Consider the following 65,594-nt stretch of genomic DNA (forward strand, 5'->3'; position numbering starts at 1 on the left):
GTTTCACAATGTTACTTGTGAAAACGACACCTTCCTCATTTTAACGGAAGTCTGGGTCAGCCAGAAACCTTCAGCCTGCTGCACCGACGCTGGAAACCTCTAGCGCCCCTAACCCTGTCCTCCCGGACCTTCCCCGCAGGGTTGCAGCTCAGCTGCCCCGGCCCAACCTCGTGCTGCTGAAGCACCTGGTCTCGGTGCTCTACCTGATCAGCAAGAGCTGCGAGGTCAACAAGATGGACGCCAGCAACCTGGCCATCTGCGTCGGGCCCAACATGCTGACCCAGGAGAGCGCCCAGGGCCTGTCGCTGGAGGCCCAGAAGGACTTGAACAATAAGGTTTGTTCCAGGCTGTTTCTGAGAAGCTCTCCTTGTAGGACCTCACCATCCGCCTGCAAGTCAAAGCGATGAATGCCCCTGAATTTCTCGGCCTGACTGGAGGGCACAGGGGGAGCTTGGGCTGCAGAAAGTTGTTGTCGTAGTTCCGCTCTCAGACACGTGCCTCTAATGAAACACAGGCCATGTCCTTTGTCGTCCTGGAAGACAGCACCGTGCTCCTGATGTTCCCACCGCTGCGGGGGGGGGGGGGGGGCAGCCCTTCCATTGTCCTTCCTGCTTCGCGCTGTCGGTCTGGCTGCCCATCTGAGAACCTCCTTAAGTGAAAATTTAGTTACTTTAAACTAAAAGTTTTGGAATTCTCAACTAAAAGGATACATGTCTCAAGGATAACTTCTAATAGAGATGATTGCTTCCAAATGTGTGTGCTCTTTCCAGACGCACAAAACCAGGGTGCCCCTGTTGGGGCCTCCCTAATAGCTGACCCCACAAGGTGCCCCCCCCCCTTAAAATAAATAAATTAAGACGTTTGTAAGATGACAGTCTACTGGTTTGTCTTCCCAGGTTAAGACTTTGGTGGAGTTCCTCATTGAAAACTGCATTGAAATATTTGGGGAGAACATCCCGGCGCCTCCCAGCGCAGCGTCCGAGGACTCGCTGGAGCACACGGACAGCTCAGGTACGGGCCTGCGGTCGGCGCTCCGGGTCGCGGGCGAGCCCGCTGCGCTGCCAGGCAGAGCAGCTCTGGGGTCTGAGGCAGGAGGTCCTCTCGCAGATCCCCAAGGAGAATAGACTCCCCTGTCTGCAGGGAAGTTGTCAGACGGGAACACTGTGCCCATGCGTCTCCGGCTGCGGGCTCCGTTCAGGCTGAGCCTGGTACCTCGCCTTCCTTTTCTTAAATACGGAGACCTGCCCGTTTTACTGAGACACCTTTAGCCAGAGCGCCCGAGCAGTCAACTTCTGTTTCCGCTAATGGAATCTGGGTCCATTAAAATGCAAACAGACCCTGACCAGGCGGTGGCGTAGTGGATAAAGCATCGGACTGGGATACAGAGGACCCAGGTTCGAGACCCCGCGGCCGCCAGCTTGAGCGCAGGCTCATCTGGTTTGAGCAAAGCTCACCAGCTTGGATCCAAGGTTGCTGGCTTGAGCAAGGGGGTTACTCCATCTGCTGTAGCCCCACAGGCCAGCGGTTCTCAACCTTTGGGTCGTGACCCCGGCGGGGGTCGAACGACCAAAACACAGGGGTCGCCTAAAGCAATGAGAATACATAATGCATATCAGGTATTTACATTCCGAATCATAGAAGTAGCCACCAAAATTATTTTTTGGTTTGGGGTCACCGCAACATGAGGAACTGTATTGCGGGGTCACGGCACTAGGAAGGTTGAGAACCACTGGTCAAGGCACATATGAGAAAGCAATCAGTGAACTACTAAGGTGTGGCAACAAAAAACTGATGATTGATGCTTCTCATCTCTCTCCGTTCCTGTCTGTCCCTATCTGTCCCTTTCTCTGACTCTCTCTCTGTCCCTGTAAAAAATGCAAACGGAGCCGGTGGAAGAACCATCCACAGGCTCAGTTTTTAAACCTAAGATCAGTAAATTTTCCGTGAAATGCTCTTTCCTCTTTTTTATCCTTTCTCTCTTTCTACCGCAATATAGTAGATTCTGAAAGAAACAAAAATTGAATGTGGCAAATATCTTTCATTGCAAACCTCAAAGTATCATACTTTTCACTCCAGAAGACACACCTGATCATAAGACACACCTAGGGTTTTAAGGAGGAAAATAAGAAATATTCTGAACCAAATGGTGTGTTAAAAATTTTAATAAAATACCATATTTTTCGCTCCATAAGATGCACGGGCATTTTTCCCTCCACTTTTGGGGGGGGAAAAGTGCGTCTTATGGAGCGAAAAATACAGTAGCTTCACCAAACAGCCAGCGTGATCCTTGATGTAAGTGGGGCAGACGGTGCTCACGGTCATTTCTAACTGAATCTGAACGCAAAACTGAACTGCCCTTGAATTCCTGCAGACACGTCGACGTTGCAGAACGACTCGGCCTATGACAGCACTGACCCCGACGCTGAGGGCTCCCCCAGCGGGCCGACCCAGGAGCCCGCTGAGCCCCACGGCTGCCCCCAGGAGCCCAGCCGGGAGCCCATCGCCAGCACCGTTGCCAGGCTGAAATGCTCCCTCGCCGAACCGGACCGGAGGTTCTCGGAACCCAACCTGTCGTCTTCCCGGGAGTGTCTCGGGGGCCAGAGCGCCAGCCAGAAGCTGACCCGGAGTGAGGACGACGTCACCGGGGCCCGGCCAGCCTCCCGCTCTCCCGGCGAGGAAGCCGAGGACCCGTTTCCCGAGGAGGTGTTCCCCGCGGCGGAAGGCGCGCACCAGGGGCTGGGGGACCTGGCAGTGGAGAACTTGGCTCAGGGCGAGGTGTCCCCAGGGGCCGTGGCGTCCCCAGGGGGCCCGGCGCCCAAAGCCGCCTCCAGCAGCTCCCTGGACGCGTCCCCCGACAGCTCGCCCATGGCCTCTCCGTCCAGCCCCCGGAGAAACTTCTTCGCCAGACATCAGTCTTTCACAAGGACGGATAAAAGCAAGCCCAGCAGAGAGATCAAGAAGCACTCCGTGTCCTTCTCCTTTGCCTCCCACAGGAAAGTGCTGACCAAGACCCCCAGCTCGGCGTCCTTGAAGTCCAAGGGCCTCGCCAGGGACCTAGTACGGAAAGACTGTAAAAAAGAAAGCCAGCTTGCTGGGCGAATTGTCCAGGAAAACTTGTCTGAAGTCCGCAGTCAGACGGGCCTGGACGTGAGCCCAGGCTCGCACGCCCCATCCGTGGAGGACGTGTTCCATCTGGTGGACCGCAGGAGCCCCGGGAGCCCGCCTTCCTACCAGGAGGCCGTTCAGTGCCAGGCCCCGCACCTCGCTGCCTGCGGGAGCCAGACAGTTGGCAGCATGCGGGCCAGGATGCTCAGCCTGGACGCCCGGCTGCCACCACCCCATCTGCCTTGTCACCGTGGAGGGGACTCAAGGAGTATGTGCGGTCAAGAGCCACGGGACGGGCACAGGCTCTGCCCCAGGACTGAGAGCTGGGAACAAACGCTAGGACAAGTGACTGTCATTGGGCGACCCGAGTGGCACGGGCTCAGAACTGTGTCCGAGTCCCATCAGAAGAGCAAGTGGGACTGCCTGGTGCGGCGGTGTGGTCAGCTGGTCTTTGAGGCCGACCAGCTCCAATATGCCAAGGAATCCTACATTTAGGACGGCCGCCCAATGCCAGGCGCGCCCGCGTCCAGAACTGCTTTCAGACTCTGTTCAAACAGTCGAGAATAAGCTCCTTCAGGAAGTTGTCCAGAGCCCTCCTCTGAGGGGACAGCGGCTCAGCGGCGCTTGGGTGGTGTCCGCGCAGACCCTGGACTTGTGCGGCACAGAGCAGATGCGTGAAGCGTGTCCTAGACACGGTGGCTACGTGAATGCGTGTACATATTTGTCTGTGAACTTGGCGTGAGCTGCATTGCATGTCTCTGCCTCCTGGGGCACTCGTCTACCCGTTAGTGTTTAAAAATAATGTTTTCTTTTTTATACGTTGCCTCAAATGTCATGCCAATTTTCGTATTTTCCACAAGCTCCATTTAGGGGAAAATGCTTTAGTCTCTCGTGACAAGTGCCCTAAGCAGCCGCGTGGTAACTAATCACCACAGTAAGAAGAGAGAAGGCGACTGCAAGCATCGGAGTCCAGTGTGGGGAGTCGTCACGGGCATCGCGAACGCCAGTAAAAGGCTGTCACGAAAATGTATGAAGTTTTTAATTGGGATAGATTAGTGAAAATGCATTACATCCATATTAACTGACTTACAGCACTTTGAGTTTCTTTCTAGTTCAGGGATGTCTTCGCCAGCAGTGTGGAGGAAATTACTTTATATGCATTGGAGGTCATATATAAAACTTCAGTATAATCTCACTACAATAAATCGCCTGCCTTTTTCAAAGTAAAATGTTTGTTCTTTCCTGACACATTGCTTCCTAAAATCCTTCACACATTGCTTCATTCAACAAGCATTTATCGAATATATATATTTATTATTTTAGACTAACAGACAAAGCTAGAGGTCTTGTGTTTAGGGAGAGACAAGCCTTGTTCTTCAGATGTTTGCAGCACCATAGAAATGTACCCACTTTAAGCCATCTTTTCAACAAATGGTCACTCGGAGGCTGGAAAATTTAGTATGCAAAACAGGAATACAGCAAATATAATATTTCCTGGATTTTTTCAGTGACTTAAAATTTTTTGGTACTTTAACAAATCCTTATTTTTATAATGTTCCATTTGTTTGATTATTAGCAAACAGTGGTAAAATGTGCAAACTTTAATGCTCAGCGGTTAAGATAACTTGGAGATACTTGGAGGTTTTTCTTATTTTATTCACTTCTCTCATAAAACACTGAGTCTTTTCATTTGTTCAAGAAATATTTCTGTGTTGGTTAGCTACCAGATGGTGAAGACCTATTTTTTCCAGAGGAAACTTATCAATAATGTAACACAAAGTTAAAAACTCAGATCACTCAAGGCAGCATGTTCAGACCGAATGACATCATTTAAAAATATTGACTGAGCACCACTGATAGTATATAAATTTCAAGGGCAGACACTCCCCCTTCAGCTGCCAACTTAAGGAAAGCAATCTGTCCCAGGGTTGGAGGTAGTGGCCAGCGCTGTGGCCGGCCGTGCTAAACATTCCAGGCCTGGAAACAATGTTTCCGTCACGTCTTTAGCAACTTCCTATTGAGAATCAGCGACTTCTCATCAGCGGCCCAGTAAGACTGTAAGCTAGGAAGCCTCCAGTCCATTCTGCTTCACCAACGGACCCGACCGCCACGTGACCCAGCTCAGGCCACCGAAACCTGCCCCTTATTTATTCTTAAAATAAGAATTCCTATGTTAAAAAAGCAGGAGCAGACTGGAAGCCTCCCGCCTATTCCGTGTGAGGAGCACAGTTTGCTGACAAACGTTCACGAGTTTCTTGCAGTCAGACAAACGTCACTATGGTGGCCGTCTTTGAACACTGGAGAAAAAGGTCTGGGGATTGTTTCAAATCCTGCCGTGTGCTATTTCCAGTTCTCTCCGCAGAGTCCACTGGCCTTCCAGAGCAAGACTGCCCAGCTGGTCGCCAGGCATCGAGTCTGCGACGGCTGCTGCCAGCAAGCCTCTTAACGGAAGGGACTGTCCATAGCGTTCCACTCTGTGTCGGCAGGCGTGGTTCCTTCTGAGGCCGCGGGGGAAGGGCTTGTCCCAGGCCTTTCTCCTGGGCGTGTCGGTGGTGGTCCCACTGTCTTCTGAGTGTATCTGTCCCCAAATGTCTCTTTCTAACAGGCACCAGTCAGACTGGGGCCTGCTCTGATGGCCTCCTTTGTCTCTTTAAAGAGACATTCTGAGATACCAGTTAGGACTTCAACAGATAAACCTGTGGGGTGGGGACAGCACAGTTCAACCCAGGGGGCCCGTTTCACAGAACAGTACCCAGTACCTAGATCAGACTAATATTTTTTTTAGATTTTATTCATTTTTATTAGAGAGAGAGAGAGGAAAGAGATAGAACAGAGGGAGGAGCAGGAAGCATCAACTCCCATATGTGCCTTGACCAGGCAAGCCCAGGGTTTTGAACCAGCGACCTCAGCATCCCAGGTCGACACTTTATCCACTGCGCCACCACAGGTCAGGCTAGACCATAATTTCTAATACTTCACCATAAACAGAGGGCCCAAGATTACAGTGAGATTTGGATGATATTAGAATGTCACTTCAGCCCAGGGACCCAGGAACACCAGAGTTCTGTCCTGCATGGACCTCCTCAGGGCCATACAGTCACCAATGGGACCAACACAAAGGACCTGACGCCCAATGCCAGTTGTGTGGCAAAACCAGGTTGGAAGTCAAGGCCTAAGTAGGGGCTTCAAGCTAAATCCAGGTCTGACCCCAGCCTCTGAGCCACAGGCCCCCGCAGCATGCCTGTACTGCTGCCTGGGCTCCCGAGCTCAGGGGGACCCTGACCCTCATGCCAGTGGAGACAGGGAGCATGTTCAGTCAGCATTCGATGTCCTGGAATCGGACAGAAGAGACCGGAACTTATTCCTCTTCCGGAAGGTAGGACATTTTCTGTTCTCCTATAAAGAGGGGGGAAGGGGGGTGCCCGATGCCATTGCCAACGTCCCACATAACATACTATGACATACTGTGACCTCCGGCAGTGACACACTGTGCCCACCCGGGACTTGATCCAGAAATGTTGGTTCATAGTTGTAACCAAGGTGGGGAGTTTGTGCCCCAGCTGAACAAACCCATAGACCCCTCAGAGCCCCAGCTCAGCAAGTACAACACAGGTGCGACCCTGGGCTCCCCGGGCCGCCGGAGTGGCAGCCACGGCTTACAGTGCAAATGAAATAAATGACAGTTACTGGCTGCAGTGCTCCATGGCCATAGATGAGACCGTCCAAGGGGAGATAAGCACTGTTTGTCCTAACACACTTATTTAAAAAATGAATTCCGGCTGAATTTTCCAGATTGTGATCTCACTGGAAGGACCGCCAGTACCCGCCTTCCTCCTAACGGGTCAAGTAGACAAACCCATGGCAGATGGGATCTCACATATTTTGAGTTCTTTAATTGAATTATGTTAAGATCTTAACTGTCTGCAGAGGGTGACTTGCCGAGGAATGAGGGTACACGCATTTTGCTTGAGATACAAACACATCACTTTCTGGCACTAACTGTGGGCCAAGCCCCTGCATTGCGTCCACTCCTGGGGACGCTACGTGGGAAAGAGGCAGGGCGCTGGCATGGCGGGCTCCCCCTTCCTCTCATAGGCTACAAAGGGGGGCCCTCGGGAGACACACCAACCGCAGAATGCGAAAGGGAAACAAGGATACCATCTCTAGGAAAAGGAGGTTCGTGTGCGGGCACGGGAGGGAGTATGAAACCCGAATCACAGGACCTGAGTCCATACCCGACATGTGCCGCCACGGGCCAGGCACCAAACTGTCTGAGCCTCGGAGCCTCCGTCCATGAAGCGGGAAACATCACAGCATTGCATCGGTTGTGGAGTAACCGTAACGGGCCAGGCACCAAACTGTCCGAGCCTCGGAGCCTCCGTCCATGAAGCGGGAAACATCACAGCATTGCATCGGTTGTGGAGTAACCGCCACGGGCCAGGCACCAAACTGTCCGAGCCTCGGAGCCTCCGTCCATGAAGCGGGGAAACATCACGACATTGCATCGGTTGTGGAGTAACCGCCACGGGCCAGGCACCAAACTGTCCGAGCCTCGGAGCCTCCGTCCATGAAGCGGGAAACATCACAACATTGCATCGGTTGTGGAGTAACCGTAACAGAAAACCCAGACGACAGAAGTATTTCAGTTACTCATAGGCACGCTGTGAGAACTTTGTAATTGTAAAAGAGTAGTTTTCAATAAACTAATTAACAAAGGACTTGACCTCTACAATGTAAGATACTGTGCTTGTATAAGGAACTTATAACTTCGCAAATAAGACACCTTCAAGGCAAAGGTAAGTTCCAAATGCGTGATGATAACAGAAAGAAAACAGTAGAAATGATTGCTAATTAAATTTAGGAAACATTTCAAATTTAAAGGAGCTTCTTTGTGAGTGAAATTCCTGATTCTGTAGGCCAATAATATGGCAGGCTTTCCATTGGAGTGTTAGACACACACACACACACACACACACACACACACACACACACACTTCACAACAGTGGCCTGTCCTCTGGCCAGAGCTGAATACCAGGAAATGCACGCCCTCCTCCAAGATTCAGCTCCCTTCTGCCTGCTCTAGTTCACGCTCCCCATCCCTCGGGCAGCTGTTTATTCGTAGTTTGTCTAGTGTCCAGTTGCAATTTGTGGGAGGGTTGGTTTGGTGGGAGCCCATTCCATTGGCCCACTGGATATGCGTCTTCCTCAAAACTGTTTATCAAATAGGCAGGCAAGAGCTCTCGACCACAGCCCTGGTCCCCAGCAGGCTTATAAAAGATCAAATGGAATGACATCTTGGAAAATCCTCTTGGCACGTTAAGTGTATAGGGGGCAGTTAGACATGGGTAGGAAGTGACTAGTTTCCAAAGATGCAAATATGGCAAATGTTTTCAAACAAATGTTTTGAAAAAATATTAAAGTCTTAAGGAAACGGAAACATGTCAAGTAGGGGAATCTTACTATAGAATGACATAGTCATTCTGGTCATTTCATTCATGACCCTGATTATTTTTATCTGTGAATCTGTAGGAAAAAAAAAGTGATGAGGTTTTCTTTTTTATTATTATTTATTGATTTGAGAGAAAGGGAGAGAGAGAGAGAAACATTGATTTGTTGTTCCACTTATTTATGCATTCAGTGGTTGATTCTTCTCTGTGCCCTGACCGGGGATCGAACTGCAATCTCTAACCAACTGAGCTACCTGGCTAGGGCACATGATGTTTTCATTGTGATTGAAAATCAGAAAAAGTGTAACTTGCTTTCTGGAAAATTTGTAGATGGTATATTTGAACTGTGTGTACTTAATTTCTAAGAAAAATTTTACATATATGAGGCTTAGATGTCTAAATCTAAAGCTTTAAGGAAGAGCAAACTCCCACAGGCCTCAGGGCACGCTGAGATCTTCATACAATCTAAATTCATTCCTTTCCGAATTTTTTTTTTTTTTTTTTTTTTTTTACAGAGACAGAGAGAGAGTCAGAGAGAGGGATAGACAAGGATAGAGAGACAGGAACAGACAGACAGGAACAGAGAGATGAGAAGCATCAATCGTTAGTTTTTCGTTGCGCGTTGCGACACCTTAGTTGTTCATTGATTGCTTTCTCATATGTGCCTTGACCGTGGGCCTTCAGCAGACCGAGTAACCCCTGCTGGAGCCAGCGACCTTGGGTCCAAGCTGGTGAGCTTTTGCTCAAACCAGATGAGCCCACGCTCAAGCTGGCAACCTCGGGCCTCAGGGTCTCGAACCTGGGTCCTCGGCATCCCAGTCCGACGCTCTAGCCACTGCGCCACTGCCTGGTCAGGCCCTCTCCGAAATTTTAACTACAAAGAAAGCTCAGTAACTCCTTAAAGAGAGGGGTTGTTCGTGTATTCAGTGAACATTACAGCAGATCCAAGCAGCAAAACAATTCGTAAAGTTAAGTATTTAGCCCCAGAAGAGATCCCCTCTCAAATTACTAAACCGGTATCCTTATCGTTTAACTCTAGCAGTTCTTGCCCAAGAATTCTTCATGGGTGTTCATTCGCATGTGTAAAATTCCTCTTGTTATATCCGTTTTAGCCAAGTTGTTTGAGTCAGGGTGCAAGTCTAATTTGTGAACATTGGTGTCTGACTATCCATCCCCATAACAGAGATGGTAACTTTTCAAAACATTCTGGCCATTCCTAGAGACTAAAGAATTAGAAAGCAGAAAGGCAGAATTTAAACTACAATCTACTGGCCCAAGCTCATCTATCAAAGCTGTGCCTTTAGAAATGCTCTATTTATCATATTCTTGCCTCAGCTGTCTTGCCCGTGCAACTGATCCAGCCTCGTGGTTCAAACCCCACTTGATCATGTTCACCAAACCCTCCCAAACCCACCCTCTTGCCTGGCCCACAGAGGCTATCAGCCCGTGGAGCCCCTCCAGAGTCACTGTCATCATTCCCAGGTGTGGCCCCTCAGAGACATGCCACGGGAGCAGGCAGCCAGGGGCTCGGCCATCGGACCCTGCCTACTTCTCCAGCCCACGGCTCCGGGTGTCCCCCTGCCTGCAGCGCCCACACGCATGTGCGCAAAGCTGACCCCACCTGTGCCTTTGTTCATGCCATTTCCTCTACCTGGACTGTCACCCGTAGACTCTACGGGTCCACACTGGTCACCTCCGCTGCCGAGCGGACGCCTGGCCTCGTCCAGAACCACACACTGCGCCCACCTCCTCTCTGGACCCTATGCTGCTTTGTCCTGATTCTTTGCACGCCCCCCACCCACCCAGCAGACCACAACTTCTTTGAGGACAAAAGCGAGTCTCATTTCCATTCGTAATCCTTAGTCCTAAAAAGACTTCTGACCTACATTAAATGTTCCTTCCGTGTTTATTGAGGTAATGAAGGAACAATAAAAATAGACAAACATGTAGTCTTTCATTCAACCAGAAAAACAGGACAGTGGTTCCCTCTACGTAATTCATCCGCTCGGCCTCATACAGAACTTTCTCTGAACTAGAATTTCTCCAAGCTGCTATCCCTGACCTTTCTACCTTGTCCGTCAGTGGCCCTCAACTTCAAAGGCCCCTGGCCTCACCCTTTCCTTTCATCCTTCTTTTCAGCAATATTCTAGATTCCAGACTCGTTGGGAGAAGATTTAAGGCATTATTTTGTTTCTTTAAGCATTTAGGGAGCTCCGTCTTGGTACCAGGTATGGTGGGGATGTTCTTTTCTACTTTAAAATTCATCCCTATCTCATTTAATTCTCACAACCTCATGAGGGGAACATTAACATCCATGTTTCTATAGATGAGAAGATTATGTAACTTGTCCGTGGTCACATGCGAATGAGAGATGAGACGAGCATTTGATGGGCCACGCACTGAAGACGGGTTCTTTCCCTCCCTCCCAGCGTGCGGGATGGGGGGCACATAATCGCGGTTGGTTTTATGTTCTTTCTGTAATAAATCAGTTCTATTCCACAGACCTGAAGTAGTTTTAAAACCACAGGGTCATTCCATCAAAATGGGTGAAGTTTATCTTTGATCAGAGATAAAGGCAAAGAAACTCCTGGCTTTAAAGTAAAACCACATAGGCCCTGGCCAGTTAGCTCAACAGTAGAGTGCCGTGCCAGTGTGTGGAAGTCCCGGGTTCGATTCCCGGCCAATGCACACAAGAGAAGTGCCCATCTGCTTCTCCACCCTTCCCCTTCTCCTTTCTCTCTATCTCTCTCTTCCCCTCCCGCAGCCAAGGCTCCATTGGAGCAAAGTTGACCGAGGTGCTGAGGATGGCTCCATGGCCTCTGCCTTAGGTGCTAGAATGGCTCCAGTTGTAATGGAGCAACAGCCCAGATGGGCAGAACATCGCCTCCTGGTGGGCATGCTGGGTGGATCCCAGTCAGACACATGTGGGAATCTCTCTGTCTCCCCGCTTCTAACTTTGGAAAAATACAAATAAAAAAAAATAAAACCACATAGATGTAAAAGTAATTTTATTACCCGAGTCTGTTTTTCCTGTGTTTTGAAACTGTCAGACACCTGAGCACAGTGAGTGCAGAGAGGGAGGGAGGGCTGCCCCCAAGAAAGAAACCACAGACTCCTGAGTGTGATGTCACCTGCCGACCCACCTCAGAGAAATCTGTTCAAGGCTTAGATCCTTTGACAAAAACAACTCTTATTTTTAAAAATAGGAAGTCAGGGTTTTTCTTCTCTCTCCTGACAAGAAATTTCCATCCACTGGCTTGACATTTTACCTTTCGTTCAAAAGCTCAGAATGTTTATGTATTGAAAACTTCCCAGGAAGTCGAGCGCCCTCTGCTCGCACTGAGTCACGGTTTTACTCTGACTAGGTAAGCAGCATCCTCAGACTCCGACCAGAAGGAGCCACTCAGACTTCTGAGTTCGGAAGGAAGTGTGGTTAGTCAACACCTTGATTCGGAGTTCTTCTCTAGGAAATGGAAAAACAAAGCTACAATCCGAAAGATTAGCCTCCAATTCAAGTGACAACTTTGCAGCAAAAGAGCAAGGACTGATCTGGAACTGGGCTCCTTCGTGTCCGAGGGGCCGGGTCTTAATAAAATTGCAGAGGGCTCCTGTAGAAAAGGAATGCAAAATCACCAATACATCTTTAAGAGCAAACACGGATATTTATATGTTGCAGAAGAAGAAACAAAATCACACATTATAAATCTAATGAAGCTGACATTAAATAAATTTAATGAAGCTATAGTTTTATTTGATAACAAACAAATCCTCAAAGTTGCATAATATTTTTATTAACAGCCTCCTGAGACAACTCAATAATGCTCCTTTTTCTACAGTTTTTGGCTACATACCCAATGTAGTTGCTTCTTCGTATAAAGATTTTGTAATTTTTTTTTTGTAGAGAGAATGAAAGTTCATTTGTTATGGGTTTTTTTGGCTTACCTGATTAAAATTCAGGCTTCTCTTCAACATTAATAGTTTTATTTAAGCTTCTAAACTCATTATTGTAATGTCATATAAATTTTTAAGATTGTTGTCAAGTTTGTAGAAATTGCTATCAAGTCTCTTTCCTATAAGAACTGTAATATCTAGAAAAAGACTTCCTTAGGCTACTTTCTGGCTTCATACAGTTCAAATCTGGGCTCTCCTCCGCTACCCACATGCTTTCAGTGTAAAAAGCGTTCTCAGATGTGTTCTTGTACCGGCGGAAAACTGGGTAGGCATAATAGCCAGGGGAAATATCTCTGGAAGCCCCTCCTACCCAGGACGGCTATTAATAGCCTATTCAAAGAATAGCTTATTCGAAGAAGTGACTGCAAATCACACAAATAAATCTTCAACTTTCCCTTAGCCTAGTCCCAAAATCCCCAGGGCCACTCCAAAGGGGTTGGGAGGGGCAGGGGACAGAACGGAGAGAGACAGCCGGCATAACTGATTATAGTTAGAATATCTTTTGCAGATTGAGCAAGGCCGCGTGGCCATGTGAATCCGTTTGGACTGTGACCCTTCCCAAAGCCTTAGGAGGGACCTGGGGAAAAGGCCCTCCGTCCAGGCTGCCTTTGCTTCACTGTAAAAGCTACCTTTGGGCTCCCTAGCATTTTAGGCTTTTAGTCTCCCATTAACAATAAGTGGAAAAAAAATGCATGAGTTTTTAAAGTACTTCCATCTCCACAAACCCTCCTCCTATCATCACAGTCGCAAGGTTGTCAAATAATTTGTGCAGGGTAGGAACAGAGTCTGTGCTGAATACAGACATCGGGCCACTGGTTGGGCGGGCAGTTTTGCCTATATTTTCGCACTCAGGTTGGTAAATGGGCTCAGCGTTGCTATATAGCAGAGCAGCACCCAGAGCAAGCTCCCTGGAGCTCTTACTCTTTCTACTTTCCATGACTGCTTCCAACAGTCTCTTTCTTCCCCCTAATGTAACATGTACTCATTGGAGAAAACATTTTAAGTATAGAGAAGTAGAAGAATTTTTTTTAAGTTACCAATGGTTGCATTACCTAGACACAACCATAGTAAGATTGTAGTGTATTTCCATGTTTTATGGAACATAGAAATTGAAATTATTACATTAAATAAACCTATTTTTCCTTATTTTTAAGGAAACATGTTGCTTGTCAAAAATATTTAAAAAACGTTGGAAAGTATGAAGAAACTGAAACCCACCTGTATTAGTTTCCCAGGGCTGCTGTAACCAAACACCACAAAACGGGCAGCTGGAACCATAGAAGTTCATTGTCTCGTAGCTGTGAAGTCCAGAAGTCCAAGATCAAGGTGGGAGCCAGGTCGGTTCTTTCTGAGGGCTGGGCAGGAGAATCTGTTTCAATCTGGAAGCCTCTCTCCCAGCTCTGGGGGTTCACTGGCCACCTCTGGTGTCCCTTGGCTTAGAGAAATATCACCACGAACTATCTTCACAGGGCGTTCTCCTGGTGTGAGTATCTGTGTCCAATTTTACCTCCTTAAAATGACACCGGTCCTGTTGGATCAGGGGTTGACTCCAGTCCGGTGTGACCTCATTCTAATTTAACTAATTACACCTTACATTTCCAAGAAAGGTCACATTCTGAGGTACCAAGGAGTAGGTCTTCATTATCTGAATTTGGGGGGAATACAATTCAACCCATAATACAATTCCTCGTCCTCCCCAAGCCTCATGGAGCAAAGACAAACCATCCTCACTGCTTCCTGCTCCAAAATTCCTGGTCCACAGGACCTGGGAGCGTAAGACAATTGTTATTGTTTACACCACTCATTTCTGGAGGAACTAGTTACACAGAAGTAGTAACTAGAAATGTATGATTCTTAGTCTTTTCTGTTCTTTGTACCTTTAAGTATATATTTCTTACTGAAGTGAGTCACCAACTTCTTAGATCAAGAGGAAATGATAAATTGTTCATCTGAGATTTGGAGATTTTTCTTTAAGGAACAGAAAAACAGATCAACTACATTTCTAAACATCAGCGCCGTATGTACATAAGGAGATACTGCTTCCCCCCGTAGGAAACACGGGGACACCCACGAGTCCTGGTAGAAGAAAGATAAAGTGACTCTTAAGGACTGGTGCACAGTTTACTGGTCTTGCCCAGCTAGAAGTACCACAGATCAGGTGAACATCAGAGTTTTAAAGATGCAGAAGACATGTGGCAGTGATCAGTACAGTGCGCACTCAGATCTCACTTGGAGAAATGTGGACTGTCAGTTCTTCTGGACGGCGTGTCTCCCCCAGGCAAACAGTAGGCCAATATTAACAGATACTGGAACCAAATCAGTTTTACATGGTCATCAAACATGACATTTCTTCTGGAACATGTGGTGCAAAAAAAACCCAAAAAACATTTTTTGCAAAATAGCAGCAGCCTCAGGAGGGACAGACAGCTCAGGGAAGTTCTCCAGCCCAGTTGAAGACTGGTCCAAAATGAACAGGTTGGTCTTAGAAACCCTTAGGGCTCATAAACTCCTCATTTTGAGTTTTTCACTTTGACAGCTGAGGCACATACACGATAAAGCACAGCTCTGCCGATGTTACAGTGTTTGTGGACCCCAAGTAGGCTGCGGGAGCAGAAGGAGCCACCAGCCTTCCAGGAGAGGGAATCATCTCTGCTTTCCAGATGTTTCCCTGTGGGCAGGCCAGGACTAACAGCAGATGTCTCCATCTCCCGGGTTTCAATATAATCTCGGGGCTGGGAATAGATTCCGTTCATTCATTACAAGACAGTTTACTTAAAAAAAAAAAAAAAAGCTTCTGCTTCCTGCTAAGGAAATTCAGGTCGGGAGAATTTACACTGCTCACAAAAATGAGGGGCTATCTCAAGAATGAATGTGAAGCGGTCAACATATCCCCTAATTTTTGTGAGCAGTATATTTTCAGATAAAAATCTCACAGATAACTTAAGTAACCTGATTGATTAATGCAAATGCAGGAAAATAAACATTCAGTAATGGTGTAAGGTCGGTGGATTATGGGGGATGGTCACGCGGGGAACCCAGACCCGCAAACTTTGGCTAGGACCGCCCACAACCAAGCGCGCCAAAAGAGGCTTCACAGGAACCCTTTGGGAAAAAGTGACCGTCTGCCAGCCAGTGAGATTTCACCACGTCATATTAGCTTGACTTCCCTAGAGGGACCCCTTTAAATATCTCCCACGGGGTTTAATACTTGCGACTTCCCTGGCCTCCATCTTTCCTCGGGGCCAGGGAACCTCGCCTGGCGGGATGCCTGGCGGGATGCGTGCTCTTTCCTCAATAAAACCTTTTGTTATTCCACACTTCATGGCTCCGGCCCCTTCCTTTCTTCTCGGAGGGGGAAAAATACCTTACATTTTGGTGCCAAAACCCAGGAGGAGTTAGAAGTCCACAAGGACTGCTCCTCTCCCCACCCCTCTGAGAAAGAACCAGGATCTCCAACCTTCCACCCACTTTGGCTCACGGTGCAGTAAGTCCCCTGCCTCCAACCTCCCCTCAGTTCTTTCCACAGAGACTCCCTGTCCAAAACCATAGCTACATCAGGGAAGTCTTTTTCATCTGAGTGCATGTGCTTGCAAGACGTCCCAAGCATATCCACTTTACCTTTTCCGTCTGTGACCAGACCGTGAGTTTTTAGGATGCTAATACTCAAATCTGACCACTCCAAGGACTGAGGGCAGCTGTGGGGGCACAGGAATCTCCCTCCTTAAAGAAGAAACTGTTCTTCTTCTCAGCTGTGGCCAGGCCACAGAACCCACTGAATTAGCCTCCTGAAGGGACTTTCGGTTTTATCACCCTCACCAATTTAACTATCGCCAAAAAAGCTGGGAACTGATTGGCGATCCTTACATACACAGCTCCTAATTATTCGCGCACCCATCCTTAATCTCTGTGCCGCCTGTTCCACTGCGCAGGCCTTTCCTGGCCAGAGAAACCTCACCTAAAACCTCTACTCCTGATCTTTCCTTCTCCAAGGACTCCCAATTCTCTCTCCCTCCTGTCTGACCCCCGGGGGCGCCCCTCTCTCGGGACTTTTCTCTGGTCCCTCTGCGAACCTCTTTTGTGCCCGGGTCTCTTCCCTCTGAGAGCCCCTTCCCCTTCCTTCGCAAAAAAAAACCTGTTTCTTATTCACCGCTGCCTTTTCTCTTTCTCCTCCCCTGCTGGCCAGGGGCCCTTCCCTTCTCCACTGTGTCCTTAATTCTCTCCTCCGTCAGGCCATTCTCAGCCTGACATTGGCTCTTACACCGGTTTTCAGGATGCCCAACCCCAATTTTCTTGCAGGAAGTTCCTGCCCTGTCCTGCCTTTGGCTCCAGCGTTTCCTGTACAATCTGGGTGCCAGGCTCCGCACGAGCCCCCCTCCTCTTATTTTCAACCCCCCAAACCCCTACCCGGGACCTGTGAATATGGCATTTAAAGTTTTTAACGGTCCCAACTAGTAGAAACAGGCCAAGGCTGTTTGCCAGGCCCGCATGCAGCAAAAGGTAACGCTCTAAACCCCGACTATTGTGGCAACCCTGAGACCAGCAGAGCCACCAGCAGCTTGCTTTAAGTGTGGCAAGCAGGACCACTGGTCCCGGCAAGGCCCCTGCTGGTGGCTGCCCACTGAGCCCTGCCGTGACTGCAAGCAGCCCAGTCACTGGCGGAGTGATTGCCCCTTTGAGCAACAGGCTCTTCCTCAGCACCTCTACGTGGAGGACAAGCCGCCCGAATGGGAGGCCAATCCAGCCAGGTGGGTGCATCGCTCAAACTCCTAGGACACGGCCTGGACTCGGAGAACCCAGGGTATGCTGCAACAAGTGGGTAAGTCCATCTCATTTCTTGTGGACATGGGGGCTACCTTCTAGAGATCCAGAGTGTGTTTTGCCATCACACTCTGGATCTCTAGTTCCCTCACAGGTCTCGGTTATGGGAATGGATGGGACCCCTTCCTTTCCCCTTTTTACGCCACTCCTGACATGCAGTTTTGCCTCAAGCTTGCCTCCTTATAGGACCACTGGCAGTTGAAACCACTGGACTCCATCCATCTCCAGCTCACCAAAAGGCCGGACCCTACAAATCCCCCTATTACTCCTCTTTTTTATTTTATTTTTTTTTTATTTTATTTATTCATTTTTAGAGAAGAGAGAGAGAGAGACAGAGAGGGATAGAGAGGAGAGAGAGAGAAGGGGGGAGGAGCTGGAAGCATCAACTCCCATATGTGCCTTGACCAGGCAAGCCCAGGGTTTCAAACCGGAGACCTCAGCATTTCCAGGTCGACGCTTTATCCACTGCGCCACCACAGGTCAGGCCACTCCTCTTTTTTAAAAATCCTTACAGGACCGCATCCGCAGTTTCTCAACTCACGGCCACACAGATGTTCCTCCTGACACCCCTCAAAGCCACCACCTTCCGATCTCCCCCTCTCCATGACACCCCTAATCAGCAGGAAGTAGCCAGACGAATAAACAGCGCCCCTTTTTTCTATTTAACACAAAAGGTCAGAATGTAAGGTCAGTGGATAATGGGGGATGGTCAGGCGGGGAACCCAGACCCGCAAACTTTGGCTAGGACCGCCCACAACCAAGCGCGCCAAAAGAGGCTTCACAGGAACCCTTTGGGAAAAAGTGACCGTCTGCCAGCCAGTGAGATTTCACCACGTCATATTAGCTTGACTTCCCTAGAGGGACCCCTTTAAATATCTCCCACGGGGTTTAATCCTTGCGACTTCCCTGGCCTCCATCTTTCCTTGGGGCCAGGGAACCTCGCCTGGCGGGATGCGTGCTCTTTCCTCAATAAAACCTTTTGTTACTCCACACTTCGTGGCTCCGGCCCCTTCCTTCCTTCTCGGCGGGGAAAAATACCTTACAAATGGTACTATTTAAGGTTTTGTTTTTGTTTTTTGTAAAAAGTAATGAACATATTTGTTGGGGTTTAAAAGTTAAATATATAAAACTGTCATGTGCTTCTCACAATATTGTTATGCATATGTTCCTGGAGAGTTATGCAAAAATAGGTTTTTTATAATGAATATATATTCCAAATCAGATGCCTTTTATTTCTTGTGTTTTTTTTTTGTTTTTTTTTTTCATTTCTGAAGCTGGAAACGGGGAGAGACAGTCAGACAGACTCCCGCATGCGCCCGACCGGGATCCACCCGGCACGCCCACCAGGGGCGATGCTCTGCCCACCAGGGGGCGATGCTCTGCCCATCCTGGGCGTCGCCATATTGCGACCAGAGCCACTCTAGCGCCTGAGGCAGAGGCCACAGAGCCATCCCCAGCGCCCGGGCCATCTTTGCTCCAATGGAGCCTTGGCTGCGGGAGGGGAAGAGAGAGACAGAGAGGAAAGCGCGGCGGAGGGGTGGAGAAGCAAATGGGCGCTTCTCCTGTGTGCCCTGGCCGGGAATCGAACCCGGGTCCTCCGCACGCTAGGCCGACGCTCTACCGCTGAGCCAACCGGCCAGGGCCGCCTTTTAAAAGAATACTATGTGAAATGTTTTAAATGAAAAATTGCAAAAGACAGGTATCTATATTTTCATAGTAAATTTTCATATTTTAAAGTCTTTTTTTAATTTTTCCATTGATTTGAGAAAAAGAGAGAGAGAGAGAAGTATCAACTCATTGTTCCACTTAGTTGTTCCATTTAGTTGTGCACTCCTTGGCTGCTTCTCATATGTGCCCTGATCAAGGACGGAACCCGTGACCTTGGCACACCAGGATGACACTATCCACTGGGCAACCCAGCCAGGGCCACTTTTTTTGTCTTTGATGTCTTTAAATTAGGTACGTCTATCCTTTTACCTTAATCCTTTACAATGTCAATTTACTGGAAAAAAAAAGGACAATCATGCAATATTGTCTAACTTAAAAATAAAGTCATGGAGGCCCAAGGAGATTGGATTGTTTCAGAACATTGGTTTTTGTTTTAATTTGAAGGTTATATTAAGTGACAATGGCTTTTATAAATTCCAATTTTCCTCACCAGAAATCAAGGTAATCTTATAGCATTTACTTCTTTAGCTCTGGCTTCTTGACCTATAGGATGTCACGTGAATGTCCTACAAACTTCCTAATATCAGAAATGTTCCCTGTTACGTGGAGGAAGCCAGTTGGAGCCAAAGAGAATAATGACCTCAGATAGATGCAAAGAAGAAAGTTTGGGGTGCTCACACTGGTGTCATTCAAATCCTGATTCCAGTGATGCCTAATGCCCCCTAACACTGCCATTCCTGAGATCACATAACTATCCCGATAAACTTCAAAACATTCTCTTCTTGCCACGCAAGTTCAAATGGATCTCCACCATTTGTAGCCAAGTCTTCACCATGACAACTGTTTAATGTACAACCTATATGGCTATAAATTAGGCATAATTTTTATAAAAATTGTTTCAAATCTCATACTGATATAACACTTCACAGTTTTCTAAACACTCTGATACACACAAGATCTGTTTTGGTATGCAAAAGTAATTGGGTAATGCTGGTAAAACTATTATCTGTTATTTTTAAATAACAAAAAAAATGTTTGTCACTAAAACAAAGAATCACTTAAATTTTTCCAGAGGGCACACAGCTAGCAAGTGCAAAACTGTAGTTCTACTCCAGTCCCTAACTCCAAATCCAGTGCCTTAAATCCAGGCCGCTGGTCTGCAGACTCCTTGCCTATTGCTGTCAGCGTCCTTGTACACCCACTTACATGTGTCAATATTCTGGAGAGACTGGCTCTTGAAAGGAAACCTTTTCACAACACAAATAACTACCTTCTAATTGGTCTACTTTGTAGATGTGATTTTTTAAAATAGTATTTCCTTTAATGCAAGGTATACTTGTGCTGCAATTATTTTACTTACTAAAATATATATTTTACTAAAAGCTAACAAAGAATTAGTGACACCTGGTGGCAAAAACTTACAAATTCATGTGCTACTACTACCACCCATTTTCAGTCGAAAGGCTGGTGCACAGGCACATGGGCCTAGGGCAATGGCGCCAACACTAGCCCCGAAATCACATTCCCAAATGGAGCTGGGGACCGCCGCCTAGTTCCCCCAGGACACAGCAGAGAGCTCCACGCCCACCTTTCTAGCCCTAGAGCTGCTAACGCGCAGGCGCATCTGCCAGGTGCGGTGGGCGGAGTCGAGGGCCGGAAGTGTGCGAGCGGGGGGCGCCTAGTCGCGAATCCAGCGCCTCGAAACTGCCTGGAGGTCCCGCCCCCGCCTGCAGGTCCCGCCCCAGGCGGAATTTGGCGTGGCTAGGAAACCGTTGAGGACGCAGCGGACGCGCTCTCGGCTCCCTTCAGCCAGCCGAGTGTAGCTCCCACCCCTCGCCCTCGCATCCTCCCTTCTCGCCCGCTTCCTTTCTGGACAACTCTCCTCGCGTCCCGGAATCCCTGCCCTTGCACAACGTAAACCTCCCCGGTTCCCATGACGCCTTAGTGTCCACCTGCTGCTGCGAAGCCATCGAAAGCGAAGTGCTTGGACTCCAGACGTGCTTCGACGGCCTCCACGTTGGCTGACCGCGGCTCTCCGACCATGGACCGCTTCTTGTACACATACTCCAGCCGGCCCCGGGCCCTGCCCTGCCGGCGCCGGCGTTACCAGGACAACCTGATGGAGCCGTGAGTGAGCCCCCAGCGCTGTGGCCCCGCCCACCCCCACCGGCCCCTGCGCCCTGGTAGAGCTGCCTGTGCTGCTTTCCCTCCGCCACGCGCTGCCGCAGTCAACTCCCCTCCAGGGCTCTCGCGGCGTGGTGGGGTGCAGGCCGGAGGGCGTGGGGGCCTCCGTTTGTTGTCTCACAGGAGTAATGGGTGGCGGATTTATTTCAGAAAGTTTGAGTCAGCTGATGTTTATTGTTGGCCAACTAAATGTCAAGCACCTTTCTAAGGGCGTTGACATACATTTTCTAACCGAGTCCTCAGGGCTTGGTTTGATAACGTCACCGTGCAGATAGGGAAACAGGTACAAAAAATTGTCACAAACGTAAATGGCGTGGCCAAAAGGGAGCCACACCGAGTCTTTGGTCAAGAATCAGGCGACCCTTTCATGCTGGACCCCAATCATTACATTAATATGGCTTTGCTTATATTCAAATATCCATATTTAGAAAGGGCCGTGATCCTTACGGTTTTCTTGAAGTTCTTTTGATAAGCCTCAAATTTTGGAATAAGCAGAACTTAACAATGAAAGTTACGTGGAAGCAGGAACCTTTGTGTCTTTTGTCCAATTAGAACCCTGCATGAGACATAGTAAGCACTCAATTCAATTGCTAAATTATAACTCATGATGCTTATTTCAAAATCTGAGTCCAAATTCATAATTATCTCATTCTGACAAAGACTATTTTTTTAAATGAGAGGAGGGGAGATAGACACTCTCTATCCATGGGCAGACTGGGGCCCTCGCTGGAACCAGTCCAGTCATGGCTGCAGAGAAGGAGAGGGAGAGAAGGGGAGAGAGAGGGAGACAGAAGCAGATGGTTGCTTCTCCTGTGTGCCCTGACCAGGGATGGAACCCCAGATGGCCGCACACTGGGCTGACACTCTAGCCACTGAGCCAACCAGCTAGGGCCAATAAAGACATTTTTAATAAGAAGCACCTATCACTTTTAAGGAAACCAAAATAGAAAATTTAAACTTAGAGGAGGATTATTTATATTATAAAAGGATTCAATTTCAAAAGGTACTCCTTCCAAAAGCACTTCTGGTGCCTTTAAATAGTTACAGACACAGGCTGAGAAAGAGTCGTTGGAGAAGGCACAGAAGAACAATCAGAAGAGTATGTCTGTGTCACAGCATTTAGAGCTGGTGGAGAAAAGGGAGGGCTTCAGTGTGGAGTGGCCAGCTGCTCTGAGCACTGCCGGGAGGTCAAGTACAAGGAGCAGTGAGTGCAGTGTGCCGGGATGTTAAGTCATGTGAAGTCGGGTTATCCAATCGTGGTTTCAATATATGATGAATAAGCAATTCACTACCCTTCTCAACATTGTTCCTGACAGAGTCCTGTTATTGGTATAGATTAGTATTTGGTTTCATAGCCCTAAGTAGAATACCATTTAAAGCACTTTGAGTGACAATATCAGCTGTATTTTTCACTATTGATCATTAGGCTGCAAATTAAAATTTTGTTAATATTGAAAACTATAATTTTAAAAGATCTTTGAAGTTAAAGAACAATGAGAAATTTAACTTGGTTTATTTCATTAAGCCTGATTCTGTTTATGTAACTTTTCAGTCCTCGGATTGAACTTTTGTCAGTTCTTGAAGTCAGGCCCCTTGTCAACTTTTAATGTTAAATGTTTTACAGCCTAAGCCCAGCCCTGCCACTTACTAGCAGACTCCTTTTTGAATGGACTGCTATTTCCCAACTTGAAGCTTATTGTGAGCAATAAATAAAATAACATGTGAAGGGCCTGGCATATAATAAACATTGTGTAAGTGGTAGCCATTTGTCTCATTTTTTGGACTGTGCTAAAACAAAAATCTATTTCTTTAAATATTTTCATCTTAGTCTAAGTCTTTTTAAAAGTGAGTTGACTTTGCCCCGACTGGGGAGCTCAGTTGGTTAGAGCACCATCCTGACATGCCCAGGTTGTGGGTCTCTTCCCCATCTGGGCACGTGTAAGAATCGGCCAGTGACTGCATAAATACGCAGAACAACAAATTGGTATTTCCCCTCACCCCCCACCCCTGCTTTCTCTCCCTCTCAAATCATTCATGAAATAAAATTGTATAAAAATGAGTTTAGCCTGACTAGGCAGTGGCGCAGTGGATAGAGCATCGGACTGGGATGCGGAGGACTCAGGTTTGAGACCCCGAGGTCGCCAGCTTGAGCGCGGGCTCATCTGGTTTGAGCAAAGCTCACCAGCTTGGACTCAAGGTTGCTGGCTTGAGCAAGGGGTTACTTGGTCTGCCGAAGGCCCACGGTCAAGGCATATATGAGAAAGCAATCAGTGAAAACTAAGGAATCGCAACGAAGAATTGATGATTGATGCTTCTCATCTCTCTCCATTCCTGTCTGTCTGTCCCTATCTATCCCTCTCTCTGTCTCTGTAAAACAAAAAAAAAAAGTGAGTTGACTTCCTAGTTAGCACCATGTATTCCGAGGCTGTTGAGAATCTGCTCTTTTACAGAACGGAGGAGCCTCCGCGCTACGGGAACATCATGTACGACAGGCGGGTGATCCGAGGCAACACGTACGCTCTGCACGCCACGCGGGTGAGTCCTTCCCCTTTCCCGTCTGCTGCAGACCGAGAACTTCACACAAAAGAAAAATGGATTCTAGAAAAATGAATGGTCTTATATCTGTTAAGGAAATTGAATTTCTGATTTTATAGTGTCCCCATTCCCCAAAGAAATCTCCAGGCCCAGGTAGTTTCCCTGGAGAACCCTACCCAACATGTGCAAAAGAATGTGCATCAGTTCCACACAACCTCTTCCAGAAAATCAAAGAGGACGGAATACTTCCCAACTTACTTTATGAGGCCCGATGGCCCTGATTCCCAAATCAAAGCAAGTAATAACAAAACTCTAGGCCAGGAGCTGTCGTGGGAGTATACGTACAAAACCCTCAACAACACGTGAGCAGATAGAATCCAGCAATGCATGGAAAGAGCTACATGCCGTGATCAAGTGGGATTATTCCAGGGCGCAGCGGTGTCCCAGCATTTGTGAGTCGGTGTCATCCACCCTGCCAACAGGTTAACAAGAAACATCCCACGGTCGCCTTTGTTGATGCAGAAAAAGTATCTTAACAGAATTCAATGCTTATTCATGATAAACACAGCAAGTTAAGAATTGAGGAGAGCCAGTGGGTAAAGCGCTGACCTGGAATGCCAAGGTCGCCAGATAGAAACCCTGGTCTCGCCTGGTCGAGGCACATATGACAAACGATCAATGAACAGCCGAAGTGACACAACTATGAGTTGATACTTCTCGCTTCCCCCACCCCATAAAATCAATAAATAAAATCTTAAATAATAATAATAATAAAAAGAACTGAGGGGGTTTCCTCAACTTGATGAAGAGCATGCAGCTCATATTATAATGAATGGGGAAAAGGGAATGCTCTCTCCCCTCGGAACAAGTCGAAGGGCCTACACCCGTCACCCTTAGTCAACATAGTACCAGAAGTTCCAGCCAATGCTAGATCCAGACCAGAAAGGTGGAAGGAAGACGGACCCTGACTGCAGGTGACGTGATTGTCTACATAGAAAATCCCACTGAATCTACAGAAAGACCTAGAACTAATCATTGGGTTGGGCAACATCACAGGATACAAGATCAAAACACGAAGATCAGTCATATTTCTGTACACTGGAAAGGAACACGAAACAAAATGTAAAACACAATACCATTTACAGTCACTTCAAAAACCTGTAATGCCTCGATATAAATCAAAACACGCGTAGGGCATGCAGGATAAAAATCACAAGATGCTGATGGAAGAAACTAAAGACAATCTAAAGAAATGGAAAGACGCCCTGGCCAGTTGGCTCAGCGGTAGAGCGTCGGCCTAGCGGCCTAGCGTGCGGAGGACCCGGGTTTGATTCCCGGCCAGGGCACACAGGGGAAACGCCCATTCGCTTCTCCACCCCTCTGCCGCGCCTTCCTCTCTATCTCTCTCTTCCCCTCCTGCAGCCAAGGCTCCATTGGAGCAAAGATGGCCCGGGCGCTGGGGATGGCTCTGTGGCCTCTGCCTCAGGCACTAGAGTGGCTCTGGTCGCAACATGGCAACGCCCAGGATGGGCAGAGCATCGCCCCCTGGTGGGCAGAGCATCGCCCCATGGTGGGCGTGCCGGGTGGATCCCGGTCGGGTACATGCGGGAGTCTGTCTGACTGTCTCTCCCCGTTTCCAGCTTCAGAAAAATGCAAAAAAAAAAAAAAAAAAAAAAAGAAATGGAAAGACATACCAGGTGCACGAATTGAAAGACTCACCATTGTGAAGATGTGAATTCTTCCCAAATTGATCTAGAAGAATAACACAGTTTCTATCAAAATCCCAGCAAGATTTATGTAGAGCTGGACAAGCATATTCTAAAACTTATATGGAAAGGCAAAGGAACTAAAATAGTTAAAACCATTTTGGAAAAAAAGAATACAGTGGGAAGAATTACTCTACCCTATGTTAAGACTTATCAAATATGATAGTAGTAATTGTATCAAAATAGGGTACTACTGGTGGAAGAATAGATACAGGGACCATTAGAACAGAATAGAGAGCTCAGAAATATACCAGCACAATACACCCAACTAATTTTTGACAAAGGGATGAAAGCAGTTCAATGGACGGAAGACAGCTTTTTCAATAAATGGTGTTGGAGCAACTGAACATCCATAGACCAAAACAAATTAAGTGAACCACAACCTAAACCTTACACCATAAGCAACAGTTAATTCAAATGGATCCTGAGTTTAGATGTAAAATGTAAAACAAACTTTTAGGGACAAACCTTCAGAATCTAGGACTAAGCAAAGAATTCTTAGGTATGATATGCAAAGCACTGCCCAAAGAATGAAGATAATAAATTGGACTTTATGAAAATTTAAAACTTGGTAATGTGAAAATCCTCATAACAGTACAAAAAAGCAGCCCTGGCCAGTTGGCTCAGCGGTAGAGCATTGGCCCAGCATGTGGAAGTCCCAGGTTCGATTCCTGGCCAGGGCACACAGGAGAAGTGCCCATATACCTCTCCACCCCTCCCCCTCTCCTCTCTATCTCTCTTTCCCTCCTATAAACAAGGCTCCATTGAAGCAAAGTTGGCGCGGGCTCTAAGGATGGCTCCATGGACTCCGCCTCAGGTGTTAGAATGGCTCCAGTTGCAAAGGAGCAATGCCCCAGATGGGCAGAGCATCGCCCCCTGGTGGGCATGCCGGGTGGATCCAGGTCTGGCACATGTGGGAGTCTGTCTGTCTGCCTCTCTGCTTTTCACTTCAGAAAAATACAAAAAAAAAAAAAAGAGTACAAAAAGCTACAAACTGGAAGAAAATATTTGCAAACCACATATCCAACAAAGGTCTTTATATCTGAAATATATAAAGAACTCTCAAAAGTAAAAAAATAAAAATAAAAACCAATCCAGTTCAAAATAGTCAAAAGACATGGCTAGATATTTTGCCAAAGAGATTTGGATGGCAAGTAAGCACATTAAAAAAATCGACATTATTAGTCATTAGGGAAATACAAATTAGAACCACAACTACACACCTGTTATGCCATTGCTATACACTATTTAGAAATGCTAATAATTTTTTTTTTTAAAAAGGAAAGTTTATTTTATTTTATTTTTTTTTTAAGTTTTTATTTATTAATTTTTAGAGAGAGGAGAGAGAGAGAAGGGGAAGAGAGAAGCAAGAGTAGGTGTTTCTCCCATGTGCCTTGACCAGGCAAGCCCAGGGCCCTGAACCGGCAACCTCACTGTTCCAGGTCACCGCTCTATCCACTGCGCCACCACAGGTCAGGCAATTTTTTTTTTTTTTGACAGAGGCAGAGAGAGTCAGAGAGAAGGACAGATAGGGACAGACAGACAAAGGGAGAGAGATGTGAAGCATCAGTTCTTTGTTGTGGCAACTTAGCTGTTCATTGATTGCTTTCTCATTTGTACCTTGACTGGCATGGGGGGGGGCTACAGCAGAGCGAGTGACTCCTTGCTCAACCCAGCGACCTTGGGCTCAAGCCAGTGACCTTGGGCTCAAGCCAGCGACTTTTGGGCTTAAGCCAGAGACCATGGGGTCATGTCTAGGATCCCACGCTCAAGCTGGTGAGCTCACGCTCAAGCCAGATGAGCCTGCGCTCAAGCCAGCAACCTCAAGGTCTCAAACCTGGGTTCTCTGTGTCCTAGTCCGACACTCTGTCCACTGCACCACCGCCTGGTCAGGCTAGAAATGCTAAGTTTTTAAATAGTGGTAACAACAAGTGTTGGGGAGGATGGAGAGCAGCCGGACCTCTTGTCCATTGCTGATGGGGATGCACAGCGGCACATTCACTCGGGAACGTTTTTAAGTAGCTTCCTAAGAAAACCAGCAAGCACTTACTATTTGCGTCCTTAGATGTTTATCCCAGAGCAATGGGAACTTATGTTCACATATAAACCTGAACATGAATGAACATTCACAGCAGGTTTATTCATAATAGCCAAAAACTGAAAACACATTCTAGTGTCTTTCACTAGGTAAATGCTTAAGCAAACCTGGTCCATCCATACAACCAAGTGCTACTCAGTAGTAACAAAGAGAATTGAACTGGTGATACATGTAACAGTCTGCCGAGATCTCAAGGACATTTCACTTAGTGAAAAAAGCCATTCTTAAAAGATGACATACACAGCATGATTCCTTGTATGGAAGATCCTCAAAAAGCCAAAGCTGTAGGGATGAAGAACTGATGAGTGGTTGCCAGGGAACAGAGATGAAGGTGGCACTTGGGAGAAATATGCAGGAAAACCCAGAGGAGCCCCTTTGTGTTAACAAAACAGGCTCTATCTCAACTGCGGTGGCAGCTACTCACATCTGTGTTAGGGATAAAACCACATAGAACTGTGTATCCACAGACACAAGTCAACGCGTGTAAAAAATGAAAACTGAGGCCCTGGCCGGTTGGCTCAGCGGTAGAGCGTCGGCCTAGCGTGCGGAGGACCCGGGTTCGATTCCCGGCCAGGGCACACAGGAGAAGCGCCCATTTGCTTCTCCACCCCTCCGCCGCGGTTTCCTCTCTGTCTCTCTCGTCCCCTCCCGCAGCCAAGGCTCCATTGGAGCAAAGATGGCCCGGGCGCTGGGGATGGCTCTGTGGCCTCTGCCCCAGGCGCTAGAGTGGCTCTGGTCGCAACATGGTGACGCCCAGGATGGGCAGAGCATCGCCCCCTGGTGGGCAGAGCGTCGCCCATGGTGGGCGTGCCGGGTGGATCCCGGTCGGGCGCATGCGGGAGGGAGTCTGTCTGACTGTCTCTCCCCGTTTCCAGCTTCAGAAAAATGAAAAAAAAAAAAAAAAAAAAAAAAAAGAAAACTGAGTAAGATCTGTTAATATTTTACTAGTGTTGGTTTCTTGATTTTTATGTTATGCTACAAGTGTATAAAATATATATACTTTGGAAAAAGCCACCATTGTAAAAAGCTGGGTGAAGTGTACACAGGACTCGATCTACTATTTTGGCAACCTCCTGTGAATTATTTCAAAATAAAACTTTAAAAATTTTTTAAATTAGAACCTGAAAGAGTTAAGTTAGGCATTGTGTTCCTTGTGTTTTATATTACCCCAAATCTTTCAAGAGCTGAAATGGATACAGTTATGGCCCGCTTAACAACAGGGTGTGTTCTGAGAAGTGCCTTGTTAGGCAATGTTGTTGTGCGAACATCACAGAGCGCACTTGCGCAGACCTGGACAGGTCAGCCAGCCCACACCTGGGCTATCCGGAATAGCTCGTGGCTCCTGGGCTACAAGCCTGCGCAGCATGTTATTGTATGAAATAAGATGAGATTAAATCAAGCACAGGAGAAAATGCTGCAATCAGAAACACAATAAACATGAGATGCATGGGGCTGATTGAGGCCACACAGTACGACACACTGTTTTATGGCGTTTTTTTTCTAAGTAGAAAGAGTACATTCTAGCCTGACCAGTGGTGGCACAGTGGGTAAAGCATCAACCCGGAACTCTGAGGTCGCTGGTTTGAAGCCCCAAGGCTGCTGGCTCTGAGCACAGGTTCATCAGCACCAGGTCGCTGGCTTGAGCAGGGCATTGTCTACAGGACCCAAACCTCGCCAGTTTGAGCCCAAAGGTCACTGGCTTGAGCAAGGAGACACTGGCTTGGCCCTGGTCAAGGCACATACAAGAAGCAATTGGTGCAAAACTAAAGTAGAAGCAACTATGAGTTGATGCTTCTCATTCTCTTTCCCTTCCTGCCTCTCCCTTTTATGAAGGAAAAAAAATGATAAAAATATAGTATGCCAGCCCTGGCCGGTGGCTCAGTGGTAGAGCATCCGCCCGTTATGTGGAAGTCCCGGGTTCGATTATCAGTCAGGGCACACAGGAGAAGCATCATGTGCTTCCCCCTCTCCTTTCTCTTTGTCTCTCTTTTCTCTGCCCGCAGCCAAGGCTCCATTGGAACAAAGTTGGCCTGGGTGCTGAGAATGGCTCCATGGTCTCCACCTCAGGCACTAGAATGGCTCCTGTTGCAACAGAGCAACGCCCCAGATGGGCAGAGCATTGCCCCCTGGTGGGCATGCCAGGTGGATCCCGTTTGGGTGCATGTGGGAGTCTGTCTGCCTCCCTGATTCTCACTTCGGAAATTAAATAAATTAATTAAAAATTAAAAAACATATAGTGTGGTAAGCACATAAGCCAGTAACAGCCTTTTATTGTCGTTATCAAGTATATACTCTTATACGGCGGCGTACTGGGTTTGTTCACACCAGGGTCGCCATGAGCACATGAGTAATGTGCTGTGCCACAGTCTTGCAGTGGCTACAGTGTCACTAGGTGATAGGAATTTTTCAACAACTTTATAATTTTATGGGACCCCCATCATATTGTTGACCAAAAACATTATTATAGCACATGACTATAATTCTGTTTCATTAAGAAAATGAAAAAAAAACAAGCATATTTATAATAAGGTAGCATATATACACAAAGAAAAGAAAAGTTCCCTAAATGATCCCAAAATGATATTAGTTAATTAGAAAAATGGAATTATAGATTTTTTTAGTGGGGGATAAAGTGGTTATGTTATCTTATAATAAGAGGAAATGGCAACTATGTAGGAGCTATTCTATATCAGGCATTGTCTTAGGCTTGTTACAGTATCATTTGATTTGTTCCTTACAACCAAAGCCTTCAATAAATGTTATTAGTATTTCTATTGTACAGATGAGAAAACTGAGTATCTGAAAACTTAGGTTATTAGTTCAAGCTTTACTAATCCTAGTAATTAATAAACTGAGGAGTTGGAATTTGAGCTTCAGAGTCCATGCTTTTGTTTCTACTATGATAGTGTTACATTAGAGAAATAGTATAAGTGCATGGTATCACCACAACTAAAAAAATATATATGCATTTAAATGACAGTAGCCATTGCCTTAGGGATATGTGATTATAGTGTTGTTTAAAAAAAAAAAAAAAAACTTAAAAAAAAAACCAAAAAACCCCACAAACATTAGTGTTACTACATTCTCATTTTAAGTAAAACATTCCTTTTTTTTTGAAGTTGGAAATGGGGAGGCAGACAGACTCCTGCATGCGCCCAACCGGGATCCACCCAGCATGCCCACCAGGGGGTGTCGCTCTGTTGCAACCAGAGCCATTCTAGCGCCTGAGGCAGAGGCCACGGAGCCATCCTCAGCACCTGGGCCAACTTTTTGCTCCAGTGGAGCCTCAGCTGCAAGACGGAAAGAGAGAGACAGAGAGGAAGGAGAGGGGGAGGGGTGGAGAAGCAGATTGGCACTTCTCCTGTGTGCCCTGGCCGGGAATCGAACCCAGGACTCCTGCATGCCAGGCTGACGCTCTACCACTGAGCCAACCGGCCAGGGCCAAGTAAAACATTCTCAATTCTAATTTTAAATATCAAAAGTCTTTTCATGCATAGTATTTTCATGATTTTCCACTGTTTTCATATTTGCCTTGGGATAAGACAGATTAGAGAATGATTTCAAAATGAGATACATAAACAAAATCCAAGGACCTCCAAATAGTGCACAACTGCTCTGAATAATTACAGTTTTGATCCTATAGTTACTGTTCTGTGCACTTGGACAAAAAGTTACTGTTTTATGAATTTGTGTGTTTGGACTAAGGTAAAAGAGTCAATAATAATATTGTAATAACAATGTGTGATGCCAAGTGGGTACTAGGCTTATCTGAGGAATCACTTTGTAAATTATATGAATGTCTGACCACTATGATGGACACCTGAAAGTAGTATAAAGTAATATTGAATGTCAACTGTAATTGAAAAAGAAAAATAATCTTAGTGCTTTTCATTTGCTTAACACTATATTAAAATTTATTATACCCAAATAGTTTTATAAGTACACTATGTTACTAGGCACGAGAGGAAATCATGGTACAAATGCCTCAATGAGGAAAAACAACTAGATAAGATTTGACACCCACTTCACAGTTGTTGTTTGAAGTAATTTTTATTCTTTGTCAAACCCCTTTATAATTATCTGGCATAATTGAAGTAAACTTTTAAGCACCAGGTCACTGAAGATCAGGAAGCCATAGAGGACAGGTGCTCTTAACACTCTTTGGGAATCACTTTTGCAGTTGTTGTTCTATATTCTTTGAGAAATATTTTGTAAACTTTAGATGCCTTTTTTTCACTCAACATGGGCAGTCCCATGATACAGATCTTCAGAGACATCAGTGGACCAGGAAGAAGACTTTTGCCAAAAAACAAACCCAAGAACAACAGCTCAGACTACACACACCAGAACCCGTGGAAGGCAGGAAGCATGTGGATGTGCAGACAGGTGTGTGTGACTGTGTCCTTGGCGTCTGACTCCTTGGTTGGCTCCATTTTCTAAGTTAGGTCTTTCTTTTTTGGCCTTTATGTAATTTATGTATCCATTGTTATCCAGTACTTTCCCAGTCACTGGGTAGGAGAAGCCAATTCATTAAAATAATTCGTAGACTGTGTTTTATTATTATATTGGGTACACAAGCTGCACGTTGCACCCAGCCAAGGTGGTGAGTGCACTCACCAGTTATCTCTGGGTAGCAGGGGTGAAAGGAAGAGAACCACCCCACGCTTTTCACTACCTTGAGGCCAAGTCTAGAATGAGCCAAGAGAGTTGTGATTCTGTGAGAGATAAATCTTAATGTTTATATTATAATAACATTAAGTGATACAACAGTAGCCACCTTTTGTTGTCTTTCCTGTATCTCAGAGACTAAACCAGGCCCTTTACCTGTGTATCACATTTATTAGTAAAAGGCTCCAGGTGACAGATGATTATGATCCCTATACAGATAGAGAAACTGAGGCCCAAAGAGGATGTAATTGGCTAGGTTCTTGTTTTGTTTTTGTTTTGTTTTTTATTTTTCTGAAGTTAGAAGCGGGGAGGCAGTCAGACTCCTGCATGTGCCCAACTGGGATCCACCCAGCATGCCCACCAGGGGGCAGTGCTCTGCCCATCGGGGGCCATTGCTCCATTGCAACTGGAGCCATTCTAGTGCCTGAGGCAGAGGCCATAGAGTCATCCTCAGCACCCGGGCCAACTTTGCTCCAATGGAGCCTTGGCTGTGGGAGGGGAAGAGAGAAACAGAGAGAAAGGAGAAGGGGAAGAATGGAGAAGCAGATGGTTGCTTCGCCTGTGTGCCCTGACTGGGAATCGAACCTGGGACTTCCACATGCTGGGCCAACACTCTACCACTGAGCCAACTGGCCAGGACCGAAATTGGCTAGGTCGTTGTTCAACATCTGACTTCAATTCTCATGTTCTTTGCATGATACCATACAGCTCTTGCCTCATATATGTTTTTCCTAAGGCGAAATGTGTTTTTATGTAACTATTTATAATCTATAGGCTAGAGCAGGGGTTGAGAACCGTTTTGGCTGAGAGAGCCATGAACGCCACATATTTTAAAATGTAATTCCGTGAGAGCCATACAGCGACCTGTGTATGTTACACATTATCCAATAAAAATTTGGTGTTGTCCCAGAGGACAGCTGTGATTGGCTCCAGCCACCTGCAACCATGAACATGAGTGGTAGGGAATGAATGGATTGTAATACATGAGAATGTTTTATATTTTTAACATTTTTTTATTGAAGATTTGTCTGTGAGCCAGATGCAGCCATCAAAAGAGCCACATCTGGCTCGTGAGCTATAGGTTTCCGACCCCTGGGCTAGAGGGAACATCAAGTAACATAGTACCGTGGGGCATAATTATTTTAAATATGCAGGAATCTTCAAATATTTATATGTGTACTATCTTACAGGCCTCAGTTGGATGGATTATTAACTTTGCATCCCCTATTACACTTTTCAATAAATATTCTAACCTGGATGATTCTATGGTCTTCCAAATATATAAAACTGCCTGGTACCACATGTAACACCCCCCCCCCCCCCACTTGAGCACTTTCTAAGACTTACTTTCTGATTCATTTAATTCTATTTTGAAGGAGCTCAAGTTTCCGATACAGATACATGTTTAAAAAAGATCACAATTTCAAACTCAATGTGTATGGTATTTTCTTAGAATTATACCTTGAAGAAATTGCTGACCGCATAATAGAAGTTGATGTGGAGTGCCAAACAGATGCATTTTTGGACAGACCACCAACACCACTCTTTATTCCTGCCAAAACCGGCCGGGATGTGGGCACCCAAGTACTGGAGGGAGAGGTACAGTATGTTATTTGGGCTTCCTTCCGTCTTCATTATAAATCGGGAAAGTTAGCTTTAGTTAAAAGCATAAGAGGAGTACAAACCCCTCCATGGTCACCAAGATCCTACTGACTGTGTTTCTTTCCAAATGTATCTCTACTAGTTTTATCTTAAAGTATGCAGAAACATTTTTAAATACCATGTTCTGATGTCCCCTCTTTGCTGATCAGAAATACAAATCATTAGCTATGTTTTTTATTTTTGTCTGCATACTTGCTTAATGTATGACTATAAGTAAATTTGTACCAAATAAGGAAAAATATGTCTCTGGTATAAAAGATTCTACTATGAGTTGCTTATAGATTATATAACTTTTATGAAAACAGTCTATGTTAAGTTCTAAAATACATTTTCAGGTCAATGTGGAATGTATAAATTGGCCAATTTATGAAATATAAGAGAAGGCAATACTTATGTACACAGTGCTTAAAGGAGGTTTAAGACTTGAAGGAACTTGAAAGAATTTTCATAGAAATTGGGAAATAAAATAAGTCTTCACAAGCTCCATAGCAGAGTATATTGCCTCTGAATCCCAGAAATTACCCTAATAGCCATTCCTCTGGTTCCTTAGTTTTTCAACTATTATCAAAAACAACCAGAAAAAAAAAAAAGAATAGAAAAGGCAGGGAATAAGAAAAAGATATTTCTCTTGGGTTTCAGAATTTGATCTGAAAATTGTTGAGTCTCAGGGTTCATGTTGATGACTGCTAAGATCTCTTTATCACTTTGACTTAATCGGTTTTGCCTATAAACAAAATGCTACCCTGTGCCGGGCAGGCTGATGCCGGACTGGAAACTGTAACTAAAGCACCAGCATAGTCCGCACAGGAGGCACTCCACGTGTGGTACCTGATCACTACTGCTTTGGGCATTGTTTCACGGGACATTTAGTTCACGATGACCATTTGAAATTTGCTTTGTTTTGTGCACGGAAGCTCTTCGACTTTGATCTTGAAGTCAAACCAATGTTGGAGGTCCTGGTGGGGAAGGTCATTGAGCAGTCGCTCCTGGAAGTGCTGGAGGAGGAGGAGCTGGCTAACCTGATGGCCAGCCAGCACGCCTACCAAGAGCTCCGGAACCTCGAGCTGGCCGAGGTCCAGAGACTGGAGGAGCAGGAGAGGCGACACCGGGAGGAAAAGGTCGGGACTCCGCTTTGCTTTCTTAGGCGGGCTTTTGGCTGGGTAACAAATTATATTCACAATTACATGTGGTATGTTACAGAGCTAAAGGCCTTTGGAAATGTGTTAGGAAAAAAACTCGAGAATTTGTTCTCCAGGTCTCTCCTGTTCTGTAGATCATAGATCCTTTATGAACTGAATTACATTTTTTCAATTTCAGCATATATAAATGTACCAAAATAGAGTTCCCCCAAAGTCCCAAGTGGAATTATTTAAATTGTGTAGGCCCCAATGGAAAGGCACTGTTAAATGTCAAGAGCCCCAGCCCTGACCTGTGGTGGCGCAGTGAATAAAGCCCCGACCTGGAATGCTGAGGTCGCCCGTTTGAAGCCCTGGGCTTGCCTGGTCAAGGCACATACGAGAAGCAACTGCTATAAGTTGATGCTTCCTGCTCCTTCCTCCCTTCCTCTCTTTCTTTCTCTTTCTCTTTTTCTCCTCTCTCTAAAATCAATAATAAAATCTTAAATACACATACACACCACGAGCCCTAGTGAAAGAAATTCATGGTCTTGCTGTAAGTAACTGGCAGAAGAGGTGGAAGGAAAATGTGAAAATACCCAAGATGGGTGGTAAATCAGAAGCAGAGGATCCGGACAGAGTTCTGGGTCCTTTCTCAGTGGCCAGATCCGTCTCTATACCCTTAAGGACATACCAGAACCACTTGGGTCCTTAGAGTGTATTTTAGACTATAGGATTTTAAAACCTTTAAGAAGGAAAGCTTTGGAATCCAATTTTTAAAAGATGCTACTAACCTCCAGTGAGGAAAAACGAGGCTCAGTGGGCCTGGAGTAGCCGTCAGCATCTGCTGGACACCGCAGAACTGGATTCTAAAGGGGCCTTCGTACCTGACACAGTTCCTTTCCCAAGGATCCCTCTTACTGCACAGAAAGGCTTCGTTGTCGGGATCTTCTACTAAATACCTAATTAAATGGGCTTTCAGTTTCCCTCCAAAATGAATAATTAATTGTGTAAAGAGCATATGGCTTAGGGTAAAGGCTGTGCAAATGCAGACTATTTGTTTACAAATATAAAATGAACACTGACCAAATTAGCTTGTTGAAATAATCAGTGAAATCTATCAAAGAATACTGATTTATTTTTTTAGTATATTTACTATTAGGAAATGTATTATGAAAAAATGAAGAATACAAATCTAGATTTATATTTGCTTAAACTTTGAAAATATATTAATTAGAAAATAATGTTTCCAGTGCACATGAGAGTAGAAAAATGGTCCATTAGCTTTACAGATATTGTATAGTCTACAAGAAGCAGCAACAATGAAAAAGAGGTGTTAGAATTTTTGGAACTTTATGACTTCAGAGAGTTATTTCAAATGAGACATCATTGGCCAAGATTCTTAACTGAAGATGTCTCAGCAACTAAAATTTCATATCAGCAATACTTTATAGTACTACATAAAAATATGTATAACTTATAATCCTTTGATATCATCCATACAGTCAAATATGTGTATCTTGAAATTGTTTTACTTGAAAATAGATTAGGTGCCTGACCAGGCGGTGGTGCAGTGGATAGATAGAGTGTCGGACTGGGACGTGGAGGACCCAGATTTGAAACCCTGAGATCACCAGCTTGAGCACAGGCTCATCCACTTGAGCACAGGCTCGGTTGCTGGCTTGAGCATGGGATCATAGACATGACCCCATGGTCACGGCTTGAGCAAGGGTCACTTACTCTGCTGTAGCCCCCCCCCCCCCCCCCCGCAAGGCACATATGAGAAAGCAATCAATGAACAACTAAAGTGCCACAAGGAAGATTGATGCTTATCTCTTTCCCTTCCTGTCTGTCTGACCCTATCTGTCCCTCTCTGTCTCCTCTCTCTGTCTCTGAGACACACACACACACACACACAGAGAGAGAGAGAGAGAGAGAGAGAGAGAGAAAATAGATCAGGAGATGAATTTTACCATAGCTCCCTCTCTTTACTGAGTTCAGTACCTATTAGCTATTGGCATTCATTAAAATCTTGATGGAAAATATGAACCTTTAATAGACACCTTGCTGTTTGTGTACACACACACACACACACACACACACACACACACACACAAATATGAGTCCCAATTGTTCTCACACTGGCCTGAGGGCTCGGGGCGGGCACACAGCTGAGTGCCCAGGAGTGACGGGGCTCTCTCGGGGCAGGACCGGCGGAAGCGCCAGCAGTGGGAGGTGGTGCAGAAGCACAAGGAGACCTCGCGGAAGATCGCGGCCCAGGCCTTCGCGCAGCGCTTCGTCGCCAACCTGCTCCCTTCGGTGTTCGACAGCCTCCGGGAAGGTGGCTACTTTTTTGACCCCGTTGAAAGAGGTTTGTGGAGGATTTTTATTCGATTAACTCCTGTTACAATGAGCGTCGTCCTAACAGTTCAGATTTATCCCCTGCCCATTTTTATTTTGAATTGGAATCTTTCTATCTCTGAAGCAAATCAAAAAGTCAATTATAGTTGTTTTAAGTAAATGCTATTACTAGTAAGTATATTTTAAAGATCTTGATTTCAGTATGTTAGTTTGTCTTGATTCAGAGGGAACATGGGCCTGTAGAAAGCAGAACGGACTTGGCGGTAAGTTTGCATTAGGGACCCGGCTTCATGGTTAAATACATAGCTGTACAAGCTTCAGTTTTCTTACTGTGAGATGAGGACTATTCAGGAGGTACCTGTCATGATATGAAACTTTTGTAAGCCATAATGTACATGTATATTCAAGTTAACTTTTTCTCAGCTGATTTTCTATTCTAATCAAAAGCCCTTTGGGGCGGCAATTAAGGTCCTTTGTTGGGTTACTGTTAGGTGTTCACACCATCCCGGGCACTGCATTAGGTGTTGGAGATTAAAAAGGAGACCTGGGCCCTGGCCGGTTGGCTCAGCGGTAGAGCGTCGGCCTAGCGTGCGGAGGACCCGGGTTCGATTCCCGGCCAGGGCACACAGGAGAAGCGCCCATTTGCTTCTCCACCCCTCCGCCGCGCTTTCCTCTCTGTCTCTCTCTTCCCCTCCCGCAGCCAAGGCTCCATTGGAGCAAAGATGGCCCGGGCGCTGGGGATGGCTCCTCGGCCTCTGCCCCAGGCGCTAGAGTGGCTCTGGTCGCAATATGGCGACGCCCAGGATGGGCAGAGCATCGCCCCCTGGTGGGCAGAGCGCTGCCCCATGGTGGGCGTGCCGGGTGGATCCCGGTCGGGCGCATGCGGGAGTCTGTCTGACTGTCTCTCCCTGTTTCCAGCTTCAGAAAAATGAAAAAAAAAAAAAAAAAAAAAAAAAAAAAGGAGACCTGCCCTGTCCGATTGGCTCAGCCATAGAGCGTCGGCCTGGCGTGCGGGGGACCCGGGTTCGATTCCCGGCCAGGGCACATAGGAGAAGCGCCCATTTGCTTCTCCACCTCCCCCTTCCTTCCTCTCTCTCTCTTCCACTCCCGCAGCCAAGGCTCCATTGGAGCAAAGATGGCCCGGGCGCTGGGGATGGCTCCTTGGCCTCTGCCCCAGGCGCTAGAGTGGTTCTGGTCGCGGCAGAGCGATGCCCCGGAGGGGCAGAGCATCGCCCCCTGGTGGGCAGAGCGTTGCCCCTGGTGGGCGTGCCAGGTGGATCCCGGTCGGGCACATGCAGGAGTCTGTCTGACTGTCTCTCCCCATTTCCAGCTTTAGAAAAATACAAAAAAAAAAAAAAAAAAAAAAAAAGGAGACCTGGGCTCTGCCTTTACAGAACCCAAACCTGCTCGTGTCCCCTCAGAGCCGCCGCTCCAGTGGGTCTGGCCCCAGGGGGGTCAGGGCTGCCGTTTTCTCACCGCCCCTCGTCCCTCCAACTCAAAGGTCTTCGGTCCTCGATGCTGTGGGTACAGGTCCCACCTCAAATGACTACTGGTATTCGGATACATGTTAGCAATGTGCCTTTTGCACTGACTACATATTCAGCTCAATACGCAGAGGTCCGATTACACACCAATAGTATTAGTTTACATTTATATTGTACTTTGATGTATACAGTGTTTTTCATGCGTGATACCATGTGATCCTCCCAATAACCCTGTGGGGTGGCTGGGGTAGATTAATCCCCATTCTGCAGAACTAGGAACTGAGGCTCAGAGAAGTTCAGTGCCTTGTTCCCTTCCGCTGGCAGCACGCAGGCGTAGCCCGGCCCGACCCGACCCTGACTCCCGGTCCGCGGGCCTTGCTCCCGACTACTCCGCGGGCAGCACGCAGTGCAGCGCGACCACACTGACTCCCAGACCACGTGCCTTGCTCCCGACTACTCCGCGGGCAGCACGCAGTGCAGCGCGACCACACTGACTCCCAGACCACGTGCCTTGCTCCGGGTCCACGTGCCTGACTCGCGGTCCACGCGCCTTGCTCCCGACCACCCCATAGGCAGCACGCCGGCGCAGCCCAACTGGACCCTGACTCCTAGTCCACGTGCCTTGCTACCATCTTACTGTTTCAGCACACAGGCCAACAACCTTTCTTTCTCATGAATTTCTGAAAGTCAGTTGTAGGTCATGAAAAAGCTTATAAATAGATTCATACCTACCTTAAAATTACTTATAGTAGTGAATATGATATTCTATCACACTGTTGACACCCCACTGAAAAATAAAAGTGAGCCTAATGGTGGTGGTGCAGTGGATAGAACGTGGACGTGGGACGCTAAGGTCCCCAGGTTGAACCTGGAGGTTGCCAGCTTAATCACGGAGTCACCAGCTTTTGCGTGGGAGCATAGACATGACCTCATGGTCTCTGGCTTGAGCCCAAAGGTTGCTGGCTTGAAGCCCAAGGTCGTGGGCTTGAGCAAGGGGTCACTGACTCAGCTTGAGCTCCTCCCCCCCACATCCCATCAAGTCCTATATGAGAAGCAATCAATAAGCAACTAAAGTGAAGCAACTACCAGTTGCTGCTTCTCACCCCTCTCCTCTGCCCCCTTCTTTCCTGTCTCTCTCAAATTAATTAATTAAAAAAATAAAAAGTAGATGCCTACTCCTAAGAAAGCTATTTTTTAAAATTGATTTGAGAGAGAAAGAGAGAGAGAGAAAAACACTGGGTTGTTGTTCCACTTATTTATGCTTGCATAGATTGATTCGTGTATGTGCCCTGACAGATGGCCGAACCGTTGGTATACTGGGACAATGCTCTAACCAACTGAGCTACACAGCCAGGGACATACAAAAAAGCTATTTTTGAACATTAAAATATATATTGTAATGGAACATAGTTTTAAAAGGCTCACACAGTAGTGCAGATTTCAGTTTGAACAAATGTATCACTAATGAAACCCCTGGTTTCTAGATAGCCTTCTTGTCAGATATCCTCTGACCTGCATCCTGAGTCTTGATCAGCAGCCGGGAAGCCCTGAGCTTGGGGTTGGGGTGCGGTTCACAGGCGTGCCCGATCCCAGACTGACTGCACGTCCATCGCACTTCTGCCGCAGACCCCCATCCCACCCCACCCCCACCTCCTTGACCCACCACCCCCTTGATCCACCTCAGGTGTACCGGGACCGTCCACTCTAAGAGCTTGGGCCTCAAAGAAGGCCTCAGCGTTTTGGAAATACTATTTCTACTGCAATAGAAAGGAAATGGACCAGGACATTTATAGAGAATGTGGCAAAACTAATGCTTTGTGAGTAACCTTTTCTGTGAGGAAAGCAATGCTGACAGTGTTGACATTGTATGGGGAAGCACAGATTACTCCTATCTATGATGAGTTGTAAAAACCGCTTGAGGATTAAAATGAACTTTTTTATTGCAGATATTGAGACAGGATTCCTCCCATGGCTCATGAATGAAGTGGACAGAACGATGGAACAACACATGGTGGGAAGGACGGTGCTGGACAGTAAGTATTTTATTTAAAAGTCCTCTAAAATTCCTCGGTAGAAGAAATAAGAAGAAGAAAGGTGGTAATTTTACAATTTTAGTTCTTAATTTTTCAGTCTGTCAATGATATTAACCAAGGTGCAGATTTTTACCCTCAATATTATTTTTAGTTCTTCTATAATTTGATCAGTATTAACATCTTTTGTTAAATATAAATGATATCTTGTTAAAAACAGACATTGGACATAACTCATATTTGATTCATTAAGTGGCTCAGAAGGTAAGTGCACTGACTTTATATAAAAGGCTATGATGTAGGGAAGGGACGAGGTCTGGAGAGTGTTTTATACTCATCTATGTGTCAGCATTATAACTAACCACTGAAATACAAAAAATCACAGTGACTTCTGTATGTAAAAATTCTCAGTGTTGATCCGTGACGCGGTTGAGAGGCAGCTGACGATGTATGAGCAGAGGGACAACCCCCCGAGGGAATTCCAGGAACAAAGGACGGCGTACGAGGGAAGGCGCAGCCAGAGGCTGTCATCCCAAGGAAGAAAGCTTATGAAAGAAGGAGAAAAACCAACCGAAACAAGCAAGTTCTTTGGAAGGGAAGACCAGTCACAACGTGGGGGCATCTCGAAACCGTGACACCAGTCCACAGCCCATCAGCGTGCCAAGCAGTCAGGTAATGACGTGAGTCCCCTTAGGCTACGCAAACTGTGTACTATTACTCAACATAATGGATTGGGCAAAGCGAATCCACTGAAACAATAAAACCAATAATAAGGGAAACTTAAATACTACATTGATTTACTAGTAGGATATCTAGAAGTTACAACTCTAATGAGAATTATGCTTAATTACAAGCTTCTCATTATTACTATATATAACTAACAAATACATTTTTCCTTATCTTTCTAATTTGTGGGTTAGTTTTTTGTTGTTGTTGTTGTTTTAGTAAATATGATATTTAATGTTAGATATCAGTGCCATGAGCTTTTCTTCTCTGCAGGGAAACTGTGTGACTTGCTCTGGGAAGGAACATCTAAGTTCTGTGACAAAGTGTTGTACACCCTCTTTTAAGAACCAGGAAGCATACCCGTGTTTGTATAGAATTAGCAGGGAGCTCCCCATTCCATCTCCAATTCTTAACAAAGGCAGAGGAGTCTGTGACTTGGTAATCTTCTCTCATCTCTTTTTTCACATTCCTGCTTTACTGGCGAGGCCAGTAAAACTAAATCTCTACACACCCTTCAGCAAGTCCACTCTCTTCCCCAGAGATAACTTCGGATATTAATTAGCGTATACTTTTTAAGCCCTTTTGAAGATATTTATATATTTGAACACCTAGAAATATATGGGTTGACTTCTCTCTATATAAATATAAATGTATTGATTGCATCTTTCACCTACCTGACAATATATCTTAAATCTTTCAACTTTAGTACATATAAATCCTTTTTAATGTAAGATATTATATGTTATGACTTTATTATATGTAGTATAGGCAAAGCACATTTGGCTTTTAGTCTGAGCTTGTGTGGAGAACTTACTTGCACTGTTGGAGATAAGATGTTTGATCTGTAAGGTTTTGTTAACTAACCTTCAGCAATCACGGAAGTCTCCTGAGGTTTTCGGTGGACACAGCCCACTTCTCTCTGAGTATTTATTGATATGTGAGCTGCCGTAATTTGAAGTAACTTGTAGTTATTAACACATTTTTACCTTAATTTCTTTTTATGTTAGGTATCGGAAATGTATCCATAGTTTAACAATGGAGAAAGAATGTCTTTCTCCTCTTGTGACGAGGACGGACCACTATATATAGCATCATCGGGCTCTCAAACCGGTTTCCGTACATCACTAATCATTTACACCTCATGGCTCCCCTCCTCTTTTTAAAAAAAATTTATTTATTGATTTTTAGAAAGAAGGCAGAGAGAGAGAGAGGGAGAGAGAAAGGGGGGTAAAGTGGGAAGCATCAACTCCTAGTAGTTGCTTCCCATATGTGCCTTGACCAGGCAAGCCCAGGGTTTCGAACCGGTGACCTCAGCATTCCAGTTCGCCACTTTATCCACTGCGCCACCACAGGTCTCGTGGCTCCCCTTCTGAAGTATGTGTGACAATATTTTAATCTTCGTTCTCAGTCACGAGGTCGGTCAGCCAGCAAACGGTGCTGAGCCCCGCTGAGTGCTGGCACCCTGCCAGGGGTTGCAGGAAGTCTGCTTGACACAAGAACACGGCTCAGGGCGCTAGTGCCACCTGCCATTGGTGACAAGCCTGCTAAGTAATAGTATGAACGCTGGAACCGAATCTTCTTATCTTCCAGTTGAGTGTACTTTCTTCTAAACAACCTGAGCCCTTGTGAGGTACAAAGAGTAACCTTCAATAAATTATTGCATTACCAACATTTTAAAAATTGGGATTACGCCTGTTTTCATTGCTGGGTTAGTTCCATCTTATTAAGCAGTCTTCATGATAAGCCTAAAATTTATAAAGTTAATTTTGGCAAGAGGACCAAAATTTTTTTCTTAATTAGGGCTCTTGCTGATCTTCGTATTATTACTGATTTTAAAATGCCTACAGTTTTAGCCCTGGCTGGGGAGTTCAGTCGGTTCAAGAGCATTGTCCCAATACATCAAGGGTGTAGCAGGCTCAATCCTGGGTCAGGGTGCATACAAGAATCAACAAATGGATGCATAAATAAATGGAACAACAAATGAAATTTCTCTCTCTCTCTCTCTCTCTCTCTGCCTCTTCTTCCCTCTCTCTCTCTAAAAAAATTAATTTAAAAATTGAAAATATGTTTTTAAGAAATGATATCATTAATTTTTTAAAAAACAGAGTAACTACAATTTTAAGAATGCTTTCAAAATGGATTTGAGATTACCTTCCACAATTCTAATCCTTTTTTACAATAATCCAGTTTGTTAAGCACTTCGCAGATGCTTTGTTAAACATTCAGACCTGGCCCTATAATTCCATAAGTTAACTCAATTTATCAAAATACACAGAAATTTGTAGACCTCACACTGAAATCGGTTTAGCCTAACTGCCATCCTATTCCATCCTAGAGAGAAACAAAACTATTTGAGGTGTTAGGGCACTGCCCCTGTAAGAAAAAACAAATATTATATGTTACATATCATCTGGGGAAAATAATATTAAAGGAATCTTTAAATTTTCCCAAAGTTTATAAGGAATTTCTCCAAGCATGTGAAATATTGTATGGTAGATTGTAAGGCGATATGCTTGGGTTCCTTATGGCTTGGTTTTTTCTAACTGTAAACAACTCTGCAAATGGGATGAGTGCATAAAATTTTCAGACTTGCATTGGCTTTGCCCACGTTTGCTAATACTCTCCTTAGGAGCTCCATTTCTTTCTATTGTTTAAACTAACACTAAGCTAACAGAAGCTAACTAGTAATACAATGGATGATATGTAATAAATGTATAGAGAGTATTATCCCCAACATAAATTCCCATATCACTAAAATAGATCAGAGAGGTGAAAGTAATTTTCTCTAGTGTTAGGCATCAAAGCATCTAGCCATTGTGACTTGTGTTGGCATGCCCTGGGAAGTCCTTCATATATATATGTATATATATATATATATATATAGTCATTGCCATTTATCTCAATTTATTTAGGATAAAGGCATTCTGAAGAGGCTCCAACATGGGTTTAAATGCCCCATAGACCCTAGTTCCTAGGTCTAATCAGAACCAACCTTTCCAAGTTTGTTCACAGTCAGAAATACAGATAAGAATGTTACAAATAGCGTGTCACCATCATTAGAAAGTATTGTTAATGGTGTTGGATTGGTGTCTGTAATTCTTACTTTGAATTAGGGCGTATTTACCTTTGTGTCCCAGTGACATTAACTTACAAATTAAAATTTAATAGAGATTTTTCTGTTTTTCATAAACCATGAAAATAGTACAACTGAAATATAAGAGTTAAAAGATGGAATAAGTTTGCTTATAAAATAAAATCAAAATACTTAAAAGTTTGAAATTTCAGAATAAAGGTATCTTAAAGATTATATTTAAACAACTTTCAATCCATTTAAAAATAGAGTTTAATATGTAAATAAATTTTATCACTATGTACAGTAATTTTTTATAAACATTGAATATTTTAATTTTTATACCTAGTATTATCTTCTAACATTTTAGATTATATTGATATCCATATTTACCACTAGGTGTCAGTAAAATCTTCAGGTAAAGTTAACTTGCCTCCAAACTCATACATAATTTAATGACCATAAAGAGACCTTAGTAGACAAAGAGTTCAAAAATAGATTGTATTCCTTGGAGTCTCTAGACACACACTGAATAACTTGTCTTGCCCTAAAGTCATCTGTCAGCTCTGCAAGGATGCTAGTGCACGTCCACTTGCATCTCAGATACTTAAAACGCTAGTTTTAGAATGGACCTTAGCTGTCGTACTCTTCAGTCTCCCATCCGATACAGGGTCCTTAACAGGCGATCATTTATACTTTTTTTAACGCCTTTAAGGATGAAGCTTACACTCTGTGAGCTACTCTAGAATAGCATTTTTATCTCCCCTGACTGAGGCTACGGTAAATGCTTGGTCAATAGCATTATTGGACATTTCCCATTAGAAAAAATTTTCATGCTATGTCAAAATCTGTCCCATTATAACCTACGCTTTTTAGTTCATAGTCATGGCATTTGGAGGGAGACAGAATCATTTTATTTCTATATCAACCCTATTCTATACTCCAGTACGTTTTTCCTTCTTAGCAAGCTTTTTCTTTTCTCTCAGTGAAATGTCACCACTCTTCCCAGGTATTCCTCATATAACATAGTTTCAAAACTTTCTCATTCTCCCTCCTGGTCACTGTCCTCTTGAAACTCCTATTTGGTCAAAGTCATCTTAAAACATGTTTCCCAGAATTAAGTATTTTACTATAGATGTCATCTGACTCAGCAAGAAGCACTGCTGGGCTGTTCTCTGCCATGGTTTGCATATCACCAACTCACTTCTCAGTTCAGATATCTAGAAACTTTATTTTTAGAACATAGGAGAGAAAAAGCCAAAGTGACTTCTGAGCAGTCACAGTGTCACAAAGTCTCCACACTTTGTAGCAGACCACCCAAACCTGTTTTTACTGGTTGCTAACCAGTTTGGCTCTTACTAAGCTCTGCCTATCAGAAGTCGCATATTACAAGGAGAGGGGGCCTTCTATGGAAGACCCAGGGGCTAACAAAGTGAAAAGGCAGGGAAAAAATAAGTCAACAAAGCACAACAGCCTGGGACCAAAATCGAATATTCCTCAGCAGTCCTGACTACATCACTGTATTATAGCACAGCCAGAAATGAATGTCTGTGCAGCACGCACTCCTGTGGTGGTCAGGCACGGACCTCTGTCTGTCTGCCCCTCCATGAAAGCAGTGAGAACATAGGCAAAAACTGTCAAAGAATCAACATTTTCAGAACTGGAAATTAACCAAAGATTGGCAACAACGAAGAACACTCATTCAAGGAAAATGGCCGAATCTCAGTGAGAACAGTAAGCTTTGTGGCATTTTCACTTGCCCTATGTCTGTCTCGACATTCCCAGCTCCGTGTCAGCCTTGAGCACCAGCAGACTCTGGCCACAGACACTGAGAGCAGCGGCCCCGGCGCCATCGGAGGAAACAGACAGGCTTAGCGCTCCCCAATAGCCACGTCCCAGGAACGGTCCCTCTTTGGCCTGTCTGGCAGCTTCCGGAAAAGTGCATTTGCAGGACTTATCTCTGTTTGCCCTGACTCACAGCTTGCTCAGTGAGGAAAACCCTAGCACTAGGACATTTGTTTAAAAAACAACAAACAAACAAAAACCCCCACAAGTGTTTAATATCACAGCTGCCTAAGGCAGAAGTATTGGTTGAACAAACAAGAGGCCAGCCACAACCTTGAAAGGGGAGTCTGGGGATGGAGGTGTCCGCAGGGGCCTGTGAAGAGCCTCGGGACATCCCTGGGAGACTGGAGGGTGCTGTGTGTGCACGCCCAGGGAGACCTGAGCAGACTCATCTCGGGCCCAGGGAGACCTGAGCAGACTCATCTCGGGCCCAGGGAGACCTGAGCAGACTCATCTCGGGCCTTCCTCGAGGTTGGCTGGAGCAGCAACTGGAGGCTAAGTCAGAGCTGTGAACTGCTGAGATACTGAAAGCATGTCCCAACACACGAGCCCAGCAGCAAAGGGTGCAAGACGTACCGGCTCCAGGCGTTTGGAAAGCTCTGTCTGATTGTTAGCTGGTGACTAAGCTAATTCAGCAGAGCCTCGTGGCAACACACAACAAAGGGTACAGAGTCAACAGGATTTGGTCAGGAACGCGTTCAACAGAAGAACAGCAAAGCAAAGAGCACAGGACACCCAGGTTGGGGGGTTGGAACGAGAATCTGATGTCCAGAGTTAGGACATTTTTAGCTCTTTAAAGTGTCCAAATGTAAACCAAAACTCTGGAAGACTTGCAAAAAATAGGAAAGTGTGATCCACACAGAAGGAAAAGGTCAGTAGAAACTGTTCCTTAGGAAGTCCAGATTTTGACCGTACGAGACAAAGACATTCATCAGCTATTATGAATATGCTCAAAGAACTCAAGGAAACCATGTTTAAAGAACTAAAGTATGAAAATCAAAGTATGAATATCAAGAGATAGAAATCATTTAAAAAGTTTAAAAAAGAACCAAAGAGACATTCTGCTGTTGGAAAGCTCACCCGTTGCTGATGGCATTATAACATGGTGTGGACGCTTTGGAAGAGCGCGGCAGTTTCTGAAAATGTTGCACTTAGTTACACATGACCCTGCAGCTGCACTCTTAGGGATGCACCCAGGAGCAATGAGAACGAGTGCACAAAGACCTGTACATGAGTGTTCACAACAGCACTACCTATAAAAGCCCAAAATGGAAACCACCTAAATACTGACTGATGAATGGATAAAACGTGCTGTATCAAAACAATGCAATATTATTTGGCAGTAAAAACAATATGGTGCTGTATACTATTAACATGGATGAACTCTGAAAACTACACCATGCGAAACAAGCCAGCCATAAAGGTCATGTTACATCATTCTGTTTCTATGAAAAAAATGCCCAGAACTAGCAAGTCCTCGAGACAGAGAGTACATGAGTGGTGGCCAGCGCTGTGGAGGGGCTCGTGGAGAGTGCCCGCTCACGGGGACAGAATTCCTGTTGCAGAAATGAAGACACTCCCAAGTTAAATCGTGGCGAGAGTTGCATGATTCTGTTAATATACTGAAAACCACTGAGTTGCTATGTGAGTTTCACCATGTGTAAATTGTATCTCTATAAAATTGTCATTTTTAAAAGTTAATATTTATAAAGATGAATCATCAAAAAATAGTGATTTATGTGCAGTGGATTCTATTTGAGATGCTTGGTGTGTGATCCTTTAAAAATTTTAAAGGAGGTCAGACACCACGCAGCTTTAGTCTTCCTGGACAGATGAAATGTTACTCTTTTCGGCCCAAAATACGTTAATCCAATGTTTTGTAATTGAAGCTTCTTATAGAAAAAGCTGGTTTGCTACCCCATGAAGGAAGAGCATTGTATTCCCAGTTTCTCAGTTATTCTTCTTAAAATATCCCTAACTCAGGATGAGTGTCATGAAATGATTTCAAAAGAGCACCTTGCCACCACCTAGTAAGTAACCAATAACTAATAAGCTCTCCCCTGTAAAACAACCAAATATTCATGGCAGACATTCAACAGAGCCCTGGCCGGTTGGCTCAGTGGTAGAGCGTCGGCCTGGTGTGCAGAAGTCCCGGGTTTGATTCCCGGCCAGGGCACACAGGAGAAGCGCCCATCTGCTTCTCCACCCCTCCCCCTCTCCTTCCTCTCTGTCTCTCTTCCCCTCCCGCAGCCGAGGCTCCATTGGAGCAAAGATGGCCCCGGGCGCTGGGGATGACTCCTTGGCCTCTGCCCCAGGCGCTAGAGTGGCTCTGGTCGCAACAGAGCGACACTCCGGAGGGGCAGTGCATCGCCCCCTGGTGGGCAGAGCGGTCGCCACCTGGTGGGTGTGCCGGGTGGATCCCGGTCGGGCGCATGTGGGAGTCTGTCTGACTGTCTCTCCCCGTTTCCAGCTTCAGAAAAATACAAAAAAAAAAATCAACAGAAAACATTTTATTTTTAATATTCTTCAAGTAGCCTGACTGGGTGGTGGCGCAGTGGATAGAGCGTTGGACTGGGATGCGGAGGACCCAGGTTCAAGACCCCGAGGTCGCCAGCTTGAGTGCGGGCTCATCTGGTTTGAGCAAAAAGCTCACCAGCTTGAACCCAAGGTCTCTGGCTTGAGCAAGGAGTTATCTCTCTGCTGTAGCCCCCTGGTCAAGGCACATATGAGAAAGCAATCAGTGAACAACTAAGGTGTAGCAACGAAAAACTAATGATTGATGCTTCTCATCTCTCTCTGTTCCTGTCTGTCTGTCCCTCTCTCTGACTCTGTCTCTGTAAAAAAAAAAAAAAAAAAATTCTTCAAGTAGAACTGTTCCTTGCAAATATTTTTTCCTGCCTCAGAATATATGACTATATCTTAGTCATTTAGGAAATATTTAAATCCATTAGAAAAATCCAACTCTCGGTGTTATTAAAATTCCAAAAGAATAAAGAAAAATTTACATTCCAGTTTTCATTCCTAGAGGTGACTGAGATACATAACCCACTTCTCTACAAATCAGTCCTCTTGACACATGACGGTGTAGAAGCCCATCTGTGAGTTAACTGCGACTGACCAGCAGAATTTCAGCATTTCCAATCAAAAGAATTTGGAAGCTACCAAAACTCAGCAAGCAAATAAAGCTAATGATTTATGACAGGACACTGATCATTTCTGGGTTCCAGACCCTAAAAATGACTGAAAACCATACAGTAATCACAGTACAGAAGGGACTCGAGAAGCTGTCTGACCCTGTGGATCTCAGATTTTGATTTAGTCCACAGAAACTCTTCCTCAACTGCGGCCAAGTAGAAAAATAATGACAATGCTGCAAGTTTTTCCCAGATAACAAACTTTCCTTTGTTCTGAGATCATATTTGGGAAGAAATTGAAATAAAGATTATAAAGAGTAGTTGTTTGGGTTTAGAAAAGTGAATTGGAACCAGACTAGCAAACCTTGGACCCACAGATAAGATATAGCCATGTGTCTGCGTGTGTGCGCATGCGTGTGTGGCATTAGAAGCACTCTCCAAAGCCCTGGACACCTCCCTGGGATCCTCTCTCCTGCCACCCTCTCCGGGAAGCACTGCCTAGTCCTTGTCCTCCTGTTCCCGCCCCCCACTGCCTTCTCAGTCCCTGGCAGCCTGAACTTTGTCTTCGTCCTTCCCCGGAAGCTGGTTATACTGAAGTCTCCAGGGATTTCTCAAGTTTGAAACCCAGGGTGCTTATCTTACTGATTTACAGAGTAATTAACATTCCTAGCCACTCCTGTTGGAAGCTGAAATTCTTATTTCTCAGGTCTCTCTGTCTTGGTCTGCTCCACATGCTTTTCTACCTTTTCCTCTCTCAATCTCCCTCTCTCCCTCTCTCTCCCTCTCTCTCCCTCTCTCTCTCTCTCTCTCTCTCTCTCTCTCCCTCTCTCAATCTCCCTCCCTCCCTCCCCCCCCTCCCTCTCCCTCTCTCTCTCTCTCCCTCTCAGTAGTCAGGGTTCTTCAAAGCACTCTTCTCTCCTGTCTCACTTAGCATGACAACCCCGCCAACCCTAGTAACCTCATCGGCACCATGACTTCAGTCCACCAATGCTGTGAAGGAGACCTCAGTCCTGGGCCTCAAATCTGTATCTCTATCCATCTCTGGACAGCTCTGTCTAGAACTCTAAAGAATCTGAGATTTTATTTACTTTCAGGTTGTCAGGTTAGCCTGCCAGGGTTTCAAGGATGCTGGTAAAAGACACAAGACTTCTGAGTCAGAGATAAAGGGCAGGTATTACAGCAATAACGGCGCCCAGGATATCAGCATTTTTGTGCTACTTCTTGGGCCCCGGTTTCCACAGGTAAAGTGGAAGAGGTCCGGTGAATCTTGCACGTGGAACGCTTCACCCTGGGGGAGAGGAACCCTGAGCTTGGGGCATGGAATCTTTCCGAGTGAGCGGGAGCCTGCTCTTGGCTCCACAGGGAGACACAGCCTTTTTCTTCGAAACTTGTTGGGTTTCCTTCCAAGGCCCTTGGCTATCCAGACATCCCTGAGAAGACAGTTTGACCTGAGGGGCAGACTGAGGCCCTTGGCTATCCAGACATCCCTGAGAAGACAGTTTGACCTGAGGGGCAGACTGAGGCCCGGAGGCCCGGGGCTGCGTCATCTTCTGGATCTGTTCCTTCCTGTCTTCCTCCTGAAAGGAATAGTTTTAGGTGATTTTAGTAACAACTGAAATGTTCATCTTATAAAAAGTGACAATACTAGAAAGTCAGGAAGAACCAGAGCCCTGGGAAAGGCGTGAAAACTAGGCTGACACAATATTCCTCGCTGTGAGAAAATGTAGACATGGTGTTGGTCGTTTGGGCAACCGTTGTTCATAGACTGACCATGAACCTGCAAATCAAGGGGTCAGAAAAATGCGGAAAACAAGGAAATGAGGTGAGCTTCATGTACTAGCTCTGTTGACGTTGAAGCCAAACTGAAGCGCGCACACTCCAGCGAACCCCCCTTAGCTCACTCCCACAGGACACCTCTGTTGACGCCTGCTTGGTGGATACTGGGAATTCAAACACGGACACTTCCTGGTCCTCCAGGAGCTCACAGAATAGAAACAGGCCGGTTGCCCGTGTGACCGGGCCAAAGTCCAGGTGAGGCCCACTGCCAGCCGTGACCTGAGGCCCGGAGCGGAGCAAGCCACACACATCCTGCCGGGCGCCGTGGGAGGCTGGCTGCGGGCCATGCTGCGGACCGTGGTGGCTTCATGGCAGCACCGTGCCCACTGCTCGGGAGAACAGCCCCTGACCAGGTGGTCCCTGTGACTGCACATGGCACGTCCAGACAGCCGTCCTCGGACCCCGGTGTCAGCGCGCAGCCTTCCTGCGGAGCCAGGATGTTCCTCAGAGGTGGACAATAGGAGACACCACAGTTTCGCCAGTAGCTTCATCTCGGATGGAGATACGGAGCGACAGCGACATTATCAGCCTGTTCGCTGTTAGCTACACCTGGCCAAGGGGCAGTGGGATCCCGAGCCACAGGGAGCCAGCCGATGGGCCCGCCTCCTTGGCCAGGGTGGATCCGGATAACAGGTCACTCCTGACTTTCTCTTGGCCAGCTAAGGGCGTGTCCGTCTGCTCACGCCAACACCCCGTGGTGAATGTGATCAATGCCGGAGGCGAGGTAGAAAAATGTCTTCCACAGGAGTGGGAAAGAAGGTTATGACGTCCCCGGGACGGGCCCAGGGCCAGATGGGAATGTGGGGCCCTTGCTCGAGCATCACTAAGAATTCAATGACATCAGAGCAGTAAGTCAGGCTTGGGGCCCCTCTGAGCGTGGTTCCCGTGGGCTGCACAGGTCCCACACCTGTGTCACCGGCGCTGACCCTGAGACCTCTTTCCTGAGCTGGGTCTGGATGCTGTGGCCCTGGTCTGCTCTGCGGTGTCCTCAGAGCCATGTGGAGACTGTCCTTAGTCCTGTGGTGGAGATGGTGTGGGGTGCTGGTGGAACAAGGAAGAAGGCCCCCTTTGAATTGAGAGAGGGGCTGGGAGCTAATGATCAACTTGCCCAGGACACATCCTTGCCGAGTCGCCTCCAGAGCTGGAGTTGGCCTCCCGTGGACAGACCCCCGGGCTCAGGGCGGCGCTACGGACACTGGGCGCGGCCAAGTGTTGAGGCCGCACAGCCAGTCCTGATGGGAGTGGTCAGGGCCGAAGCCCCTGTCCCCACACTATGAAGCTGCAGCTACAGGAGGGCCTGCGGCATGCGTGGCCACCAGCCTGGGCGGTTCCCTCCCCCAGCCCCGCCTCAGGCGTCAGAAGCAGGCGTGCACCGCAGGCTGGGGAGACTGGGAGCAGAGGGGAGGAACCCACCGCACCCCCCGGGCCTCTGCCACCCGCTGTGGACACCAGAACTGGAAGCGGGCGAGCCATGAGGAGAAGCTTCCAGCTGCAGGAGAGTCTGGATTTGGACTACTCTCTGCATCAGGCTCACGGATCAGACTGGAGGTTTGAGTGCCCTCAGAGGGACCAGAAGAGCTGTGGAGTCTGCTCCAGATCGCATCCAAGAAGCGAGGAGAAACAAGCGCACAGAGGGGGCTGCGCGAGCCGGGGTGGTGGGGGAGCAGGGTTGAGTCTGCCTGCCCCCCCTCCATCCAGACTGGACAATAACCCACACCCGCTGTGTCTTAAAGGGGAACTTCTGACACTGCCAGCCTGTGTAGTTTCTTTTCTTTTGTTTCACAGTCGTTTATCTTTCTCTAAACATCACACGGGGGGAATGCAAACACAACGTTTACAGAGCACGGGGTCTGAACATGGACGCAGGCTGTCCTGTTGCTCCAGTCAGTTCCGGGACTTGGGCAGCCGGCGGGGTCTCAGCAGGGCCCTGAGCTGTAAGGGAAGCGACAGTTCATCAGTAGAAAATGTGAGGTGGTGACCTCACATCCTTCCTTCTGCGTTGTCATGTCGGGGAAGGATGGACACCAGAGAGCAGCGAGAGTTTCTAAGGAAGGGGTGACATCAGGTGTGTATTTTCCTACGAGGAGTCTAGCAGAACTTTAGATTGTTGGTAAGATTGGATATAGGGAGGTAGGATTCCAGTTGCCCTGGGGGGGGGGGCGAAAGTGAGGGACGGTCGTGAGAGAGCGCGCTGTGAGGTTGTCGGGAAGCCAAGTCTGCGACGTAAGGAGAATAAATTGTTAAAATTTCTAAAACGTCAGGGATTCTTTGCAGAGACAGTCTAATGACAAAAACAGACAAAAGCAAACCTCTGCTCTGGAGCGCACTGTTCACGACACGCCTCCGTCGTATTGTGACCGATGGTGTGATCACCACCGTCTGGTCAATTCCACGAGCGATCTGTGCCCGTGTGGCCTTAGGAACTGTTGGGTGCTGGCGTTTGTTTTACTCTGCATGTTTGTTCAGACTCGTTTGCTGCCTTTTCTCCTTCTGAGTTTGAGTACTGTGCGAGAATCTGGCCCATTCCAGTGTAGAAACCCTGATGTGAGCCCCGTGTCCGTGACTGCTCCCCACTGTCCGCACTCAATAAACGTCTTGAATAAATGAGCAGCGTGAGGTCCAGCCAGGAGCACTGGGTGCTTGTCCTCGCCCCTGCCCGGTGGCTGTGGAAGGGGAAGCCCTTCAGTTCTCTCCATTTGTCCAGTGAGGGCCTCCACTACAGGGTCTATTTAAAGTGTCCCCAGATTCCCGACTGCTGTGAGTGACAGCGTCGTGTTTCCTCTCGTTACCTGCTCCCCGTCAGGGACTGATGTAAAGGACAGGGTCACAGGTCCTCCGCTGTTCCCTCCGGGACCCTCCTTCAGACGCCCAGTCACTACCAACGTCAGCTTGGACAGACAGCACCGTGGGACCAGACGCCCCGTCACTACCAACGTCAGCTTGGACAGACAGCACCGTGGGACCAGACGCCCCGTCACTACCAACGTCAGCTTGGACAGACAGCACGGTGGGACCAGACATGACAGGATCCCGGCTGCTGCCCTGGACACTGGCAACAGAGAGGTGCCGGGTGCCCAGGAGAGAGAAAGCCGAAGCTCCGTCAGGTGGGAGGACTTGCTAAGTGGGTCGAGTTCGAGCCATGCCGAGCTCGGCACTCACCTCACCATGGCATGGCAGCCTCCGAGATGCCGCAGACAGTGGGCCCTGTCATCACCCCGTGATATGTGAGGGACCACGACCACGGAGGCTGTCATTTGTCCCAGGGTCACGAGTATTCGGAGGGCCAGGATCCACCACCCACAGGCTGGCTCTGGAGGCCTCCTGCCCAGACTGCCTCCCTGTGCTGAGTGGGGCAGTGACAGGCAGCTCCTCAATTATATCTCATTAGGAGACAGGAAGCTTACCTCCAGAAATGATGTTTACACGCCAGTTTCCCAGGGACCTGACCCTGCGTGAAGACAGAGACATCAGCAGGTGGCTGTTTGGGTTAACAGGTGCTGCTTCTCCGGTCCTGTTCCGTGACCACACAGAACCTCAGAAAGTCGTCATCACTTTAAATCAAAGTGACTGTGTTCATACCTGTCACACGGGACTTAATTATAGAGCTAGTTCCAGATACATGAAGACTTGGCACTGGGACACTGCAGCCTTATCAGGATGTCAGAGAGGACACTGGGTCTATCGGTGTACCATGCATGCTCCCCCTTCTTTTCAGTAGTAACCAATCAGCTTCTGCGCTTGGAATTTTCCTGAAGGTGTTATATAAACAAACATATCCCTAATCCCAATAAAAACTTACCATTTAAGCCCTGGCTCAGCGGTAGAGCGTCGGCCTGGCGTGCGGGGGACCCGGGTTCGATTCCCGGCCAGGGCACATAGGAGAAGCACCCATTTGCTTCTCCACCCCCTCCTTCCTCTCTGTCTCTCTCTTCCCCTCCCGCAGCCAAGGCTCCATTGGAGCAAAGATGGCCCGGGCGCTGGGGATGGCTCCTTGGCCGCTGCCCCAGGCGCTGGAGTGGCTCTGGTCGCGGCAGAGCGACGCCCCGGAGGGGCAGAGCATCGCCCCCTGGTGGGCAGAGCGTCGCCCCTGGTGGGCGTGCCGGGTGGATCCCGGTCGGGCGCATGCGGGAGTCTGTCTGACTGTCTCTCCCCGTTTCCAGCTTCAGAAAAATACAAAACAAACAAACAAACAAACAAAAAACTTACCATTTAAAATTTTTCAAAGATTCGGGTTGCCATTCTTTGATGAATACAGGACTCATCACTTTTTAAAAATTTTATTTTGTCCATTTAGGAAAATTAGAAAATTTTAATTAAAAATTTTCTTTCAAAACTATGTATAGAACCTGAAGAACAAACTATACAAAGGTCTCATTCATAAATACACAGATTTGTTATTTCTTTCTTTTTTTTTTTTTTTTTTTTTACAGAGAGAGGGAAAGATAGGGACAGACAGACAGGAATGGAGAGAGATGAGAAGCATCAATCATCAGTTTTTCTTTGCGACACCTTAGTTCAGAGGTCGAGAACCTTTTTGGCTGAGAGAGCCATGAACGCCACATATTTTAAAATATAATTCCATAAGAGCCATACAATATGTTTAACACTAAATACAAGTAAATGTGTGCATTTTATGTAAGACCAACACTTTTAAAATACAATAAGTCTCTGAATTCTTTTTAATAACGTTGTTATGTTGTTGCTAATCAATGATGAATAAAGTACTTCTTACCATTAATGCGACTTCTGGTGCTGCATGGTTTTGCTGATGGCTTTGTAGTATGGTTGGTATGTGGTGAGGTTAAGCTTCATGCAGGCATTGAGACTTCCATCTGTTAAATGTGATCGTAGGTTGGTCTCAACGTTCTTTAGATGTGAGAAAGACTGCTCACATGCATACGTAGAGCCAAACATGGTCAGTACAGCAGTACTCACGCTGCAGTGTGTGGTATGTGACAGGAAGTGCATTCCAAGTTTTGACAATCAGCTGGTCCACGAGTTGAAGTTTTTTCATTTCTCCCCACTTGTGTTTGCTCACCAACTCTGCTTGCTGTTGTGCAAGTCTTTCCAAATCTTCATTCAGTGACTTGAACTTATTCACCCACATGTCTGAGGCCTTCAGGTCAGCAGTTTGTAGCTCAAAGTCTCTGACAGAGACACCAGGGATGTAACTCAGGTCAGCGCTGTCCACTGCACACTTGTGTGGATGGGTGATGAACTTAAAAAGACGAGCGCGCTCACGAAATTCTCCAAAGCGTGCTTTGAATGACTGCAGGAGATTGGATGTGAAGCCTGCTAGCAGCTGGAGATCAAGATGTTGAGCAGGGTCACTTGCTGTGCATGCATCTTAAAACTCTCCCAGTTTTTCAAAGTGTAGTAAACGACCTGTTTCAATGTAGGCGATGAAGAGTTCCAGCTTGTTTTCAAATGCAAACACTGCTTGTTGAAAGGATAAGACTGTATTTCGCCTTGCATTTTCACATGGAGCTGGTTCAGATGTTCAGTCATGTCCACAAGATAGTAGAACTTCAGGAGCCACTCAGGGTTAGCTAACTCAGGATGCTTGACGTTTTTCATTTCAAGAAAAGTCCGGATTTCGCTCAGACAAGTCGCGAAATGGCTGAGCACCTTCCTTCTTGACAACCAACGCACATTGCTCTGCAGAAGCAGACCAGGATAATTATTCCCAACTTCATCCAGCAGTGTTTTAAATTGGCAATCATTTAAAGCTCAGGCAACAATAAAGTTGACCACCTGAATGACCAGCGACATCACCTCACCAAGCAGCTCGTCACACATCTGAGCACAGAGTGCCTCCTGATGTAGGATGCAGTGAAAACTTAGGATGGGTCTCTTTTCATGTTCACGAACAAGCACTATGAATCCTCTGTTTTTCCCCACCATGCACGGAGCACCATCAGTACACACCGAAATAAGTTTATCCATCGGTAGATTTTTTCTTTAGCGAACTCTGTGAAAGACTTGAATAAATCATCCCCTCTTGTATCTTTCATAGGCAAAACAGCAAGACTTTCCTCACGTAGTGTGTCACCAACAGCATACCTTGCAATCACGCTGAACTGGGATAAATGGCTTACGTCTGTTGACTCATCCAAAGCGAGAAAAAAGAATGGTGCTGCATTTATGTCCTTCACTTGTGTTGCCTCAGTTTGATTTGCCATCATGATGGTACGATTGTGAACAGTTCATGCCGACAGGGGCATGTCTTTTATTCGTTTGATTATCTTGTCTTTATCCGGAAAGTCGTCAAAAAGTTCATTGGCAACATCAAGCATGAATGTTTTGGCATACTCCCCATCTGTGAATGACTTTCCATTTCTCACAGTTGCTAAAGCACCAGCAAAGCTAGCTGAATTCCAGTCACCTTGTTGGGTCCAAACACGGAGTTGCTGCTGACTAGCTTGTACTCTGCATAGTAGCTCTTGACATGCTTTCTTCCTGCTGTCCCCTGCTGGATATTTCGATGCAAATATAGTATGGTGTGTGTCGAAGTGCCGCTTTATATTTGACCATTTCATCGATGCAATTTTATCATTGTATATTAGACACACTGCAGAACCTGCTCTCTCCACAAAGGCAAATTCCTCTGCCCATTCCTGCTGAAAAGTATGATGCTCCTCATCTTTTTTTCTTTTAGCCATCTTCTTTACCAAAAGGATTTCTGCAATTAGCTAGCTGACTACTTGATTAAAAGGAAGGAAGTTTACTTCTTGACCTCACAACGACCTGTGTACGTTGCGCATTATTCAATAAAAATTTGGTGTTGGCCCTGGCCGGTTGGCTCAGTGGTAGTGTCGGCCTGGCGTGCAGAAGTCCCGGGTTCGATTCCCGGCCAGGGCACACAGGAGAAGCACCCATCTGCTTCTCCACCCCTCCCCCTCTCCTTCCTCTCTGTCTCTCTCTTCCCCTCCCGCAGCAAGGCTCCATTGGAGCAAAGATGGCCCGGGCACTGGGGATGGCTCCTTGGCCTCTGCCCCAGGCGCTAGAGTGGCTCTGGTCGCAACAGAGCGACGCCCCGGAGGGGCACAGCATCGCCCCCTGGTGGGCAGAGCGTCGCCCCTGGTGGGCGTGCCGGGTGGATCCCGGTCGGGCACATGCGGGAGTCTGTCTGACTGTCTCTCCCCATTTCCAGCTTCAGAAAAATACAAAAAAAAAAAAAAAAAAATTGGTGTTGTCCCGGAGGACAGCTGTGATTGGCTCCAGCCACCCGCAACCATGAACATGAGCGGTAGGAAATGAATGGATTGTATACATGAGAATGTTTTATATTTTTAACATTTTTTTATTAAAGATTTGTCTGCGAGCCAGATGCAGCCATCAAAAGAGCCACATCTGGCTCACGAGCCATAGGTTCCCGACCCCTGCCTTAGTTGTTCATTGATTGCTTTCTCATATGTGCCTTTACCGGGGGCTACAGCAGACCGAGTAACCCCTGTGCAAGCCAGCGACCTTGGGTCCAAGCTGGTGAGCTTTGCTCAAACCAGATGAGCCCGCGCTCAAGCTGGAGACCTCGGGGTCTCGAACCTGGGTTCTCCGCATCCCAGTCTGATGCTCTATCCACTGCATCACCGCCTGGTCAGGCCAGATTTGTTATTTCTGGTGGTTTCTACTTCTTGTGTCATATCTGCTAAAATGATTCGTAACGAACTCACAGATAAGGAAAATATGTGTACAATGGCACACCTATTATAAAATTATAAAATAGTGTAATGGACCTAGAGATTACAGCGTTTTAATTGCTTCAGTATCATTCACGTATAAAGCCTTAGTCATTATCTCTGCTATGTTCCTGTCCATTGTTGGAGAAAGGCATGCGTTTCTTGCTGTCAGGGTGAGGCCGTCTGCTACTGCCCTGGACTCCCTGGGCTCGGCCTTTCTTCCTGTTCCTGAAAAGGGGATCCCACAGGAAATCCTACTGTTAGGTCAGTGTTCTAGATGTTCTCAGTGAGATAACTGTCCGATATTACCTGTGATTTTTATATATGGTGTGTGTGTGTCTTCACAGGGGGCCCACTTTATCCAAGACTGTTCTTGAGCCTTCTCAGCAAGAAGAAGTTGACTACAGCATTTGGAATCACCTGTTCACTCTTTGGATGGGAAAAGAAGGGGTAAATGAAAGTGTGCAGGTTACTTCTTTGTAGCTGATGTATCTATTCGATTTATACATTACTCATAAAGTAATGAGTAATTACCCTTTTTCTTTAACACTGCCTTTTTCATTGGAGAAATCAACTTAAAGATACAATAGCATTCAGTAAGAAAGGGCTTAGGATACCGCCCCTCAAACACCACGATGTGAGGGGGGGTGCTGCGGGGAGTCCCTGCACATGGGCCGGAAGACACCGGGAGCATTCCGTGCCAGGCAGAGAAAACGGCTTGTCTTTGTCTGTTGTCACTGATGTAGTCAACGTACTGAGGTAGTGCCTACCGCTCTCAGGCTCTGTATCTGCCGAGGGCAAGACGGTGAGCAAAGAGATGAATTCACTGCCCCGCGTCTCCTGGAAATGAATCAGTAAAATCCTGCCCTCCCTCGAGGAGCAAACTCTGGCAGCCCCGTCCTGATCACTGTGAGATGCACCGAAAAGGACTTTTACAACACTCCCTCCCTTCTTGTATTCAATATCAGACTGGGATGCAGATTATATTCTTTTTTTTTTTTTGTATTTTTCTGAAGCTGGAAACGGGGAGGCAGTCAGACAGACTCCTGCATGCGCCTGACCGGGATCCACTCGGCACGCCCACCAAGGGGCGATGCTCTGCCCATCCGGGGCGTCGCTCTGTTGCGACCACAGCCCCTCTAGCGCCTGGGGCAGAGGCCAAGGAGCCATCCCCAGCGCCCGGGCCATCTTTTGCTCCAATGGAGCCTTGGCTGCGGGAGAGGAAGAGAGAGACAGAGAGGAAGGAGAGGGGGAGGGGTGGAGAAGCAGATGGGTGCTTCTCCTGTGTGCCCTGGCCGGGAATCGAACCCGGGACTTCCGCATGCCAGGCCTAGGTCTAGGGCGGTGCCTGGGTGTTGTGTTTTGTTTTTTTGTTTTTAAGCTCCCCAAGTTTTTTGGAAAGTACAGCTACACACACACAATTGAAAAGTTGAAAATCTCTGAGCATTGTTTCTTCTCTGGGTTCTTTCATAAGTGGTGGGTTGTTTTTTATTGTCGTTTGACCCAGAATGTACTTCCCAGTGTTACAGAAAAAGTAGAATTGGACCCAAAGAATGAGTGGCTGCCACCAGACACTGGAAATTCCTGCCAGTCTCTTAACTCCAGAGAAGTAGTCTGGAGGGACGATGGGCCATGTCCACACACCTCAGAGGAGTAGGGTTGTGGCTGACCCTCCCCACCTTCCCCTGGTGTCTGCTACAGGGAGTGTTCAGTTAGAGCAGGGGTCTCAAACTCGTGGCCCGCGGGCCGCATGCGGCCCGCTGAACAATTTTGTGCGGCCTGCAGACTAATCCACGAAGTTCAAAATATTTTGGATAAAATTAAGTAAGCCTAGGGGCCTACTTGTATTTTTCATTTCTCTAGCATCCTAGCTAGATATTAGCTTAGTTAACAGCAGTTGTGATGCGAACTACAGTTTCTGGTCGTTTTGTGACACTGAGTAAACTGCATGTACAATTGTGCTTGTTGTACTGATTTTTTTTTGTTTTCAACTGCAGTGAGAAAAGTGTTGCGTAACAGTTGCCTTTTGTAGACCTAGTGCGGCCCGCCGAACGGCTGTGATCTTGCTCTGCGGCCCACATGCTGAGTTGAGTTTGAGACCCCTGAGTTAGAGGCATGGCTGAGTGTCCCACTGGGGGCAGATGACCTCAATGTGTCTTATTTACAATTATAATGACTGTAACCAAATTATATCCTATTTATTCTGGTGAATGGTAAAAATAAGTTTATAAATTTATATAAAAACAACCACCAATCCCTTTTTATTCAGAAATTTGGGAGAGATCTAGATTTTAATATAGGCATAGATTTATATTTAGGTAATATTGGCCAAAGCAAATATTGCAATATTAAAATAGTATTAATATTTTTTAAAGAGCAATGAAGTAAACTTCAAGTTCTTACAACACTTTTTATGTCCCATAACTCGCTTTGGTTGAAAATATAATTTGAGCCTGACCAGGCGGTGGCGCAGTGGATAGAGCATCGGACTGGGAAGCAGAGGACCCAGGTTCAAGACTCCGAGGTTGCCAGATTGAGCACGGGCTCATCTGGTTTGACCAAGGCTCACCAGCTTGAGCCCAAGGTTGCTGGTTCGAGCAAGAGGTCACTCTGTCTGCTGTAGCCCCCGGTCAAGGCACATATGAGAAATCAATCAATGAACAACTAAGGAACCACAATGAAGAATTGATGTTTCTCATCTCTCTCCCTTTCTGTCTGTCCCTATCTGTCCCTCTCTCTGGCTCTCTCTGGCTCTGCCACAAAAAAAAAAAAAAAAAAAGAAAGAAAATATAATTTGAATAAAAGCTAGTTTATGAGCTACTAAGTTGCTAACGCACCATACATGGTAATGAATCTGAGAGGGCAGGACTGTCTCAATGTGGACAGTGTGGTCTGACCAAGCCTGACATTTAAACCTCACGTCATGTTTTGTAAACTATTTTGTAAGTGCTAGGACACACTCGGTGCTGAATATAGTACTGCTTTTAAAGATAGAGTGTCCATCCTTCCCAATGAAGAGCCCCAGGGTGGCTCAGATGGCATCTGGCCGATGCCCAGCCTTGGGGACCGAATGAGCGGTGGTCGAGTTAATTTGGTAGTAATCTTGAACGATGTTCATCTAGAGGTCAAAGAAATGGAAAGACTTTCTGAAAACGTCACACGATCCTGTTTAAGGATCGAACACTATCATTTACAAATAACCGCCCTTGGGAAGGAGAACTGGTTTTTGGAGGCATGGTACCGGTTAGGACACAGCAGGCCTGGGCGCCATCTGTGGTGTCTAGGGACACGCCGCCTGTGTGTTGACGGTCGTCCCCGCGAGCCTGCCCTTCCCTGGCGCAGCAGGAGGGGGGCATTGCACATCCCCAGCTCTTCCGTGGTCGTCCACTGACCAGAGAGGGACGTTCAGGGACGATGGAAGCCACCTGCTAACACGTTCTGATGCTGGAGACTCACTGCACGCCCTGGGAGCAGGCCGTGCGCTCAGAGCGCTAGCGCTCTCAGACCACAGGCTGCGGCCCTCGGGTCACGGGTGGAGTCAGGCTGACACTGGAGCTACTAACCCTGAACCCGTCCAGGAGCCTCCAAGATGCTGGGAGAGGGGCCCCAGCAGTTTTCTCCATTGGATTCAATTTCACCCGCAGAGCAGAGCGAGACTAACAAAAGAACCAGTATACGTCACCTGCTTCGCCGCAGAGAATACAGAGGACCTGGGACATCAGCCGGAGGCCCAGGGCACCTACAAGGGAGCACCCCGGAGCCGGCTGCGGCCACCAGCGAAGCCTTGGGACCAGGGATTCTGAAATGATGTCGTCATGCTCTGAGGAATACTTGACTCCTTACAGATTGAAAAATAGTAGAATCAGTTTTACTGATTTACCAACAAGACGTGATTTACCACATCTACTTCATGACTTGGTTTTATAGCAGTTTTGTAAATGTGCCTTTTTTTTTTTTTTAATGTGTGAGTTCTTACTGTTTCTGGTCCTGAGTAAAAATAGCCAGTAGAGTTTGGTCAAGAAAGCTGTTGGTCTAGCATTCTTCACTGGAGCCAAAAGTGAGTTTCAAAAATATAAATGGGGTTTTCAGTTGGTTCTGGCTTGAACAGTGCCAGCCGCCTGTGTCCCCGTCGTTAGTGGCAACGTGCATTCTTAGGGATTGACATCAGTGTGCTGGAGAACTCACACACTTAATAGAAAATCTCATTTTGTCATTCTGAATTGCTAATGTGAAATGCTATTGACTAGAATCAGCTATTACAGATGAAGAAAACTTAAAAAGGGATAGCAAACACTCCAAGATGGCCAGTATGACACAGTATTTTAAGTGAGGATTTCCTGGAAAATCCAACAGCTTTACTAGGTGTACAGGAATTAAACTTTTACGCAATTTATATTACAGAGACACTGTATGTACTTCTAAAGAGCACACAAAACTAGTGTATTTTTTTTTCTCTTTTCTGGCTTACAATTCATTTAATGCTGCTAAAGTTCTCAGAAAAGAAAATACATACTCGTGTCCGATAACAAAGTCACTGTGGGCTTTCTGCTTTTGAGAAAAGGAAAGAACAGTCCACACTTGTGAAGTGCAATTCCAGTGCGCAGACAAACCACTGGTTTATTATTAACACTTATTAACTAGGTGGTGGTAGTCAAATAAAACAAGCTCACTACACCTGAAAAAGATTTCACTCGGGTTTTAAGTTCCAGAACCTCAGATTTTCATTGTTTTGGGGCACACTGTTACTTTTCTAATTGTATTTGTTACGTATGGTGAACTTACCCAGGATTTCCCACTGCCTAAGCAATCTAGGAGAGATCAATAATCGTTAAAAAATGGTGGTGAGGTTTGCACATCTGGCAAAACTGAGTTATTGTTGGACCAATATGTTCACCCAGAACAATTAGAAAGCCTGGAGAGAACATAACAAACATGGATTTAAAGACAGGAAAGAAGTGGGAAGCAAGAGAAGTGACCCCAACACCTGGGGACACCTCTCCCCCGCCGCACCAGTCAGTTCAGAAAGCAGACACGGCAGCTGGCAGATGAGAAGCAAGCAGAGGTCGGGATCACGCCAGGAGCTGGGGGAATAAAACTTGGACTTCTCCGTCCACCCAGGAGGAAGAGCCCCCTGCAAGCAGCCTCGGTTGCCAACCCAGGCTAAGCGCTAAATCCTCATCAGTAGAGTAAACCATAAACAGATCAGCTCTAAAAAGACTGGGGCCCAGCTATAAGTCATCTCAAGCTCTCACAAAGGTCAGGTGATCTGGCTCTGACCCAGCTGTTGGGCAAAAGCACAAGCAGATCTCTGGAGAAAGATCACATCGTGCAGAGCCACAAATTATCACTAAAAATTTCATACATGATGTCTGGCACTCATTCAAAAATAAGCAGGGCATAGGAGAAATCTGGCTAGCTCTCCTTAACCATATGATTAAGTAAATGTCACTAAAAATGGGAGCTTGTGTACCTCCTTAGTAAAACACTAGGAAGGACACATCAGTTAGTTTTACAGTATTTCTGCCAAAAAGGCATAACTTGATTCTAATAGAACAATCAAACCCAAATTGAGAAACCCTCTATAAAACAACTGACCACCTATACTCATCAAAATTTTCAGTGTTATAAAAAACAAAGGCTGGAGGAATGTTTCACAGAAAACTAGAGACATGACAACTAAAAATGCAAAAGGTGACCCTGGGTGGATCTGGACTAAGGAAAAAGCACAAAAACTTACAACAAAAGACGTCGCTGGAAAAACTGGTGGTATTTGAATATAGAGTATATTTTAGATAAAAGTATTAGTATTAAATTTTTTACATCGAGGTCTGATTGGTATACAACATTATACTGGTTCCAGGTGTCAACATAATGATTCGGTATTTGTACATGTTGTGAAATGATCACCACAATAAGTCTCATTATGAGAACTTTGAAGGCCTCTCTTAGCAACTCTCCAATATGCAATACAGTGCAGTATTATTAACTACAGTCTGCTCTGCTGCATACATCCCCAGGACTTAGTGATTTTATAGCTGGACGTTGGTACCTTCCAACTTTCTTCAGCCATTTGGCCACCCACCCCTGTCCCCTGGCTGCCTCTGGCAACCACCACTCTGTTCTCTGTGTCATGAGGGTTTTTGTGTGTTTGTTTGTTTTTATTTTTATTTGTTTATTCATTTTTATAGAAGAGAGAGAGAGAGAGAGAAGGAGGGAGGAGCAGGAAGCATCAACTCCCACATGTGCCTTGACCAGGCAAGCCCAGGGTTTTGAACCGGCGACCTCAGTGTTCCAGGTCGGTGCTTGATTGTTTGTTTGTTTTTAGATTTCACATCTAAATGAGAAAGTAAGGTATTTGTCTTTCTCTGTCTGACATTTCACTCAGCGTTGTAGCCTCAAGGTCCATCAATG

At 46.3% G+C, this 65,594-nt stretch overlaps 2 protein-coding genes across 3 annotated transcripts in view; both read left to right on the forward strand.

The window, feature by feature from the left end:
• The window catches only part of TAGAP (T cell activation RhoGTPase activating protein), a 10,746-nt gene extending 6,437 nt beyond the window's left edge, over window positions 1–4,309 (forward strand). For both annotated transcript variants that reach the window (XM_066371707.1, XM_066371708.1), the window contains exons 8-10: window positions 140–335; window positions 897–1,011; window positions 2,372–4,309. In XM_066371707.1, the coding sequence (XP_066227804.1) occupies window positions 140–335; window positions 897–1,011; window positions 2,372–3,600 (1,540 nt within the window). In that variant the 3' untranslated portion in view covers window positions 3,601–4,309. The remainder of the gene's footprint in view (window positions 1–139; window positions 336–896; window positions 1,012–2,371) is intronic.
• Window positions 4,310–20,742: 16,433 nt separating this feature from the next.
• RSPH3 (radial spoke head 3) lies at window positions 20,743–59,730 on the forward strand. The gene is made up of 9 exons (XM_066372917.1): window positions 20,743–21,117; window positions 23,625–23,709; window positions 31,824–31,959; window positions 33,695–33,840; window positions 34,818–35,021; window positions 37,227–37,389; window positions 40,810–40,896; window positions 41,305–41,565; window positions 59,531–59,730. The coding sequence occupies exons 1-8, from the start codon at window positions 21,032–21,034 to the stop codon at window positions 41,526–41,528; spliced, it is 1,131 nt and encodes a 376-aa protein (XP_066229014.1). The 5' UTR covers window positions 20,743–21,031; the 3' UTR covers window positions 41,529–41,565; window positions 59,531–59,730.
• Window positions 59,731–65,594: the final 5,864 nt, after the last annotated feature.

Source organism: Saccopteryx leptura, chromosome 3 (assembly GCF_036850995.1).
Source record: "Saccopteryx leptura isolate mSacLep1 chromosome 3, mSacLep1_pri_phased_curated, whole genome shotgun sequence".
Lineage (NCBI taxonomy): Eukaryota > Metazoa > Chordata > Mammalia > Chiroptera > Emballonuridae > Saccopteryx > Saccopteryx leptura.

Bases quoted from the DNA above. Each gene is read 5' to 3' on its own strand.
- RSPH3 (XM_066372917.1), top strand. From the start codon at position 21,032: ATGGACCGCTTCTTGTACACATACTCCAGCCGGCCCCGGGCCCTGCCC. The intron at 31,960-33,694 runs GTGTGTGTGACT...GTATTTTCTTAG, and splicing joins GCATGTGGATGTGCAGACAG to AATTATACCTTGAAGAAATT. The intron at 37,390-40,809 runs GTTTGTGGAGGA...TTTTTATTGCAG, and splicing joins TTTTGACCCCGTTGAAAGAG to ATATTGAGACAGGATTCCTC.